Source organism: Vicia villosa, linkage group LG1 (assembly GCF_029867415.1).
Source record: "Vicia villosa cultivar HV-30 ecotype Madison, WI linkage group LG1, Vvil1.0, whole genome shotgun sequence".
In the NCBI taxonomy this organism is placed as follows: Eukaryota; Viridiplantae; Streptophyta; class Magnoliopsida; order Fabales; family Fabaceae; genus Vicia; species Vicia villosa.
Genome location: NC_081180.1, coordinates 43,647,464 through 43,719,552, shown reverse-complemented (window position 1 = coordinate 43,719,552; position 72,089 = coordinate 43,647,464). Strand labels below are relative to the sequence as shown.

Genomic DNA, 72,089 nt, shown 5'->3' with positions numbered 1-72,089 from the left:
TAAATTTATTTGGTCTAAGTTTAATATAAATTTTTATATATTCTGTTTTTTTGTCTAAGTTTAATTTTATATACTTAAGTATTATCTTTTGATCATGTATAAATATATATACGAAAATGTATAAATATATAAATAAAAAACAGAATTATGAAAATTATGAAAATATTTTTAAAACAGAATTATTTTTGCATATATAGAAATTAAATTTTTTATGTTTATAATAAAAAGATAATATATTTATATTATGAATTATGAAAATAAAATATTAAAAAGAGAATATTTTTATACATGTAAGTTATGAATTTTTTATGTTTATATAAAATAAGTTATTTTTTTAAAAATAGAAATATAAACAAACTACAATTAAAAGTATATAGAAAATATTTTTAAAACAGAATTATTTTTGCATATATAGAAATTAAATTTTTTATGTTTATAATAAAAAGATAATATATTTATATTATAAATTATGAAAATAAAATATTAAAAAGAGAATATTTTTATACATATAAGTTATGAATTTTTTATGTTTGTATAAAATAAGTTATTTTTTTGAAAAATAGAAATATAAACAAACTACAATTAAAAGTACATCATTTTTGTATATATTTGATAAAAATAGTTTTATTAAAAAAAATCTAATAGAATATGTTTTATATGTAATATATATTATTGTTTTTTAAAATAGAAATTATTATTAAAAATAATATACATATTAATCTTAATGAATGTAGAAGTTATGTTTGCAAAATATTATTAATATTTAAAAATTAAAAATAAAATATTATAAATTTACATTTTGTATATAAAATTTATTATATATTTAATAAAAAATTATATTTATTATCTTTATGAACTATGGTGTTATATGAGTAGTACTTTTTAATATATAATATTTATTTATCTGGTACATGTTTAATAGTTGAATCAAAAATAATATTTTTAATAATAGTAAATATTTATTAGTAGTATTTTTATTAAATAATATTTTTAATATATGTAGTTAAGAAAATAGTAACTTTATGGTTAACATAGGTTCAATATAACATGTGTAGTCTCCACGTCGCTACATAGTTGCCACTTTGGCTCCTGCGACGTATTGGCCCACGTCGCTACTTTTTTGTTGCCACGTGATATTGCATGTTGCGACGTGGGGACCACGTCGCTGCAGAGCATATTTTTTGTAGTGTGATAAACATATTAAATATTTACGGGAACATGAAGTTACTGATCGAAATATTGAATATTAAAGATAAAATAATTTTTATTGATGAAAATATCCCAAACTTTGCCCCAACATATTAAAAAGAAATTTCTATATTTTACGCATCTGGTTTTATGACATTTAACTTTAGAATAATATATATTGAACAAAATAACACGGCCACAACGGGTACCCGTGCGGACGCACGGGTAGGGGTGGAAATAGGCTAGGCTTTAGAAGGCCTGAGCCTGGCCTACGATAAACTTAGAAGGCCTAAGCCTGGCCTAAGGCCTATTATAGGCTCGGTTTTTTGGCCTGGCCTGGCCTTTTTAAAAGCCTGGCCTGGCCTGAAAGCCTATATAAAAAGCCTGTATCTCATTAAAGTTTTCAATTAATTTATTAATTTATATAATTTAAGAAGTCTTGTAGGTCGACCTATATATACATATATAAGTGGACCTATTTAGCATTTGTTTTATATATATATATATATATATATATATATATATATATATATATATATATATATATATATATATATATATATATATATATATATATATATATATAGGGTAGTCTATTTAGCTTTTTTTTCTTCTAATATATGCATACATGGACCAACTTATTTAACATATCTTTAATATATATGAAAATATAGGCCGGCCTATAAGACTTCATAAGCTTTTTTAGTAGCCTAAGCCTGACCTATTTAATGAAATAGGCTTTTAAAAAAGCCTAAGCCTGACCTATTTATTAAATAGGCCTGGCCTGGCCTAGGCCTATGTAGGCTGGGCCGCAGGCCCCTGTAGGCCGACCTGGCCTATTCTCACCCCTACGCACGGGTATCACGCTAGTTTTATATGACAAGAAAAAGAATCATATAAAACCAAGTAACTTGTATAAACAATAATCTTTTCAACAATGCTTTTTTCGATTTTGAAGATTTATGTTGATCGAGTAAATTATTAGTTTGGAAATGATTATTTATTGAAGATATTCCTGGATTGTAACTTCTACAAATTTTGTAAGGATCCTTTGTCTTATTTAGTTTAAGATACTGTATGGTTTAGAATTTCTTTTTTTCATATGATGTCTCTTGTGTTTTGTACGAGGGAAGAGTACTCTCACATTAGTTAGCTTTAGAAACGCGAGTCTAAACCTTATTCATCATGCTAAAAATTAGGGGTGACAATTGGATCCATTAAGTTGAAATCCATCCTATTCATCCATTAAAAAATTCATCGAATCCATCCACTACATAAAAAGATATGTTAATGGATGGATTAAATTCATCCATTTATATACATTGATGGATCCAATCCATCCAACACACTTTGTTAATTCAATGGATTATTTTTATTTTGTACTTTAAATCTATTAAATTATTTTATTAAAATAATAAAAAAAATTAAAATGGGAAAGCATAAAAAATCGAGTTTCTTCCACAAAAATTAAATATCGAGTTTTTTTTTTTTGAAAAAATAGAGCATTTTTGGAAAAACAAAAAATAGAGTTTTTTCGGAAAACGAAGAATCTAGGTTTTTTGAAAAATCGAGTTTTTTCAGAAAAATAAAAAAATCGAGTGTTCTCTGAAAAAAGAAAATGTCGATTTTTTCGAAAATACGAAAAAGTCGAGTTTTTTTCGAAAAAACCGAAAAGTCGTGTTTTTTTTTAAAAAACGAAAAAAAAATGAGTTTTTTCGGAAAAACGAAAAAATCGTGACGAAAAATCATGTTTTTTTCGGAAAAACGAAGAATCTGGGTTTTTCGAAAAATCAAGTTTTTTCAGTAAAACCAAAAAATCGAGTTTTTTCAGAAAAAAATCGGGTTTTTTTTGGAAAAACGAAAAAAAAATCGAGTTTTTTCAGAAAAATGAAAAAGAGAGGTTTTTCGAAAAAAAACGAGAAAATCAAGTTTTCTCAAAAAAACCAAAAATCAAAATGTTTTTGGAAAAACGAAAAAATCGAATTTTTTTTCGAAAAAACGAAAAAAAATCGAGAGTTTTTTTGGAAAAACGAACAAATAGACTTTTTTTGGAAAAACCAAAAAATTGAGTGTTTTTTGAAAAACAAAAAAAATTCACTTTTTTTTTTCCGGAAAAACAGAAAATTGAGTTTTTTAAAGAAAAACGAATAATCTAGATTTTTTAGAAAAAATAAAATATCGAGTTTTTTACAATATTTAATTTTTTTATGAAATTTAAAAAATACTTTAGAAATTTAATTTTTTTTTTATGAAATTTAAAAAAAATTAAGAATTTTTTAATTATTTTTCGAATATATGGATATCCATCCATTAGAATATGTTAATGGATGGATTTGATTCTTTAATGGATGGATTGGATTGGATTTTTATTAAGAGAGTTTAATGGATTGTTAATGGATTGGTTTGGTCCATCCATTAACCATCAAATCCATATCCATCCAATTCATTCATTTTGCCACCCCTACTAAAAACTACCCTACAGTTTCTGAATAGATTTGAGTTTTCAAATTGCTTTAGCTTTGTCGAGTAGACACATGATGTCAGGAGTAATTACTTCTGTAACCGAAGATGTACTCGCTCATTTTCAAGTACTCGACGCCATTGAAGCTCTGGTTGCTATTTTCAAGGTTTGTTTTATCTTCCATTGTTGTTATGTTAGAATCTCTACTAAATACTATTGAGAGATAAATAAAGATATGGATGATTCATGATTGCTTCATTATTATGTTACTTTATTTCCAGGATCTTATCTCGTTACTGAGCTTATTCGTTGGTTTTTTTCGGTTCTCCTAAATATTTCCGCAATTTGAATATCTATACAATGAACGAAACATTCCTTTTTGTGATTTGTTTAGTAGTAGTATATTGTAACTTTTGTTTTGATGACAGGCACACCATTATTTACTATATATAGTTGCTTAAACATCTCATGAACTCATTCAGATAAGCTACTTAAGTCGATCATGTTTCATTCAGATTATTTCGTTTTTGCTACTTATAATTATTTATTTTGTCAAAGTACTTTATTTGTTTTGTAACCTGTGAAAACTTTTTTGGGAGATAAATACTACAATAGTTAATTTGAAAATATCAATTGATAAATAGGACCGAGTGTTATTGAATATATTGAATTTTGGTTTTGCTTCCTTTTTAATGTTTTTTTTTTGTCTTAATTGTTAAACTATTTTTTAAATGATTATTTCCATCTAATGTTAAAACATTATCTTCTTAAGATCTTCAATGAGTTTCTTCATCCTTGATTATTCTCACGATTGTCGCACGCTCGCGAAAAAATGAACAGAGTCGCCACCAATATATTTATCCCATAAGGGAAAGGAATATCAGGAAACCTAACAAAGGAAGGAACAGGGTCTTGCGACCAGAGAATCTAGGTACGGGAGTCGGTTACGCAAGGGGAAGGTATTAGCACCCCTCACGCCCATCGTACTCGATGGTATCCACCTATGTTTGTTTCTATCTAAAGGGTGTAATCTATGTCTACCTATATGTGAATGCATGCAAAATGTAGGGAAAATAAAGAATTGTACTCGCACGGGCCCTACCCCGCTGCCTACGTATCCTTTTCAGGAATCAGAGTTACCGTAGCTCGGCTCAAGATTTTCTGTTTGTTTTTGTGTTTTTTAGTTGGGCGGAGTTAACGCTCGCGCTCTTGCATAAAGGGACAACCTAGGATGCAATGGAGCGGAGATAACGGTGCCCTTAGGTGCCAAAGAGGCAAAAGGAAAAGAGATTGGTTTGTGTCTTTTAGGGTAGATGAGTGATGAACAGTTCCCAATACCGGGCCACTCACCACTTTCTCTACTTTGTTTTAATTTGAACCATTGTTAGGTGTTTTAAGTGTTTTTGGTTGTGTATTTTTTAAGGGAAATTACTCTGCGATTCGAATCACATAAAATGTATAATGATCGAGAAGCAGATTAGGGAATGAATCTCACTCACTTCCATCCCATTATGTAATGTTTGAGAAACAGATTAGGGAATGGATCCCACTCATTTCTCTCCCATTAATTAATGTTTGAGAAACAGATTAGGGAATGAATCCCACTCATTTCTCTCCCATTAGGTAGTGATCGAGAAACAGATTAGGGAATAAATCCCACTCGTTTCTATGCCACTAAGTGATTGAGAAACAGATTAGGGAATGAATCCCACTCATTTCTCTATCACTTTCTTATTGTGATTCGCATCTTCCTTTTATTAATGTTTTAAAGAGTTGAAAAAGAAAAAGAATGCATTAGGGAACTAGATCTAACATTCTAATCTATGTCATTCTAATCTACAAAGGAGGAAGAGTCTAAGGGAACATGGCAAGCAATAGTAAGGAATAAGCAACATCAAAGCAAGGAATGAGAGGCTAAGCATGGACACGAGAGAAAGAAGCCCCAAGTCAGTAGCAAAACAAGGGATTGAATGTCCCAAATCAAATACAAAAGCATCACGGTGTCATACAAAAATATCCACAAGAAGTTACCAAAGTATCGCATGCATCGTTACTTACCAATTAGCGGACAAACATCAATTAATCAAAACAAAGACAAGTGAACATATGAGCTAGGCTTGAAGTCAGTAGCAAACTCATTCATTTAGTTCCAATATCCTATGTTAATCTATATTAGTCAATTAGCATGAAGCAATACAAAACTCTACCCAAAACTAGACAACACTAGATTAATACTAGCTAAACGGTTTCGAATTGTGAATGAAGTTAGAAACATGCAGTCAAATGGTACAAGTCAGTAGCAAATAGCCTTTACTAGATGCCTAAACAATCACCAAATCATGCCAAGGGGTTTCACACAAAATTACGGGTCATTTGTACAAGTTACGGTGCGATCGTCGATCAAAAACAAGTTATTTACATGTGATAAAGGAAAATCAAGTAAAATAGGAAAACGTGATCTAAAATTTTCAATTCCAGGTTTTAGGACCTCTAGACATCCCTAATTATATGTACAAAAAGAACCAACATTATTTCATGAATGCATTTCAATTTGAGAGCACAAACGTCACAAACATCTATTAAAAACGCATGTTAATCGAGTCAAACAACACTAACCAAATACCAATCAAAACAAAGAATTAGGAATTCATTTTTTATACACATTATCATGGATTAGTCTACTGAAACTATACAAAAAACGGTGGTTAAATTCTGATCCTAAGGTGTTAAACGAAATTACTTTGCAAAACCTAGCAAAACATGAAGGAGGATGAACATATATGAAGAAAAGATTTATTAAAAATAGCCAAGCAAATTCTAAAAATCTACAAAAAATACCAAAAATATATACACACATATATCTATCTAAAACCTATTTTTATTCATTTTTTATTTCATGGAAAAATGATTTATGAAGTAAAAGTTTAGAGAAAAAACAATTTCTAAAAAAACAAAATCTGTCTAGAAAGGGGGTGTGTTAGCAAAAAGGATTTGAACTAGCTTCTGCCTGTTAGCGCGTTTGGGCCCAACGAATGGGGTGCAAAAATGAAGATGCTGAGGCCCAGTTCCATTAAGTCCATTCCTCATTATTCTCATTTTATTGTAATATCATGCAGCATGTTATTCATTTTTTATCATATGGTTTTTCTTATTGAAATAAACGTAACATGCATGCTGCATTTTCCATCAATTGGTCGCAATATAATTAAGTCACATAAGACAAAAATGGATGCCCCAGCCAATCAGAATGCACCAAATCACATGCTAATCATTTGAATAAAAACAAAGATGCAAAAGTATGGGGAAGATGGCCTATCCCGTTCGGCCACCTAAGCAAAACGAAGGGAATACAATCAGGCGCCGGAACCACTGTTCCGGTCGTCTTCCCCGGCGGATATGGCCACCGAACCGCCCAGTAATATACGAAATGGACACCGCTCAACTCGGTTTTTCATATAGATCATGGATCTATCATTAGTTTTGCAAAATGAAGCATCTACCATTAAAACCGAATGCAAGTTACAAGAACAAGACCTACGTAAACCTTCATCAACATTCACACTAGCGGCAACACATAGTCGTAAGAATATAGCAGGCTCAAGAATAAGGATTACACTCATGGAAGCTCAAGCTATCAACAAGAAATCACAACTGAACACAAAAGCCTATCGCTAACATGCTGAGGGATCAAGGCTTACCTGAATGGATCTTGAGCGAAGAGCAAGAAAGCTTTGCGAATCTGGATCTATACTTGGACTCGTGCTACTGTCTTGAAGAATACTCGATCCGTAGCATTTTCTTGAAACTCTCACCGCAACGAAATAGATGATGCTGATGACGCCATGGGAAGGAACTCAATGATGGTGGTGGTTGAGGTTGGATCCGAGAATTGGGAGATGAAGGTTCTTGGTTATGGTGAGTTGTGAGTTGATGAAGATGAAGTTTAAGTTGGTTAGTGGTGGAGTGAGAGAGAGGTTGTTACGTGAGAGAGGGTGATGAGAGGAGCTGGGAGAGAAAGTAAGAGAGAAAAGGGTTGCGGTGGTGAGGGAGTGAAAATGGGGAGAGAATGAAACTGAAAAAATGAGTGTGTGTGGTGGTTTGTGAAGAGTTGGAGGTTTTTATAGAGTGGTGTATGGTGAGCTTATGGTATACATGGTTGAAGTGGGACCTCTGTTTGCAACACTTAGTGCACAAGTTTGTATCTATTTGGTAGTGCTCCTTAGGCCTTTTGTGTGCAAGACCGTGTATGGCTTAAAGGAGTATTGTGATAATGATGTGTGCATGGATATAGCAGCAAGCAAACTGTCACTTTGCCAATGATACACTAGCCATGGTGCCATCTTCACGGGCCAATAACTCACACTACATTTCACCATTCGTTCTGATCTTATGCTCAAATGGAAGAAGGGGTGGAGCTGAGGAAGATTGGTGTTGGAGGATGTCTGAAATAGTGGCCGGAGGGACGACAAAAAGATCATGAACGTGTTGTGTTGCTCTTGCAAACAGCCCACGCGCATGCCTTAAGTTTTGGCTTGGGACTTTGGCCAAAATGTGACTTGGCCATAACATAAGTTTAGGTCACTTTATCTTGAGCATTATATGTCCAATTACTACATTATGTAGCTCATTGGAAAGAAGACATGGCAAGGAAGAATTACATACCACATATGGATCAAGTGGCTGCTTCTAATTCCTTAAAATTGGATGTGAAAATAGCCCACCAAGTGTTTGTGAATATGTTGCGCGCGTGTCTTGTTTCCTGGCCTGGCCGGACGCATGACATGGGCTTTGCGAGGGCCTGACTTCGAAGACTCATAATTGATTCAATATTCACTCAATTGATTCAATTCTCGTTTCAATGGATAGAGGGGATGGCAAAGAAGAGAATGATACCAAGTTTGCATTCATGGCACTTCTGTAGAGCTCTAAAAATAGTTGGAGATCTGGCATGCCATGTGTTTGTTAAAATGCCAGGTCATGACCTGACTTGTGACCTGGATTATGACTTGGTTTAAATGAATTTTTAGAAACTTCACTCCACTTTAACTCTTTATACAAGCTTCAAATGAAAAAGTGTCCAACTACAAAGTTGTTCTCCTCCATGAGAGGAACAACTTTGATGTTGGAATTTTCTTCAAAAAATGCCATTTGCCACGTGTAATCCAGTGCTGAAGTGGACTGCTCAACAAGATTTAAAGCATCAAAATTTTTCTAAGTGTTGGAAACTTGTTTCTTGCTATTTTGGCAACTTTTGTAGAACTCCCGATTTTATCCATTCTTCGACTTTTCTTGATTAACTTTCAACCAAAAGTCAATATTTGAATAATTCTTCTGATTTTGACCCAAAAGTCAACTGTTCTGATTTTTCCGACTATCGATGAAATTCCCGATTAAATCTCCTCCAGTCAAATCCTGTCAAATAAACCCATCCACATAGTCCATATGAAAGCTCCTCACTCATTCCTGATTAAATGTTGACCGAAAAGTCAACTGGTTAACTTTGGTCAAGGAAGCCCTCAGATCCTCACATTTGGTAGGAATTTCCTTGCCATAGAGCTCTTTCTTCCTAGTTTTTGATTGATACCAATGATATGCATGCATGGGTATGAATTATGACCTAAGTGATGTATGTACATGAATGCAAAACCTAAGCCAATTAGAAGTAAAGGGGTAGGACAAATTTGGGGTATGACAGCTGCCCCTATTTAATCGTCTTAAACCTGAAGGTGAGATTGGCGCTAGCCTTTCGAGCATTCAAGGTAGGAGAAGATTAAATATCAAAGTACCAGAAATTTGTCCAAAGAGAAGATGGTGTAAATGTTATCCTTATTTTTGGTTTTTGTTTTGATATCTGCTGGGGAAAGAGAAATTTATTTATTTTTCCTGGTGGAAGAATTTTTTTTACAATGAGTAATGAATTTGAATGGTGGTAGCTTGTAATGTAGCCTGAGGTGCCAATACAAGGTTCTCAAAAGATGTGCTATATGAAACAATGACTGGAGGGGAATAGACCTCGTGCGATCTACGACTCAACATCGACTCGACATCAGGAGAGGCAAGGAAAAGATCTCGTGCGATCTATGACTCAACATCGACTCGACAATAGGTAATTAGGCCCAATCAATTGGCCCGATTTATCCTTAGAAGGTTTGATTTCTTTTACAACAATTAATCAATATTCATTTTATTGTTATAATTTTACTAAAACCATTATTATTTACTAATATTTGGATTTAGTATTATTATTAAACATTTGATTATTATTATTTGGAGTAAGGCTATTATTATTATTAGGAATAAGTTTGTTAGTAGTTATTATTATGATTAGATTTCTGTATTTTAGTTTTAGGAAATTAGTTTATATTAATTATAATTTACAGTTTATTAGAATTGTATGTAATAATGGAATTTTATTTGTTACCGTAAAATAAAATTAAAACACTTTTTTTTAGAAACATCCAAAAAAAAAATCAAATCTTCAAGTTTTCCAATTTCATCTCAATCTTCATCAAATCTCAGCTAGGAATTAAATCAGTAAATCAGTCTGAAAACATTCTCACACAGAATTGGATCAAATCTTCCCGAAATTAAATCATACAGAAACAGCAAGAATTAAATTCGGAAACCTAAAAAATTTTCGGTATAAAAACTCCTGTGAAGCTTCACTGAAGGGGGGATTGGCCGAAAAAAAGAAAACCCAGAACGGAGGCATAAAAAAAGACATGAAAAGGGTGGAGGTGGGGGGCCAGAATCCGATGTAGCCAATATAAATAATCTCCACCGATTCCTTGGTGTTCACTGTGCATAATGCAGTCCTCGCCTTCGCCCAAAAAAATGGACAAACTCGGACTCCCATGGCCATGGTTCTCTTCAAATTTTCATGATGTCGGCTACGGTCCTCCATGCGTTGTGAACGAATTTTGTTCTTATATCTGCGTTCATATTGATATTTATAATCTTTCTGCAAATTTAATTTGATTCATGTGGCTATTTGAAGGATCCACCATTGTTAGGGCCACAAGCTCTAAATTTGGGTTCTCTAAATTAAATGGAATTGGACCAAACTAGAGATGCTATCATGTTCAGAACCGGATTTTAAGTTGATCTATGCAATTTTATTTTGTTTATCCATCGTATTTCGTGAGGTCAATTTCTGCAGGGAGGAGAAAATAGCGAACGTACGTGATGAAGAAGAAGGACTGATGCTGGGTGCGTTTTTTGTTTCAGAATTTTTTGGCGCTTGTTTCATATATTATCATTGCAGATCAATTTACTAACAGCCAGCGCAACATGGTCTGGTGGAAAGCGCAGCTGTGCGTGACATATAGGGAGAGGGTTCGATTCTTGGGATGGTAAGAATCCCTTTATTTTTAATAACATGCTGCTATGCTCACACCATGGATCAGGTGCTTTTCCTCGCGCGTACGCCCGTGGTGTACCTTCAATTATCATCAACAGATCAAGCCAACACAAGATCCAACGCCCAGGAACTGATGGCACACTATGGACACTCCAAAGATCAACAGCAGGGGATCACAGCCGGGTTTCTTCTATTTCTTTCACTTATTTTTTGTTTTTATTATTTAAATGATTAGGTTAAATATTAGTTAATTAGGAAATTTGATTAATTTATTCAATTAGGAGTAGAATAAATTAGGATTAGGTCAGTATTTAGGATTATCCCGATTATTTTTCCGGTTATTTCCTCGGTTAATTAATTTTAATCAACTGTAATTATATCACAATAAAAACCCTATTAAAATTACCAACGTACTAGGGTTTGCCCAATCCCATTTGGCAAAAAAACATTAACCGTCGATTAATTCTCTCCTCGACCCGACTAAACCTATTAGTCGCATTAGACGAGAGATGAAAATAATAAAGACAATCAATTCTAACTTCCCCTTTAACAGATAAATGGCGGATGAATGTCTATTTCATCCCGCCTTCGAATTAGTCGACTCTCTATGTCGTACTGATCAAACATCTGAATAAAGCGATAAAATAATTTAATTAATCCTTTATTTAAATTCTCTCCTCGACCCGACTAAATCTATTAGTCGCTGTAGACGAGAGATAAAAAATACATAAATTCAAAATACATTTTAATTTGCTGCCCGCGACGATCAATCTATTGATCCGAGCAATCAGCAATGCCCTTAACCCGTTAGCTATACTGACCAAACCTATTGGTCACTGCATCTAACGGTGCCATATCAAATCAGGGTTGTACGCCCAAAACTTAAAACATTCAAAACATTTCAAATCAAACTACGGATTTTCATCCTAATTCCAAAACTACGACAGGCCATTCAAAAAGCCTTTAAACACTCATATCAATCCTAAGGGCGTACAACCCTGTGCCCCGAACTACGTTGACTCTGATTCTCCATAAGGAGATACGTAGGCACTTGGATAACCAAGGCGAGTCCCCCTCCCTAAAATCTCAATTTTTCCCCTATTCACTTCCTTAGCTATTAAACCTAACATTTTAGCCATAAAACTTGACCCGTAGATTCAAAGCCAATAGGAAAGGGTTGAGGGTGCCTAACACCTTCCCTCGACCTGATTATAATAACTTACCCTGAATCTCATAACTGCGTAGGGTTTCCTATTCGCCCTTCAGAATAGGTGGCGACTCTAAAAGTCTAATTTTTAGGGCAGGTTGCTACAGAAGTTCCTCATCACAAAAACCCAAACAGTTACCAGCAGCAATGTTGGTCACAACCCCTTCAAACTGAGGCACGGTAATGTCTTGAGTCACATGAGCGGAAGCCAGAACTTTCATTAGAGCATCACGGTGAGCTTCCGAGTGCACCAAAAGGGACAAGATAGAAATCTTAGCTTGAGTCTGATCAAGTTGATCAATCACTTTGTAATCACTTTTCTTAATGATCCTCAAGAGTTGCTCGGCATCTTGTGCATTACGTGTTACAGGAGGGTCAACAACAACTTGCTTTCCCTTTGCTTGTGCATTAACGTCCTTATTGGTCTCTTTAGGAAGCGGAGGAGGGGCAGCAAAAATCCGACCACTACGGGTAATGCCACCAGTGCCAGCAATATTTGTGATGCTCGAATTACCCACTGGAGGACACTCATACTTCTTCCCTCGAATATACACAGCATTATAACTCCAAGGAACAGCCTTAGAATCATTCACAGGAGAGGGAACGAGAGATGAGGTTGAAGGAGTTGAAGGAGCATTTGGAACCTGAATAACCATCGGAGTTCTCGGAGCTTGAATGGTCAATGGAGCACTCGGTGCATGAATAACCAGCGGGGTCTTTGGTGCTTGAATGGCCAAAGGCGTGCTCTGAGTTTTTGACGCCTCAGCAGGATGGTAAGGGATTTCTAGGATGGCCACATCTTCAATAGGAACGACCCTTTCCACTCTAAGAACACCTTCGTCCATTAGTTTCTGAATTTCTTCTTTCAACCTAGCGCACTCCTGAGGATTAGAAGAACATTGCAAACAGTAGTCATGTAGCTCACACAAAACCTTTTGTTGCAAAAGATGTTCTCTGATAGTTGCTAGCGGCATCTTAACCTCACTAACATCATTCACCAGGATCTGATCATCACATAACTCAATAGCATTGGTCGCACCAGCATGAGGAGGCATAGGGTTATTCTGCACGTTGGGACCAGTAGGAGTGAATGAGATGAGCTTGTCATCAAGAAGATCCTGAACCTTTAACTTGAATGCTCTACACTTTTCAATAGTATGGCCCGGGGCCCCTGAATGAAATTCACAACGAGCATTAACATCATAACCAGGAGGGAGAGGGCTAGTTGGAGGTCCAAGTTCACGGAGTTGTACCAATTGACCAGCAAGCAACTGAGGGAGAAGTTGGGCATATGACATCGGAACTGGATCAATACGCCTATCTTGGAATCTTGTTCTTTGTGGGCCTGTTAGCTGAAGATTTCGTTTTATAAATTGGTTCTTCGAAGAAGTAAACATTCGAAGGAAAGATGGTTACTGATGACCATCCCTTAAAAATAAAAGAATGGCTCCTGATGGCCATGCTTCGAGAATGAAGACTTCTAAGTTCGTTATGAAGATAATGAATACTGAAGCTAGTAAAAGTGTATGTCTTCGAGGACTTAGACAAAATTTATGAAATATGTTCAAGTATTACTACTTAGCGTGTTTTCGTAGTGTTTTTAAATACACTGCCACGCGTCGAAGAAGGATTCAGGCGGGAAGATTTGAAATTCGAAGACGGTTTCGTAACTGTCTAAATAACAGATGGCGTCCCTGGAGTTCTTATGAGAAACGTGGCATTAGATTAGCGTAGGGCCGTTAAGGTCGAAATTAGTATAAATAGGAGTCTTAATGTTAGGATTCTGTGTGTTCATTTTGTACAAATCACTCACATATTACTCAAGTATCAAGTGTTAAGAGAAAGAGTTCGCTGAGAAAATGTACGTATGACACCACCATTTTAATACATGTGTATTCTCTTTCGTTTTCAAATATCTTTCAGTATTATTGCATTTCATTTACTTCTTGCCATTTACATTTCTATATTTTTACTTTCATGTCATTTACTTTTGAAGTATTTAACATTCCTGCATTTTAAGATTCTTTACGCTTTGACAATACTTTCGTTTCATATGTTATTTTACTTATCCTTTCACTGAAATTATACTTACGTATAACCAAGTGATTGTCAAGATTACTCGTTTTATTCGAAACAATTCTTATTAACGAAGACGAATCATGACTATGGTTCGAATGACCATTGATAACAATCTTTTTGACTATGTGTCCTAGGATCAATCTAGTCGATCCTGCGAGTAACCAAATCATATTTATTATAGTTTGGAAGACTAGCGGTTGTTTACCGGAAATCACCGTAAACAAATTGGCACGCCCAGTGGGACGGTGTCAAGCAGATTGTTTTAATCAATTGTTTTATTTTTGTCTAGACAATATCAAGACCTTGTATGAACCTTAGGAACGGTAAGTTAACGAACAGTGCATAACCGATTCCCAAACGAAGGTACAACAAGAAAATGGTCGTTACGGCCAGTGCAGGGGGTGACCAAGGTCCCCCACAAGGTTCAGGATCAGGAGCGGCAAATTCGACTTCTAGTCAGGGAACACGGGATACACTGGGTCCAATTGGATCGAGACCTGCAGATAACTCCCAGGCTATGCCTGAAAATAATACAGGACCTTCAGGGACTATTCCAGTTTCAGTATCGACAACCGCACCTTCATCCACAAGCGCAGAGGAAATACTGTTTTCCTCGACAAATGCTGCGAATAACTTGTTTGGTCAAGGCACGAATTCTACTTTTGAGTGGAGGCCAAATAATCCATACGGAATGCCATATCCATTAGGGACAGGCGTACGAGGGGCAGGGCCCACATATGCCACAACTAACAATGCGACGTTTTCACCAAATGTTGGTTCAGTGGGTCGAAGTGCACACAACACTAGTTTTTCTACCCAGATGCCCCATTTTACCAAAAATACCAAGCAACATTTAGGCAAGAAATGGATGCAAGCAACCATGATATATTAGGGGTCTTGGCCAAAGAATTGGCTTCAATTTTGAACCCACTAGCGACAAATATTGCTAATACAAATCGGGATAATGTGGAAACTTTCCAAAAGATATCATCCCAAATGAATCGAATGGCAGATTTCATGGGAGTGCCACAACCAAGAAGGAAAGACAAACAGCCTTCGAATCAAGAAGAGAGGCCCATTTTGGAACGTATACAAGATGTGGTTCCACCATCTAGGACAGCCACTAGAGATGTAGGCCCCTCACGAAGAACAGAGATGACCGAAGGAATTCCAGTAATTAACTTAGAGGCTTCAAATCAAAGAACCATTCCCGTTCGACAGGAAACGCAAGAAGAGAGACCCAGATTAAGGATCGTGGGTAGGGACGAGCATCCAGATGAGATTGTCCAAAGAGTCAGAAGAGAAAATCTGGCTACAGAAAATAACTTAACTGCCATGATAGAAAGGGTTATGGCCAATAATGGCCTTAGTACTGGACTTCGACGTCTAAATTATACATCCCCCATATCAGATTATATCATGCAGACAGAGTTGTCTAGGGGCACTAAGGTACCCAAATTTACAAAGTTTTCAGGCGAAACTAACGAGTCAACAGTGGAACATATTGAAGGATAGAAAAACACTTAGAAAGGGGGGGGGGGTTTGAATAAGTGTAGCTTTAAAAACTTGACCGATAAAAATAAATTGCACAGTTATTTTTATCCTGGTTCGTTGTTAACTAAACTACTCCAGTCCACCCCCGCAGAGATGATTTACCTCAACTGAGGATTTAATCCACTAATCGCACGGATTACAATGGTTCTCCACTTAGTCAGCAACTAAGTCTTCCAGAGTCTTCTGATCACACACTGATCACTCCAGGAACAACTGCTTAGATACCCTCTAAGACTTTCTAGAGTATTCTGATCCACACGATCACTCTAGTTACAACCTGCTTAGATAACCTCTAAGACTTCCTAGAGTATTCTGATCCACACGATCACTCTAGTTACTTACAACTTAATGTAATCAATTCTAAGAGTATTACAATTGCTTCTTAAAAGCTATAATCACAAACTGTGATATTTCTCTTAACGTTTAAGCTTAATCTCACTAATATATTACAACAGCAATGTAGTGAGCTTTGATGAAGATGAAGATTCTGAGCTTTGAATAGAACAGAGTTTCAGCAAGTTAATATGAGTTGTTTTGTTCAGAATCGTTAACCTTGCTTCTCATCAGAACTTCATATTTATAGGCGTTGGAGAAGATGACCGTTGAGTGCATTTAATGCTTTGCGTGTTCCGTACAGCATCGCATTTAATGTTATACGCTTTTGTCAACTACCTCGAGCCTTGTTCACGCTGTGTCTACTGACGTTGCCTTTAATAGCTTCTAACGTTCCTTTTGTCAGTCAGCGTAGCCTGACACATGTACTTCCTTCTGATCTGATGTTTGTGAATACAACGTTTAAATATCATCAGAGTCAAACAGCTTGGTGCAAAGCATCTTCTGATCTTCTGACCTTGAAGTGCTTCTGAGCGTGATACCATCAGAACTTCAGTGCTTCTGATCTCATGTTCTTCTGATGCTTCCATAGACCCATGTTCTGATTCTGCTTCGACCATCTTCTGATGTCTTGCCAGACCATGTTCTGATGTTGCATGTTGAACCCTTTGAGACAAAGCTTCTGAGCGCTGAATTATGCATACTCTTTATATATTTCCTGAAAAGGAAATTGCATTGGATTAGAGTACCATATTATCTTAAGCAAAATTCATATTATTGTTATCATCAAAACTAAGATAATTGATCAGAACAAATCTTGTTCTAACAATCTCCCCCTTTTTGATGATGACAAAAACATATATAAATGATATGAATTTGCGATCAGAAAGAGCAGTCGGCAAAAGACAAATTACACAGCTATAGCATAAGCATGTGAATATGTCTCCCCCTGAGATTAACAATCTCCCCCTGAGATAAATAATCTCCCCCTGAAATAAATACTCGAAGAACTTTAATAAAAAATTTCCCTGATTATTTCGGTAGAGACGATCACATAAGCTTCTGTCTTCAGAGAATTCATAGCTTCTGACTTCTGCTTCCATTGGACAGCTTCAGAACTAGAATTTCTTTAGATCCCTAGAACACTCATAGCTTCTGATTCCTGCTTCCGTTTAGGACAGCTTCAGAACTTGAATTTCTTTGATCATCAGAACATTCACAACTTCTGATTCCTGCTTCCATCTAGGACAGCTTCAGAACTTGAATTTCTTTGATCTTCAGAACATTCACAGCTTCTGATTTCTGCTTCCCTCTAGGATAGCTTCAGAGCTTTGAATTTCTACCAACATCACTTCATGCTAGATTTGTATCAGAACATTGTTGAATGTACCAGAGCATCATCAGAGCATCTCTACATCCTGAAATGTTACAGAACAAAAACTAAACGACAAAAGTCAGCATGAACGAGTCAGAACATAAAATGTATATTAGCACACATGATATGTATCAGAGCCATATAGGCTAAAATAATGTATCAGAGCAAATAGAATTTTGTCAGAGCAAATAGACAAATATGGATCAAATTCTATTATCAGTGCTTCTGATTCTGAAGCTTGACAGCACTCAGCTTGCTTCAGTTTCCATAAGCTTATTCTTTTTACAGAATAACGCTTCTTATGGTTTTGCTTCTTGTGTGCTTTGAAGATTCTCTTCACTTCTTTATACCTGCAAAACACTTAAACCATATAGAACTTGCAGTTCTTGTTAGTGAAAGCAACTGATTAAATCAAATCATTTATCACATGTTTCTCCCCCTTTTTGTCATAACATCAAAAAGAATATTTCAAAAGATTCAGATGTATAAAACGACAAATAAAATCACTGGAATGTAAAAACAAAGAAACTTTTCATTGATAATCAAAAGATATTACAAAAGGTTCTTATGTTTAACAAGATGAGAAACATTCCTAGCAAATACATAAAAAGTCATCCCAAGAGGAAATGACTACAAAAATTAAAAACAAAACCCTAGCAAGACACATTCTGTGTCAACCCATCAAGAATCCCTGTGGTCTTCTTGTCTTTCCAGACTAGAACCTCCACTGTAGGAGAGATCCAAGAGACCAAAGAGGAAGAGAGGGACAGTTCACAGACAGAGAACTGCTGTTGCAAACGGGGCTTAGGAGAGCCATCCCGAGATATGCATAGATCTGCCGCCTTTGAGTCATAGATCTTCAACAGGCTTAGAGCATGATTAAGAGATCCAGACAAAGGATTCAAGATGAACGCTAGGTTTGAACTAGGATTTTTTTAAAGAAAGAAAAACTTTGTTTGAGCAAGAGAAAAAACAGGAGAGAGAGAGAAAACTTGATGAGGAATGCAAAGGAACGGAGGATTTAAATAGACAAAAAAATGAAAACGTACAATAAAGAAAATGGTGAAAAACAATTAATGTTACATGACAAGACGGGAGAGAGACTTTGACAAAAAATAAGATACGCACAGTTACCTATGGTCGGCGTCCCTTCAACTGCACGCGCGCTTATCCATGAACAGTAAAGATAGGTTTACCATCCGAGATAAAACGTTACAGCTGTTTTGCTTTAAAAGGGGTTCTGAATCAACTTAGACAATGAAACGTTAGTAATAACCGAATCATAATTTCTAAAAGATTTCAATCAGAACTTCTGATTAAAAAATAATCCACTTTCATTTCAGAAGATACTCATACATAAGAACTTCTCATCTTCTCATTCTGGGCATAAATCCATACTGATGTTCTTCAGAATGAACTTAAACCTATCTTCAGCCAGGGGTTTTGTAAAGATATCAGCCCATTGATGGTCTGTATCCACAAAGTTTAAAGATAGAACACCCTTCTGAACATAGTCCCTTATGAAATGATGTTTAATCTTAATATGTTTAGCTTTTGAATGAAGAATAGGATTCTTAGATAAACATATAGCAGAAGTATTATCACAGAATATAGGAATGTTACTCTCATATATCTGATAATCTTCTAGCTGACTCTTCATCCAGAGCATCTGTGTACTGCAACCAGCAGCAGCGACATATTCTGCTTCTGTTGTTGATAGAGCAATAGTTGCTTGCTTCTTGCTATACCAGGAGATCAAATGACTTCCAAGAAATTGGCAACTTCCTGAAGTACTCTTTCTTTCAATTCTGTCTCCAGCATAGTCAGCATCGCAGAATCCTACTAAGTTGTATTCTTTAGATTTTCTGTAAACTAAGCCAACATTAGTAGTACCTTTCAGATACCTTAGAATTCTCTTAACAGCAGTTAAATGAGATTCTCTAGGATCTGATTGGAATCTAGCACACAAACAAACACTGAACAGAATGTCAGGTCTAGAAGCAGTCAAATATAGAAGAGATCCAATCATACCTCTGTATAACTTCTGATCTACCTTCTTACTTACCTCATCCTTACCTAGGATGCATGTTGGATGCATAGGAGTTTTGGCTTCTTTGCAATCTAGAAGATTAAACTTCTTCAGAAGTTCCTTCACATACTTGGTTTGGTGAACATACGTTCCTTCTGATGTTTGATTTATTTGTATTCCAAGGAAATACTTGAGTTCCCCCATCATGCTCATTTCAAACTCAGCCTGCATAGACTCAGCAAACTCCTTTCCAAGTGTAGCATTAGATGTTCCAAAAATAATATCATCTACATATATTTGACAAATTAAAATATCCCTTTTAAAGGTTTTACAAAAGAGAGTAGTGTCCACTTTTCCTCTAGTGAAACCATTATCCAGAAGGAAAGAACTTAAGCGTTCATACCAAGCTCTGGGAGCTTGTTTCAATCCATACAACGATTTCTTTAGTTTAAAAACATGATTAGGAGACATGGAGTCTTCAAAACCAGGAGGTTGATGGACATAAACTTCTTCATCTATATAACCATTTAAGAAGGCACTCTTAACATCCATCTGATAGAGAGTGATGTTATGTTGAGTGGCAAATGAAATTAATAGACGAATAGATTCTAACTTGGCCACTGGTGCAAAGGTTTCTGTATAGTCAATCCCTTCTTGCTGACTATAACCCTGAGCCACCAGTCTGGCTTTGTTCCTTACCACTTCACCTTTCTCACTGAGCTTGTTTCTGAAGACCCATTTTGTACCGATTATATTGAATCCATCTGGTCTAGGGACAAGATCCCAAACACCATTCCTTGTAAACTAATTCAGTTCTTCTTGCATAGCAATTATCCAGTCTGGATCTTCTAGAGCATGATCAACAGAAGTTGGCTCGATCAAAGATACAAGACCTAATTGACAGACTGCATTGTTCTTAAGGAATGCTCTTGTTCTGATTGGATCATCCTTCTTTCCAAGAATGACATCTTCTGAATGACCAGAGATGAGTCTGGATGATCTTCTGACAGATGGTTCTTCAAAAATGCTTAGATTCTCCAGAGAAGCTGATACTTGATCTTCAGATTCTTTGCTTCTGAGAAGCTCTGCTTCTGATGCGTTGCTTCTTGGCTCAACAACTTCTGATACATCAATATCACAATCTGCAAAATTATCAAACTGCTTTGGTTTTTCAGAACCAAGCTTATCATCAAACCTGATATTGATTGATTCTTCTACAATCAATGTTTCAGTATTGTATACTCTGTAGCCTTTTGAGCGTTCAGAATATCCAAGAAGGAAACATTTTTGTGCTTTGGAATCAAACTTACCAAGATGATCTTTAGTGTTCAGAATAAAGCATACACATCCAAAAGGATGGAAATATGAAATGTTGGGCTTTATATTCTTCCACAATTCATAAGGAGTCTTATTTAGAATAGGTCTGATAGAGATTCTATTCTGAATATAGCATGCAGTGTTTATTGCTTCTGCCCAGAAATGCTTAGCCATATTGGTTTCATTGATCATGGTTCTGGCCATTTCTTGCAGAGTCCTATTCTTTCGTTCTACAACTCCATTTTGCTGTGGAGTTCTAGGACAAGAGAAATCATGGGCAATACCATTTTCTTTGAAGAACTCTTCAAAGAATCTGTTCTCAAATTCACCACCATGATCACTTCTAACCTTTATGATTTTACACTCTTTTTCAGATTGAATCTGAATTCAGAAATCAAAGAACACTGAATGAGACTCATCCTTGTGTTTCAAGAATTTTACCCATGTCCAGCGGCTATAATCATCTACGATGACTAATCCATATTTCTTCCCTCTGACAGATGCTGTTTTGACTGGGCCAAACAGATCAATGTGCAAGAGTTCTAATGGCCTTGAGGTAGAAACAACATTCTTGGACCTGAATGCAGGTTTGGAGAACTTGCCCTTCTGACATGCTTCACAAAGAGCATCTGATTTGAATTTCAGATTAGGGAGTCCTCTGACAAGATCCAGTTTGTTAATCTGAGAAATCTTTCTCAAACTAGCATGACCTAATCTTCTGTGCCAGACCCACTGCTCTTCAGAAACAGACATAAGACAAGTCACCTTCTGACTCATAAGATCTTGTAGATCTGTCTTATAAATGTTGTTCTTCCTCTTGCCGGTAAATAGGATTGAGCCATCCTTCTGATTTACAGCCTTGCAAGACTTTTGATTAAAGATTATATCATAACCATTGTCACTCAATTGACTGATAGATAAGAGGTTATGTGTTAATCCTTCTACAAGAAGTACATTTGAAATGGAAGGAGAGTTACCAGACTTTATAGTTCCAGAGCCAATTATCTTGCCCTTCTGATCTCCTCCAAACTTGACTTCTCCTCCAGACTTAAGCACCAGGTCTTGGAACATAGACCTTCTTCCTGTCATGTGTCGTGAGCATCCAGAGTCCAGGTACCACGACATGTTGTGCTTTGTCCTTTTTGCAGCCAAGGATATCTGCAATAGGAATAATCTTATCCTTAGGTACCCACATTTTCTTGGGTCCTTTCTTGTTAGATTTTCTCAAGTTCTGATTGAACTTGGGTTTAACATTGTAAGCAATAGGAGGAACAGCATGATAATTCTTAATGTGAGTTTCATGATATTTCCTAGGTTGTGTCACATGCTTCTTAGTGTGTGTAATGTGAAAACTTTGAGCATGTGAAGTGTGCCTAATATCATGTGAGTGGCCATACTTGAACTGATCATACAATGGCTTGTATGTGATTTTCATCTTATCAACAGGTTCAAGTTTGTATGGGGTTTTACCCTCAAAACCAATGCCAACTCTACTGTTTCCAGACACAGCATATATCATAGAAGCTAGCTGACTTCTGCCAATACTTCTAGATAAGAACTTCCTGAAACTTAAATCATATTCTTTCAGAATATGGTTTAGACTAGGAGTGGATTTTTCTGAATTGGAAGGAGATCCAACATTATTGGATAATTTTAAAACTTTTTCTTTTAATTCAGAATTTTCCAACTCAAGCTTCTTCGTTTCACATTCAAATAGCTTTTTCAGCTTTTTGTATTTGAGACTAATCTGAGACTTGAATTCCAGAAGTTCTGTTAGACCGGAAACTAACTCATCTCTAGTAAGTTCAGAAAATACCTCTTCAGAATCTGATTCTGATGTAGATTCTGATCCGTCATCTTCTGTCGCCATCAGCGCACAGTTAGCCTGCTCATCTTCAGAGTCTGAATCATCTTCTGACTCATCCCAGGTTGCCATAAGACCTTTCTTCTTATGAAACTTCTTCTTGGGATTTTCCTTCTCAAGTTTTGGACATTCATTCTTGAAGTGTCCAGGCTCATTGCATTCATAGCACATGACCTTCTTCTTGTCAAATCTTCTGTCATCAGAAGATTCTCCACGTTCAAATTTCTTTGAACTTCTGACGCCTCTGAACTTCCTTTGCTTGTTCTTCCAGAGTTGATTTAGCCTTCTGGAGATCAAGGACAGTTCATCTTCTTCTTCAGATTCTGATTCTTCAGGATCTTCTTCTCTAGCCTGAAAAGCGTTAGTGCATTTCTTGATATTGGATTTTAATGCAATAGACTTACCTTTCTTTTGAGGCTCGTTTGCATCCAGTTCAATTTCATGACTCCTCGGGGCACTGATCAGCTCTTCCAAAGAGACTTCATTTAGATTCTTCGCAATCTTAAATGCAGTCACCATAGGACCCCATCTTCTGGGTAAGCTTCTGATGATCTTCTTTACGTGATCAGCCTTGGTGTATCCCTTGTCAAGAACTCTCAATCCAGCAGTAAGAGTTTGAAATCTTGAAAACATCTTTTCAATGTCTTCATCATCCTCCATCTTGAAGGCTTCATACTTCTGGATTAAAGCGAGAGCTTTAGTCTCCTTGACTTGAGCATTTCCTTCATGAGTCATTTTCAAGGACTCATATATGTCATAGGCCGTTTCCCTGTTAGATATCTTCTCATACTCAGCATGAGAGATAGCATTCAGCAAAACAGTTCTGCATTTATGATGATTCCTGAAAAGCTTCTTCTGATCATCGCTCATTTCTTGCCTTGTCAGCTTTACGCCACTGGCATTTACCGGATGTTTGTAACCATCCATCAGAAGATCCCATAGATCACCATCTAGACCAAGAAAGTAACTTTCCAGTTTATCTTTCCAGTATTCAAAGTTTTCACCATCAAATACCGGCGGTCTAGTATAACCATTGTTACCGTTGTGTTGCTCAGCAGAGCCAGATGTAGATGTAGACTTTACAGTTTCATCAGCCATCTTTTACTGAAGCGTTTTTCTCTTCCTGAATCTTTTCTAAACACGGTTAAGTGCTTGCACCTTAGAACCGGCGCTCTGATGCCAATTGAAGGATAGAAAAACACTTAGAAAGGGGGGGTTTGAATAAGTGTAGCTTTAAAAACTTGACCGATAAAAATAAATTGCACAGTTATTTTTATCCTGGTTCGTTGTTAACTAAACTACTCCAGTCCACCCCCGCAGAGATGATTTACCTCAACTGAGGATTTAATCCACTAATCGCACGGATTACAATGGTTCTCCACTTAGTCAGCAACTAAGTCTTCCAGAGTCTTCTGATCACACACTGATCACTCCAGGAACAACTACTTAGATACCCTCTAAGACTTTCTAGAGTATTCTGATCCACACGATCACTCTAGTTACAACCTGCTTAGATAACCTCTAAGACTTCCTAGAGTATTCTGATCCACACGATCACTCTAGTTACTTACAACTTAATGTAATCAATTCTAAGAGTATTACAATTGCTTCTTAAAAGCTATAATCACAAACTGTGATATTTCTCTTAACGTTTAAGCTTAATCTCACTAATATATTACAACAGCAATGTAGTGAGCTTTGATGAAGATGAAGATTCTGAGCTTTGAATAGAACAGAGTTTCAGCAAGTTAATATGAGTTGTTTTGTTCAGAATCGTTAACCTTGCTTCTCATCAGAACTTCATATTTATAGGCGTTGGAGAAGATGACCGTTGAGTGCATTTAATGCTTTGCGTGTTCCGTACAGCATCGCATTTAATGTTATACGCTTTTGTCAACTACCTCGAGCCTTGTTCACGCTGTGTCTACTGACGTTGCCTTTAATAGCTTCTAACGTTCCTTTTGTCAGTCAGCGTAGCCTGCCACATGTACTTCCTTCTGATCTGATGTTTGTGAATACAACGTTTAAATATCATCAGAGTCAAACAGCTTGGTGCAAAGCATCTTCTGATCTTCTGACCTTGAAGTGCTTCTGAGCGTGATACCATCAGAACTTCAGTGCTTCTGATCTCATGTTCTTCTGAGGCTTCCATAGACCCATGTTCTGATTCTGCTTCGACCATCTTCTGATGTCTTGCCAGACCATGTTCTGATGTTGCATGCTGAACCCTTTGAGACAAAGCTTCTGAGCGCTGAATTATGCATACTCTTTATATATTTCCTGAAAAGGAAATTGCATTGGATTAGAGTACCATATTATCTTAAGCAAAATTCATATTATTGTTATCATCAAAACTAAGATAATTGATCAGAACAAATCTTGTTCTAACACATATTGCTAGATATTTGACAGAAGCAGGGGACTTAGCAGGAAACGAAGATCTAAGGATCAAATATTTCCCTAGTTCGCTAACAAAGAATGCTTTCATTTGGTTCACTACCCTGCCACCAAATTCAATAGATGCATGGGCACACTTAGAAAGGCTGTTCCATGAACAATTCTACATAGGCCAAACTAAGATAAGTCTGAAAGAATTGGCCAGTATTAAAAGAAAGTTCACAGAACCAATTGATGACTACTTGAATAGGTTCCGTCTGTTGAAATCAAGGTGTTTTACAACAGTCCCAGAGCATGAACTAGTCGAAATGGCTGCGGGTGGTCTAGATTACTCAATTAGAAAGAAACTAGATACCCAATACCTTAGGGATATGGCCCAGTTGGCAGATAGGGTTCGACAGGTCGAACGCTTGAAGGCAGAAAAGGTTAGAGCAAATAAAAGTTATAAAAAGGAAAGGGTAGCGTACGTCGAAGCCGAAGACGCTGATGATGAGTCTTTCAATGACTCGTATAACCCTGAAGAAGTCGAAATAGACTTAGCTGAGTTGAAAGAAGCGCCACCTTATGCCTGCAAATTATTAAACCCTGCAAATGGAAAAAATCCAGTAGAAAACGATAAGAATGATAGGTTCCCTAAGAAAACTTATACATTCGACGTTACCAAGTGTGATGAAATATTTGATTTACTGGTAAAAGATGGCCAAATGATACTGCCTCCAAATTCCAAAATTCCTCCGTTGGAACAATGTTTTCTTTTCAGGGATCTAATTCAAAATGCTATCAAAGATGGAAGGTTGAAGTTTGCTGACAAGGCCAAGAGTCACATGAAAGTCGATACCAATCCCCTGAACATTGCTGACGCTAGCCTCTGTGAGCTAGAAGATATCAACATGGTGGAGGCATCTGAAGTCGAAGTTGCGGAAACCAAAACAATGTTCAATGGAAAGCAGGCTACTGAGAGCCTAAATAATGATATAGTCTTCAATACTGGTGTTGAAGAGTCTTCCAAGACAGAGATACCTGAAGAGTTGAAGGGAGACAACAGTGAGGCCACTGAAGACCTCAGAATGAAACTCCAGAAGATCCAAATCTCTGAAGTTCCTCCAGCAGTTGTTAACATGGTCAGCGCCAGACGTCCAGTGTCTGAATTTGGCGAATTAGAGACATGGCTGACGAGGCAAAATGGGGGCATCGAAGTTCCTCCAAAAGGTGAAAGCCTCAAAGACTACCTTTGGAATTGCCATGAGAGGAATGGTGGAAAACAATGGATGTGTCCAAGGTGTTCGATCATGCTGAATCGGAGGGTCGAAGCTAACTTCGAAAGGGCTCGACGCGAAAGATGGGAACACCCAGGGAGAGAACCAAATCCCCTACTACAAGTGTACCCAAGGATGGAAGAAAGCTTGGTAGGATTTTTGGTCAGGTGCCACAAAGGGAACACTGAAGTTGCACTATGCCCCAGATGTGGGGCAGTCTATGATGAAATGCTGGAAAGATCATTCGAACGTGTGTACTTCTACATGGGTCGAGAAACTCAGGGGTTGCGTCCTAACCTATACGGTTTCGACACATGGACTCCAACGAAGAGGCCTGATAACCCACACCCCAGAGCTCGAAGGGTAACATTCAAAGTCCCTGCAGATGCACCCAGGGATAGATGGGTGCAAGCTGTAACACCCCTCTAATAACCCGCGGCAAATAACAGTATATTAAATCAGAGTAACATGTAGAGAGGCATCACAATTATATAAATGATAAAACACGCGTCGGTACATATCACGCTTTCACTGAAACAACTGAAATTATAACTCATTAAATTAAATCATGTTTTACACAGCGGAACCAAAACATAGAGTCAACATTCATCATCAATGTATCCGACTCAACCAACAAAACCAATTAGAGTTATAATCAACTCAAAACAAACGTGTTCCCAGTGTTACATCTACCAGAGCATGACACCGACATTATAACTAAAAACCGACTTATGAGCTAATCCTCACCAAGTCGCGCCGCTATCCTCAATCTGAAAATGACAACAAGTAAGGGTGAGTCTCATCACAGTTAACCAATGTTATTGCATCATAAATAATAACATATCATAGTTATATCATTCACCCAATTGTTTCATATTCAGACAAGTCATCATTTACACATCCACAGATAAACAGACAGTCAACATGTAACACATATCATTATGTTATAAACAAATCATGCACATGTATGAAACTGACACTATGCATGTGGTACCAATCATCACCAGTGGAAATTATCCACCGACCGATCTATCATCATCCAGATACGGCCTTGCCAGCACAAATTCCACACAATGGGAATTCTGCCCCTCGCTGAATCCTCTCATCATATAGGATTCAGCCCATGTTTATGAATGCATGCAACATATATATAACATACTTTCATCATTACCATTCTATGAGTAGCATCATCTATACTCATTTCATCATCATCATCATCATCAACAATACTAAGCATGTTCATATATACATTACATCATTCAATACAATCAATCATCAGTAAACCACAGAATCCCATCACAAGGTTTACACAGTCTAAACAGCATACAAACAGGCCTACAAATCGAAAGTTACACATCATCGAACTTTCCAGAAAAATCACAAAACAGAAATTTCACATGCAGGAAACCATACGTGTATCATAGGGTCCATACGCGTCCATACGCGTATCCCCTTGCCTCATACGCGTATCATACGCATTTCAACAGACCGGGTTTTGCCCAAAAGCAACCTCATACGCGTATCAGTCTTGTCATACGCGTATCACCAGAATAATTTTCCTCTTTCAAAATTTCCATACGCGTATGAGCATCCTCATACGCTCCTCATACGTAAATCACCAGCACAGGGTGTTTGGGACAGGGCAACTGCGTATCATACGCGTATAGCCCATTGGGAGTGTCCCCCATACGCGTATTGACCTCATCCCATACACGTATGGCACTGTTTCATACGCGAAACACCAGAAAATGCCCAGAACCTGCAGAATTCGTAACAGTCCAGAACCCATTCGTTTTTACTCATACCAGTCCACGATTTTGAGTCCAAAAACCAGAGAAAAGCACATCTAAACAGCATACGAATTCATCCATAACCATAGTATATGATCCCATAATCAATTTCATTCATCATACCCTAAATCTATCAGTTATTAGGGGTTAACAGTCCAAATTCAATGATGAACACAGATAAAATTCAGAATATAGAATCAATGGATCCAATCATACTCCTAATCCATACTATCACCCATAATACGATAAAAGAGATTAAACGGAGATAATCCCCTTACCTCAGATAAAAGTCTTGGTTCTTGGTCTCTCCCTCTACAGTTCTCCTTCACGTTCCTTGTTCCCAATTCTGTTCTTTCACGTTCTTTCTTTGTTTCCCAATTTCCAATTATTTTATGAAAAATAATAATATTGAGATTAGTGAAAGCTTTACTAAACTACACCCCCATCTTTACTATTTCCTCCTATGGCCCAATTGCCTTAAACCATTATTTATTCATTATTTCCTCAAAATCCTTAATAATTCTAATTATTAATTAAATATTCCAATTTAAATTAATAATAAAATTATACGGGTGTTACAACTCTCCCCCACTAAAAGAGTTTTCGTCCTCGAAAACATACCTCAGGTAAAAAGTTCTGGATAAGAGTCTTTCATCTGACTCTCTAGCTCCCAAGTAACATTTCCCTCAGCAGGTCCTCCCCAAGCTACTCTGACCAAAGCTATTTCCTTGCCACGCAATTGCTTCAGCCTTCGATCCTCAATCCTCACAGGTAAAGTCTCAACCGTCAAGTTATCTTTCACCTGTATATCATCTACTTGGATCACATGGGACGGATCTGAAATGTATTTCCTCAACTGAGACACATGAAATACATCATGCAAATTTGCAAGCATCGGCGGTAAAGCGATACGATAAGCCACTTCTCCCACTCTTTCAGAAATTTGGAATGGTCCGATAAAACGCGGAGTCAACTTCTTGGACTTCAACGCCCGACCAATCCCTGTCATAGGAGTAACTCTCATAAACACATGATCTCCCTCTTGAAACTCAAGTGTTTTCCTCCTCTTGTCATGATAACTCTTCTGACGACTCTGAGAAGCCTTCATCTTCTCCTGAATCATCTTAATCTTTTCCGTAGTCTGTTGTACAATTTCTGGACCAATCACAACACTCTCACCAGATTCGTACCAACACAACGGCGTCCTACACCTCCTACCATACAAAGCCTCAAACGGAGCCATACCGATACTCGAATGATAACTGTTGTTGTAGGTAAACTCAATCAAAGGTAGATAACTATCCCAAGTACCTCCTTTTTCCAACACACAAGCCCGCAACAAATCCTCTAATGACTGAATCGTCCTCTCAGTCTGTCCATCAGTCTGCGGATGATAAGCAGAACTCAATCTTAGCTTAGTACCTAAAGCTTTCTGCAAACCTTCCCAGAACTTAGACGTAAACCTCGGATCTCTGTCAGACACGATACTTGAAGGAATACCATGCAGACTCACTATCTTCTAAATATACAATTGAGCCAGCTTCTCCATCGGATAATCCATTCTCACCGGTATAAAATGAGCAGACTTCGTCAACCTGTCTACCACGACCCAGATAGCTTCACAATTTCTGACAGTTCTCGGCAAGCCCGACACAAAATCCATTGAGATGCTGTCCCACTTCCACTCAGGAATAAACATCGGTTGCATCAACCCAGACGGTTTCTGATGCTCGATCTTTGACTTCTGGCAAGTCAAACAAGAATACACAAACTCAGCAATTTCCCTCTTCATTCCCGGCCACCAAAACAACTTTTTCAAATCATGATACATCTTAGTAGCACCAGGATGAATACTCAATCCACTACGGTGTCCTTCTTCCAAAATACGTTTTCGGAGTTCATCAACATCAGGAATACAAACTCTGTCACCCAACTTCAGTATACCATTCTCATCCACTCTGAATTCACCACTCTTGCCTTGATTAACCAAAGTCATCTTGTCGACCAATTCGACATCAGCCTTCTGACCCTCTCTGATTTCTCCAAGAATACCACTAGTCAGTTTCAGCATACCCAATTTGACACTAGTAGGAGTACTTTCACACACTAAACTCAAGTCTCTGTATTGTTCAATCAAATCCAATTCCTTCACCATTAGCATAGACATATGCAAGGTCTTCCTACTCAAAGCGTCAGCAACCACGTTTGCCTTACCCGGATGGTAATTCAAACCAAAATCATAATCTTTCAGAAATTCTAACCACCTTCTCTGCCTCATATTCAACTCTTTCTGATCAAAGAGATACTTCAGACTCTTATGATCACTGAATACCTCAAATCTCGAACCATACAAATAGTGTCGCCACATCTTCAAAACAAACACCACAGCTGCCAACTCCAAATCATGAGTCGGATAATTCCTTTCATGCACTTTAAATTGTCTCGACGCATAAGCGACCACTTGTTGATTCTGCATCAATACACCACCTAAACCCATTAGTGATGCGTCACAATAAACCACAAATGATTCTGTCGGATTCGGCAAAATCAAAATAGGAGCACTAGTCAATCTTCTCTTCAGCTCTTGGAATCCTTCTTCACACTTTGCATCCCAAATAAAGGTTTGTCCCTTCCTGGTTAGTTTAGTCAACGGCAATGCTAACTTTGAAAATCCCTCAATGAACTTTCTGTAGTAACCTGCAAGGCCAAGAAAACTACGAATCTCGGATACTGACTTCGGAGCTTCCCACTGAGACACAGCTTCTATCTTTGTAGGATCAACAGCAATACCATTCTTAGAAATCACATGTCCAAGAAAACTGACTTCCTCTAACCAGAATTCACACTTCGACAGTTTGGCAAAAAGTTGCTTCTCTTTCAACAATTCTAACACAGTTCTGAGATGCTCTGCATGTTCCTCCTCATTCTTAGAATATATCAGGATATCATCTATAAACACCACCACGAACTTATCGAGATAAGGATGAAAGATCCTGTTCATATATTCTATAAAAACACCAGGTGCATTAGTAACTCCAAACGGCATCACAGAATACTCATAATGTCCATACCTCGTTCTAAAAGCAGTCTTCTGAATATCGTCATCTTTCACATGTATCTGATGATACCCATACCTCAGATCAATTTTACTAAACACACGTGCTCCAACCAACTGGTCCATCAAATCATCAATCCTCGGCAATGGATACCGATTCTTGATAGTGACCTTGTTCAATTGTCTGTAATCTACACACAGCCTCATTGAACCTTCTTTCTTCTTTACCAGCAACACAGGCGCACCCCACGGCGAAACACTAGGACGAATAAATTTCTTCTCAAGCAATTCCTCTAACTGCTTCTTCAATTCAGCCAATTCAGACGGCGACATACGATACGGCGCCATTGACACTGGACTAGTTCCTGGAACCAAATCAATAGAAAACTCCACTTCTCTTTCCGGTGGCAATTCATTCACATCTTCTGGAAAAACTTCTGGAAATTCACACACCACAGGCAATTCGCCACTCGCCACTTTCTCTTTTATGTTCATCAATGCGAACAACATAAACACTGTTGCACCATCTCCAATAGCTTCATTCACCTGTCTAGCTGTCATTTCCAGACTATCAGAACTAACCTCTTCAGGAAAAATCACCGTCTTCGCAAAACAGTTGATATGGACACGGTTGAATTCCAACCAGTTCATTCCCAGGATTACATCAAGTTGTTTCAACGGAAGGCACACTAAGTCCATCCCGAATTCTCTGCCAAAAATGTCAACCGGACAATTCAAGCATGCAGACGAAGTAGTTACTGAACCCGACACAGGAGTGTCAATAACCATACTTCCATTTATATCAGATATCTCAAGATTTAACCTCATAGCACAATCCAAAGAAATAAAAGAATGAGTTGCTCCAGTATCAATAATTGCAACTAAAGGTGTGCCATGAATGAAACACGTACCTTTAATCAACCTGTCCTCTGGAGTAGTCTCTGACCCGGTCAAAGCAAAAACCTTTCCTCCTGATTGGTTCTTCTTTGGCTTAGGACAATTAGGACTGATGTGACCTTCTTCTCCACAGTGGTAACAAGTCACAACCCTCTTCTTGCAGTCAGCAGCAATATGACCCACTTGGTCACACTTGTAACACTTCTTCTGATCAACCTTGCATTCATTCCTACGATGTCGCATCACACCACAATTGTAACACCTGATACAAGCACTGGAATCTCCCCCACTGGGTTTCTTCCAATCAACAGGTTTACCTCTACCATATGGCTTACCTCGATCCATATGTTTCTTTCCTTTTCTGTCAACCAACTCGCGAGAGTGAGATGACCTCAGCTTGATGTTATCTTCCTCAAAAATCCTGCTACAATCTACCAGATCAACAAACCTCCGGATTCTCTGGTACCTGATACCCTGCTTGATCTCATCATGAAGACCATTCTCAAATTTGACACATTTTGAGAACTCACTGGCTTCATCATCATTGTAATGCACATAGTACCTTGCCAGTTCCACAAACTTAGCAGCATACTCCGGTACTGACATATTACCTTGAACCAGCGCCAGAAATTCAACTTCCTTTATTCCCCTGACATCTTCAGGAAAATACCTCCTCAGAAATTCCCTCCCGAATACAGTCCAGGTAATTGTTGTACCACTAGCATCCAGCTCAGTTCTGGTTGACATCCACCAATCATCAGCTTCCTCTAATAACATGTGAGTGCCATATCTCACTTTGAGATCCTCAGCATAGTCAATGACTCCGAAAATCCTCTCGATCTCCTTAAGCCATTTCTGAGCACCTTCAGGATTATGCGTGCCCTTGAACAATGGAGGATTGTTCCTCTGGAAACTGTTCAGTTGTCTGTCAGCACCAATAGCGGCCCCATTGGCATTCCCTCCCAGCACACCAGCAATCATGCCCAGAGCCTCAGCGATCGCATCATCGTTTCTTCCTCCTCTTCCAGCCATTATTCTGCTTAACACAAACAATCCAGTCAGAACAAAAGTATCGACAAATAACTTGTATTAGTCGCATACACAGAAGACTGACACTAAGACTCCTGTCATAACGACCGACTATGCTCTGATACCACTATTGTAACACCCCTCTAATAACCCGCGGCAAATAACAGTATATTAAATCAGAGTAACATGTAGAGAGGCATCACCATTATATAAATGATAAAACACGCGTCGGTACATATCACGCATTCACTGAAACAACTGAAATTATAACTCATTAAATTAAATCATGTTTTACACAGCGGAACCAAAACATAGAGTCAACATTCATCATCAATGTATCCGACTCAACCAACAAAACCAATTAGAGTTATAATCAACTCAAAACAAACGTGTTCCCAGTGTTACATCTACCAGAGCATGACACCGACATTATAACTAAAAATCGACTTATGAGCTAATCCTCACCAAGTCGCGCCGCTATCCTCAATCTGAAAATGACAACAAGTAAGGGTGAGTCTCATCACAGTTAACCAATGTTATTGCATCATAAATAATAACATATCATAGTTATATCATTCACCCAATTGTTTCATATTCAGACAAATCATCATTTACACATCCACAGATAAACAGACAGTCAACATGTAACACATATCATTATGTTATAAACAAATCATGCACATGTATGAAACTGACACTATGCATGTGGTACCAATCATCACCAGTGGAAATTATCCACCGACCGATCTATCATCATCCAGATACGGCCCTGCCAGCATAAATTCCACACAATGGGAATTCTGCCCCTCGCTGAATCCTCTCATCATATAGGATTCAGCCCATGTTTATGAATGCATGCAACATATATATAACATACTTTCATCATTACCATTCTATGAGTAGCATCATCTATACTCATTTCATCATCATCATCATCAACAATACTAAGCATGTTCATATATACATTACATCATTCAATACAATCAATCATCAGTAAACCACAGAATCCTATCACAAGGTTTACACAGTCTAAACAGCATACAAACAGGCCTACAAATCGAAAGTTACACATCATCGAACTTTCCAGAAAAATCACAAAACAGAAATTTCACATGCAGGAAACCATACGCGTATCATAGGGTCCATACGCGTCCATACGCGTATCCCCTTGCCTCATACGCGTATCGTACGCATTTCAACAGACCAGGTTTTGCCCAAAAGCAACCTCATACGCGTATCAGTCTTGTCATACGCGTATCACCAGAATAATTTTCCTCTTTCAAAATTTCCATACGCGTATGAGCATCCTCATACGCTCCTCATACGTAAATCACCAGCACAGGGTGTTTGGGATAGGGCAACTGCGTATCATACACGTATAGCCCATTGGGAGTGTCCCCCATACGCGTATTGACCTCATCCCATACGCGTATGGCACTGTTTCATACGCGAAACACCAGAAAATGCCCAGAACCTGCAGAATTCGTAACAGTCCATAACCCATTCGTTTTTACTCATACCAGTCCACGATTTTGAGTCCAAAAACCAGAGAAAAGCACATCTAAACAGCATCCGAATTCATCCATAACCATAGTATATGATCCCATAATCAATTTCATTCATCATACCCTAAATCTATCAGTTATTAGGGGTTAACAGTCCAAATTCAATGATGAACACAGATAAAATTCAGAATATAGAATCAATGGATCCAATCATACTCCTAATCCATACTATCACACATAATACGATAAAAGAGATTAAACGGAGAGTCTCCCCTTACCTCAGATAAAAGTCTTGGTTCTTGGTCTCTCCCTCTACAGTTCTCCTTCACGTTCCTTGTTCCCAATTCTGTTCTTTCACGTTCTTTCTTTGTTTCCCAATTTCCAATTATTTTATGAAAAATAATAATATTGAGATTAGTGAAAGCTTTACTAAATTACACCCCCATCTTTACTATTTCCTCCTATGGCCCAATTGCCTTAAACCATTATTTATTCATTATTTCTCAAAATCCTTAATAATTCTAAATATTAATTAAATATTCCAATTTAAATTAATAATAAAATTATACGGGTGTTACACAAGCTAATGCAAGAAACAATAAATGGCGAAGTTGGGACCAAGGAGGAAGAACTGCAATGGCATATAGGAGGCAATTTCAAAAACCAAATCGAGAGGCGTATCGACTGGAGAATTACAAAGGAAAAAATCCTATGTCCCGATCCCAGCGGAGAAGGCATAAGAGAATAAAAAAGGCTCAAAAGGAATACAGACCAAGAGAAGTTGGAGATTCTAGTAGCAACCAAGTCCCACACCAGGGGGCAAAGTCAAACAAACCTCCGGTGGAACGCAGGCTCTTCGAAGCTGAAAACATTTTAGAAGAAGAAGAAAAGATGCTCTCCAATTCCTGGAAAGAAGAGGATAGAATGACAAATGATTTCGATTTTGATGGAGTGTCGTCTATAAACCTCAATTGCAACATTGTATCCGTACTCCCTCACGAGTTTAATCAGGAGACTGAAGTTGAAGACTGCGAAGAGGCTGATATCGAGGAAATGGCGAAGCACAGGCCTGTGTGTTATTATGTGCTGAATAATGGTGCAGTTGAAGAACAGAACGCTTTCTTCGAAAGGCCTGATGAGGGTATGCGAAATCATTTGAAGCCACTCTATATCAGGGCTAAAATTGAGAATGTTGGCATTAATAAAGTCTTAGTCGATGGGGGAGCAGCGGTGAACCTAATGCCTCAATACATGCTAAAGAGAATTGGTATGTTCGATACTGATATAAGGCCACATAACATGGTCTTATCTAACTACGAAGGCAAGATAGGACAAACATTGGGAGTCGTTCAGGTCAATTTGACAGTGGGCTCAGTCACAAGGCCAACTATGTTCATGGTTATACCAGCAAAAGCAAATTACAACCTTTTGCTTGGTAGGGAATGGATTCATGGGGTGGCAGCTGTGCCCTCGACAATGCATCAAAGGGTGACAATTTGGAGGGAAGATGGTATAGTGGAGAATATCGAAGGAGATCAGAGTTACTATATGGCTGAAGTTAACCAGGTGAATAAAACCAACTTCGATAGGAACCTGGCAAACATAAGTCCTTGTCATGCTGCAGAAGAGATGTATGCCCCAAATAAGAATGCATTGTACTATTTAACTTTACACTCAAATGGATTCCAGTGGGATAGAGAGATCATGGATGGTCCAGCAGATACAGCACCATTGGAGAATTATCTAGCAGTACGGCCAACAGGCTGGGACGATGACATTAATAATGTCTGAGTCTTCGTTCTTCGAAAAGATTTCGGCTTACGTGGCCGAGAACAAAAGAAAGGCGGCTCTCGAAGCCGAACTATCAAATGCAAATATGGACGCAGTTCTAACCAAAAATGGAGTAACAGAGTTAGAGATACATACGAGTTTCGAATTCTCTGAAGACCCGGTTCAATTCGAAAAGATCGTGAGAGAAGAATCGAGTCAAAGGTTAGACGCAATTTACGACGAAGAACCTTTGGGATTTGAAAAAGACCCAATGGGGTCGAACATAAAGATGTTGGCTCAGGATCCACTTGAAGAAGTAAATCTTGGAGACAAGGATCAAAAAAGAATAACATACATTAGCGCGAAACTAGAACCAGAACTAAAAGCAACGGTCATCAAAATGTTGAAAGAAAACAGAGATTGTTTTGCTTGGGATTATGATGAGATGCCTGGTCTGGGAAGAGACTTGGTCAAATTGAAACTACCAATAAAAGAAGGGAAGAAGCCTGTAAAGCAAACTCCCAGGAGATTCGCGCCAGAGATTCATTCAAAGATTAAAGCAGAGGTCGAAAGGCTTCTACGTTGCAAGTTTATCCGAACTACAAGTTATGTTGAATGGATTGCTAATATAGTACCTGTAATTAAAAAGAATGGTTCATTAAGAGTATGCATAGACTTTCGTGATCTTAATGCAGCCACTCCTAAAGACGAATATCCCATGCCTGTAGCAGAAATGCTAGTAGACTCAGCCGCAGGCTTCGAGTACTTGAGCATGTTGGATGGATATTCTGGATACAATCAGATCTTTATTGCAGAGGATGATGTATCCAAAACAGCATTTCGTTGCCCAGGGGCAATAGGCACTTACGAATGGGTTGTAATGCCTTTTGGTTTAAAAAATGTTGGGGCAACTTATCAAAGAGAAATGAATTCTATATTCCATGACTTTATAGAAACATTCATGCAAGTATATATAGATGACATTGTGGTAAAATCTACCTCGGGTATGAGTCATCTCGATCATTTGAGCCAATCATTCGAAAGAATGAGGAAACATGGCTTGAAGATGAACCCCCTCAAATGTGCTTTCTTTGTGCAGGCAGGTGATTTCTTGGGTTTCGTAGTCCACAAAAAAGGAATAGAAATTAACCAGAACAAGACGAAAGCCATAATGGAAACCAAGTCTCCGTCCACAAAGAAAGAACTACAATCATTATTGGGAAAGATAAATTTCTTAAGGAGATTTATCTCTAATTTGAGTGGACGCACGCAAGCTTTCTCACCTCTACTACGGCTTAAGCAAGGAAAATTTGAGTGGCGTGCTGAACATCAAGAAGCTTTCGATCAGATCAAGCAATACTTGACTTGTCCACCAATCTTATCTCCCCCAAACGGGAAGAAGCACATGCGCCTATACATTTCAGCGTCGGATAAAACAATAGGCAGCATGCTGGCGCAAGAAGATGAGAATGGCATCGAAAGAGCCATTTATTACTTAAGTAGAGTACTCAATGATGCAGAGACTAGATATACTGCTATAGAAAAGCTCTTCCTTTGCTTGTATTTCTCTTGTATCAAACTTAAGTATTATATAAAGCCAGTTGATGTTTATGTTTCATCTCATTGTGATGTTATTAAACATATGTTATCCAAGCCAATACTACATAGTCGAATTGGTAAGTGGGCTTTAGCCCTTACTGAATATTCATTAATATTTCAGCCTCTCAAGGCAATGAAAGGTCAAATTGTGTCAGACTTCATTGTCGACCATGCAGTAGTTGAGAGTCATCAACAGTATGTGGGTTTAAAACCCTGGAAGTTATACTTCGATGGTTCAACGCATAGAGAAGGAACGGGAGTTGGAATGTTGATAATTTCTCCTGATGGAATTCCAACAAAGCTCAAGTATAAAATCGAAGGTCCATTATGCTCCAACAACGAAGCTGAATACGAAGCATTAATTGCCGGACTTGAAGCTTTGTTAGAATTGGGGGCAACCAGAGTCGAAATTAAAGGAGACTCCGAATTGGTCATTAAACAATTGACAAAGGAATACAAGTGCAGCAAAGAAAATTTGATCATGTATTTTGTCATAGCAAATAGGCTACTCAAGAAATTCGAATATGTGGAATTAAAACACATATCAAGGATAAATAACCAAGAAGCAAACGACTTGGCACAATTAGCGTCAGGATACAAAGTATCAAAAGAGAAGTTAGAGGAATTGATTGAAGTAAGAGGGAGAGCAATGTCTACTAAACTTTCCCCAAGTGACCTAGAGAATTCACAATTGGGTTATGCCAACAAAGAAGAATTTGAAGTATTAAACATAGACTCATTGGCAGATACAGATTGGAGGAGTCCAATAATAAACTATCTAAAAAATCCTTCGACGGATACAGACAGGAAAATCAAGTATAGAGCCCTGTCATATTTCCTGATGGGAAATGAATTGTTCAAGAAAACTCCTGAAGGGGTATTATTGAAATGCTTGGGTGAAGCAGAAGCATATCTGGCCCTGTCGAACGTACACAGTGGAGCATGTGGTGCACATCAAGCAGGGCACAAAATGAAATGGCTTTTGTTTCGTTATGGGATGTACTGGCCTTCGATGTTAAAAGATTGCATAGAGTTTGCGAAAGGGTGTCAAGAATGCCAAGAACATGCAGGCATCCAACACGCTCCAGCAAACGAATTAAGTACAATAGTGAAACCTTGTCCTTTTAGGGGATGGGCATTAGATTTGATTGGAGAAATTCACCCCAAGTCGTCTAAAGGTCAAAGGTACATATTAGTAGGAATAGACTATTTCACGAAATGGGTCGAAGCAATACCACTGGCGAATGTGGATCAAGAGGCCGTGATTGAGTTTATTCAGAAACATATTATATATAGGTTTGGAATCCCAGAAAGTATAACAACTGATCAAGGATCAGTCTTTACTGGACGAAAAATGCAAGACTTTGCCAAAGAAATAGGTTTCAAGTTATTTACTTCTACACCTTACTATGCTCAAGCAAATGGACAAGTTGAAGCAGCAAACAAAATAATAATTGGCCTTATTAAAAAACATGTGGGAAAGAAACCCAAGAATTGGCATAAGACTTTGGACCAAGCACTTTGGGCTTGTCGAACATCTCCAAAAGAAGCTACAAACACAACTCCTTTCCAGTTGACGTTTGGACATGATGCAGTACTTCCAATCGAGATATATTTGCAATCAGTAAGGATACAAAGACAAGCAGATATTCCTCCCAACGTATACTGGGAGTTAATGATGAATGAGTTGGTAGATTTGGATGAAGACAGACTTCGAGCGCTGGAAATGATAAAAAGACAAAAGGAAAGAGTGTCCAGAGCATACAACAAAAAGGTGAAAGGTAAAACATTTTTTAATAATGACCTAGTTTGGAAAGTTATTTTACCTATAGATCGAAAGAATCAGGCACTTGGTAAATGGTCCCCACACTGGGAAGGACCCTTTCGAATCTTAAAGGTATTTTCGAACAATGCTTACGAAATTGAAGAGTTGGCAGAAGATCGTAGGATCTTGAGAGTAAACGGGAAATATTTGAAGAGATATAAACCAAGCATGTACGAAGTAAAGATTGCAAAAACGTAGACATTCAGGGTACTACGAAAGCCAAAATGGTCAGACATGTATCAAAACATATACGTTGCATTGATCAAAATGGCTTTATAATAAGAATGGGTTGATAAGTTAAAAGAAAAGAGTCAAAGAAAACACCAAAATATTTGTTTACGAACACAGAATTACATGCATTACAAAAAAAAGGATCCAAAGAACATGATCTAGAAATTTCTGAGATTACAAAAGAAATCATAAAAGCCTAGGGCAAACACTTGCTAATTAATCATTTGGTCTAAACCCTCCAAGGACAGCACAGGCAAGCTTTCGGCTTCGAACATATCTATGGATTCGGAATTGCGCATCCTCCTCACTACACCTTTCTTAAGGAAAATGTAAGAGAGGAGTCTCCCATAGGGAAGACAGGTCACAGTCCCTTGACGTGTGACACCTATGGAAACAGCCTTAACAAGTCCTTTGAAAATCATCAAAGGAAAGTTAATCTTCTTCCCTCGAAGACCACAGAGAATAAACTCCAAATCTTCAACCATGATGCTGTTTTCATCAAGCCTCCGAGGATGGAAGTTACCCACAAGCAGTTGATGCCAGATCCTGATAACCTTGGCACTGAAGGGGTCGTTGTCCATGAGAGTCCTCAACATGAGATGAGTAGTCATGTTGAAGCTGTTATCATCAAAAGTTTCCCCAGAATTATTGCATCTCATTAGGTTGGCAATGGTGGTGGGAGTGATGCTGATATGAGCATGTCGAACCTCAGAAACAATGGTGGTCCTACCTTCAGGATCTATGCGTAGAGACGCAAACATCCAGAAATCTGCCAACATGTTGGGTTAGACAGGACCCTCCAGGATGTCTCCAAAGTAGAAGTCCAGTTCCTGGTTGACAAAGAGGTTTTCGAGGCTAATGAAGTGGTTATCAAGTTCATCTTCAGAAAGTTTGAATTCTTTCTTGATAAGAGCTTTTATGTTGTTGAAAGAAAGAGGTGCAGCCATTTCAGAAAAAGGGTTTAGAGAAAGAAGTTGGTTTTTTCTTTTCTGTTGTTAGTATGTGAGAAAGCACTGGAATGAAGAAATGAAAGTAATATTAGACCCTTTATATAGACACGGGATACTGAAGGTCGGTTTAAATGTTGATGATTGATTAGACTGCATTTGGTTTTCCAAAAAGGGAGTTAAGGCTTCCGCCGTTTCCCGCCCTTGGAAGTTGAGAAGTAATCATGAAACTGATGCACGCACGTCTCAAATAGACGTTTTGAAGAGAGTGACGTCACTGTTTAATAATGATTATGGCTAGAGAAGTGGAAACGTCAAGTCTAAAGGAAAGGATGCTGCGAAGGATAGTCAGGGTCTACATGTTGCATTAAATAAAATCACTATGGAAAATCTGAAGATATATTCTGGCAGAACTTGAAAGATTTGCTAAAAGATAGTGCTTGCGAATATTAGAAACATAGACGGAATGAGAACAGAAGTCAAGCATACAGATAGATGTTTCTACAAAAGGTTCGATTACAAAACGAAAATGCAACAAAATACAGGATTGGAAACAGCTAGTTAAAACCCTCAGGGAGGCTATTTTTGATCTTCAAATATTGATTCTCCCACGAAGACATACGAAGCTCAAGTAACGCCCGATGTTTCTTCAATCTTTCAATCTCTGGCACTAATTTCTGCGCAGTTTCGAAATGTTTAATCCCCGATTGCACCACTTCGAGCAAATCCTGTTGGTTGGCTTTTTGTATGGCTGCCTGACAATGTTCAGCTTCCTTTATCTTTTCTTCGAGGGCCTTTATCTCCTGCTTCCAGGAGTTGATGTTCTTCTCGTAATCATCAAAAGCCTTCTGATTTTCTGAATGTTTAAGCTTGAGGGCCTCACCTTGTTTCGTTGCATCCACAGCAGAATTCCATGAAGAGTCGTGAGAGGCCATTTTCTCAGATAGTTCCTTTTCGACATTTTGCTTTCGAAGAATGTTGGCCTCAAGCTGTTCAACTAGAGAACCTAGCAAAACAATTATCTCTGAAACTTCTGTTGAGACTTGAAACAAATCCACTTTCTTTAAGAGTTGATTTAAGTTGTGACTCTTGATAGGTTCCCGGCTAAGAACATCCACGAGATTGACCCCAAAGAACTTTTCTTTTATCTGTCGAAGGAGGTTGGGAATATCTTCCTTGTCACCAGATTCTATAACGACAGCTGGAGAGACATCAAGTTCTGAAGGCGAAGAAGTATTCACATTCATAATAGCCTTTAGAAAACTAAGAGGATCAGTTTGTTTAAGCTGTTCCAGTTCCAAAGGAGTGGTTTTTGTGTCTAGGGCTGAAGTTTCTTGAGGATTGTGTTTTTCTGGTTTAGAAGTTTCCTCCATAGCATCTTGTTCCGATGCAGTGTCTTCGTTGTCATGTGGTTGTGGATTCACATTGTCGCTGCCTGAGAATGGATGATCTTCTTCCAAATTTTTGTTTTGATGAGTAGGTGGGGATTCGTCAGTAGATTGGCTTTCTTCGACTGGTTCATTAGGCAATATGGTGGTGAGTGGCCTAGCATCTTCGAAGACTGGTGAGAGAATATGAGTTTTGTTTTGAGAGATATCTGTGTTAAACAAACCAGAATTAGTCGTAAGGATAAGGCTTTGAGGAGTTTATCGACGGAAGTGAAAGAGTTACGATTACCGTGAAGTTTATCAACATTAATAGTGAGGTCATAAGCTTTAAGACCTGAAGTGGCAGTGCCAGCATCATCCTGCAATAACAAGGTAAGATGTCGGTTTTATCAGTTAGTTAAAATTACAAGATAGTATGTGGGTTGAAACCCAAATACCTTGGTTAGGATATTGTCTGGACTTGAATTATGACTTTCGACAACGAAAGCATTACTAGCGGTTTTCAGAGGAGATTCTTCAGAAGATGCCTTGTCGCTAGGAGAAGCAACTTTGGAGGAACTTACCCCTTTCTCTTTTCCTGAGGGGGTAACAGCTTTTTGTCTCTTTCTATGTCCTTGTCTGGTACGAGGAGGAGATTTATCGTCATCATCTGAGACAACTGTTGAAGAGACTTTCCGTTTCGAACCTGTTGGGGGTTTCGAGCTCTGGAAAAGATATATATTAAGCAAAATGAGTACTGCTCGCAGGTTATACAAGATTAAGAATATAAAGTGAGTATGTACCGTGGGCTTCTTGTCAGTAACAATGGAGTCACTCTCACTTGGTTTGTTGCTTTTAGATGCCCCAGAATCCTTTTGGGTAGGAGCTTCTTTAATCTTCCTCCTTCGAGCAACAACTGTAGTTGAAACTGAAATCAGTATATCAGCAAAGAAAAGAAAAGTCAGTCGAAAAATTGTCTGAATCCAAACCTTCAGGTATTGGAGTCAAGACACGAACATGTTCAAGATCTATATGAAGATGTCCTTTGAAAGTATCCAAGGTATGCTTAGTCGGAACCACTCGTTCAGCATGTTTTTTACTACTCTCTTGAAGATCTCTTAAAACGTTGCCACACACAAACCAATTTGGAAAAGGGGGGCTCAGGGCCACACCAAAATCCGCACTTGGCAGTGGAGGGAATTTTGGAGGATTAAGTTTGAAAGCCACTTCATAACGTAGTTCTGGTCGAACATACGAGGGCAATTTCAACTTATCCAGTTTGGCGGAAAACTTTTCGCGCAAAATGACTGCAGCCTCACGAACAGTCCGACTAAGATCATCAGGCCTGTAGATAGTTTCAAAGAATTTTTGAAAAGCTTGGATTTCTTTAATGTGAGTCGAGGTACCTTTTTGAAAATTCTCCTGCACATCAGCAAAAGCTGCAGTTAGTTCTTGAGTAAGACTATCGGCATCAAAGATTTGAGAAGTATAGTAATCCGTCCACCACTGGTGAAAGTCTGGTGTAGTATAAAAAGCAGGTTCAAAAGGAATAGGAGAAAGATTGGCGACGCCAACGTATTTGTTGATTTTGGATTCACATTCTTCTTCAGTCAGGTACAAGGTATGGAAACACATATGGTTCCTTTTCTCATATAAACACTTGGGTTTTACTTGAACCAACCCAAACTGTCTCGAAACCAGATTTGGTTGGTAGCATACAAGGACACATTGACCTTTTGATGGTCGAAGGCGATGAGAAAACAACCTTGGGGTCAGAAATGCCTCCCAAATTTCCATAGACTCAGTTTGTTGATCCTGAGATGTTGATGGGAACCTGCGAGTAAACCATTCAGGACCAATTGTTTTGTGTACGAACGGAGCCATAGAAGGATCGAACTGATTGCGCTGGGCGAACATCATTGTATATGCTAGAAAATGTTCACGAAGCTTCCCAGTTTATTCTTTTGGAGTTAGGTAAGCCAACCTGGTTCCTTCTATAGTTCGATTCTTAATTTTGTTATCTTCTTCGTTGACATTGCCTCGAAAAGGAAGATGAGTTTCGAATGTAGCATTAAGCCACAGTTGCAGTAGCCAGAAAGGACCAGCAAAAAGCAGAGTGCCAGTTTTGTAGTTTTTGGTAAGGTTCGAGGCCTCGCTAAGATTTTCATAAAGAGATCCTAAAAGTAACTGGCTTAGGTTGAGCTTTTTTCCAGCATGTAGCTGATTAGCCATGCAAAGGTATCTCTTTGCGACCTGTATGGATCTTGAGCAGAAGGCACATCGTGAGAGCCATAATGCCAAGAAAGCAATATGCTCTTCATCAGAAACTTCTTCTTGCGTTTTGTCATGGTGCTTCTGAATGAATGCAGTGTAAGTAACTGTTGATTCATTAAAACCAATAGTATCAATATCCATCTCATTGGGATCGAAGGTCTCCCCGGTTGGTCGAAGTCCCGTAATAGCAGCTATATCAAAGAGAGTGGGGGTAACCATCCCACATGGGAGATGGAAAGTGTTGTGAGAAGCATCCCAAAAGTGAACCGCTGCTACTAACATGGGTTGGTTATATTCTAAGCCTGTTTTTGACAGTTGAATTAAATCATATATGCCTAACGATTTCCAGAAAGATCCTTTCGTTCTCTCTACTTTTTCTAACCAGGCATAGTACAAATCAGGATCTTTGGCTAAAGGGATTGACCTAAACACTTTTACAAAGTTGGTCATATAGTTTAACCTAATTTTCGCCAAAGCCAAAGGGGTCACAGTTGAAGTTTCTTCAGTATTAGCAGATTCTCCTAAGGGGGAACGACCATCTTCATCTATCTTAATCTTACTAACTAAGGGTCTAGTTTTGTAATAAGCGGGGAAGAATCTGTTCATAGATGAATTGTTTTCGCCTGGTAACGGACCCATAAAAGCAAGAGGTTTTCCAGAAAGTTCAAAGGGAATGATTACCTGGGAAGCGTAAATAGCGCACACTTCTGCGGTATTAGGGTTTGGAATGTGTTCTTGTTCCCCAGACCACATTGTTGTTTGGAGCTTCAGAACAGGTTGAAGAACATTTGAAGATGAAGCCATGGAGAGATTTTGATTGGAAAAGTAAGCTTTTTGAATGGGTTGAGAGTGTTTTTTCCTTTTGAAGAGGATGAAGAAGTAGGAATGAAAAGTTATATAAAAGTGCAAAACCAAGTATTTAAAGGTTTAACGGAAACCCTTTTTAAATCTTTTTGGGTAAAAACCAAGGGGCACGTGGCGGCTAGTGATTTAATCCAACGGCGGTCGAATAAATTAGCTTTACTCCTAGTATGTAGGAGTAATGATCAAGAAGTAAGGTCAAAAACGTGGGAATGTAAGTTATGCGAAGACATCTTTGAAAATGACAAGACGTTTTGGAAACAGGGTCAGCAATGATTATGACGTTAGTCAGCAATCTTGGAACTTTCAAAGATCAACAAGAGACGAAATCTTATGATGGCAAGAAACGCCTATTTCTCTTGATTTTCGAAACAGGCATTTATTGGGGGCAATTTGTTAGCTGAAGATTTCGTTTTATAAATTGGTTCTTCGAAGAAGTAAACATTCGAAGGAAAGATGGTTACTGATGACCATCCCTTAAAAATAAAAGAATGGCTCCTGATGGCCATGCTTCGAGAATGAAGACTTCTAAGTTCATTATGAAGATAATGAATACTGAAGCTAGTAGAAGTGTATGTCTTCGAGGACTTAGAAAAAATTTATGAAATATGTTCAAGTATTACTACTTAGCGTGTTTTCGTAGTGTTTTTAAATACATTGCCACGCGTCGAAGAAGGATTCAGGAGGGAAGATTTGAAATTCGAAGACGGTTTCGTAACTGTCTAAATAACAGATGGCGTCCCTGGAGTTCTTATGAGAAACGTGGCATTAGATTAGCGTAGGGCCGTTAAGGTCGAAATTAGTATAAATAGAAGTCTTAATGTTAGGATTCTGTGTGTTCATTTTGTACAAATCACTCACATATTACTCAAGTATCAAGTGTTAAGAGAAAGAGTTCGCTGAGAAAATGTACGTATGACACCACCATTTTAATACATGTGTATTCTCTTTCATTTTCAAATATCTTTCAGTATTATTGCATTTCATTTACTTCTTGCCATTTACATTTCTGTATTTTTACTTTCATGTCATTTACTTTTGAAGTATTTAACATTCCTGCATTTTAAGATTCTTTACGCTTTGACAATACTTTCGTTTCATATGTTATTTTACTTATCCTTTCACTGAAATCATACTTACGTATAACCAAGTGATTGTCAAGATTACTCGTTTTATTCGAAACAATTCTTATTAACGAAGACGAATCATGACTATGGTTCGAATGACCATTGATAACAATCTTTTTGACTATGTGTCCTAGGATTAATCTAGTCGATCCTGCGAGTAACCAAATCATATTTATTATAGTTTGGAAGACTAGCGGTTGTTTACCGGAAATCACCGTAAACAGGGCCCCTTTGACCTTGAGGCCTAGGGTTCTGTTGACGATTCTGAGGAGCAGCAGCTTGTTGTTGTGGTACGAAAGGCTGTTGGGGTGCCATCCATGGTTGTGGAAGAGCAGCAGCATATGCTTGAGGGACATATGGACCAGGAACAGCATAAGGCATCGGATAATAAGGAGGTGGAACAGCAGAATATGCAGGAGCTCGGCCTTGGTCAACAGAAGCGGTGCTAGTCTCACCTTCCTTCTTCTTCACAAACCTAGAATGCGGCTTCTTACCATTACCACTTGAGGTGCTAGGATTAGTAACACCTTGAATGGTACCGGCTTTGACACAGTTCTCAACCCTCTCACCAATGATGACCACATCCGAAAAGGAAGGAGAAGTATTACTAACCATGTGCTGAAGATACGGCCCTTTCAGAGTTCACATAAACAGATCAATCAATTCTCGGTCCAATAAGGGAGGTTGAACTCGAGCAGCAAGTTCACGCCATCTCTGGGCGTATTCCTTAAAGGACTCTTCAGATTTCTGTGACATATTCTGCAGCTGGGCACGGCTAGGAGCCATAGCAGTATTGTAGTGGTATTGTTTCAAGAAGGCATCAACAAGTTCTCCCCGAGTACTGACATTAGACCTCTCGAGTTTCATATACCACTCTAACGGGGCTCCAGTGAGACTATCCTGGAAGAAATGCATAAGTAGAGGTTCGTTCTCAGCGTGAGCGGCCATCTTACGGCAGTAGGAACGAATGTGAGTCTCTGGGCAGGTAACTCCCTTGTACTTATCAAAATCTGGCACCTTGAACTTCGGGGGAATAACAATCCCAGGTACCAAGCACATAGCAGCGGTGTCGAAACTTGAAGTTTTAGCAACCTCAACAGCCTTAAGACGTTCTTCAAGAGCTTGGTACATCTTAGCAGTCTCGGTCAACTCAGCAGTAAGATCATGTTCAAGATCAATAACCTCATGGTGGTCATCCACTACTTTAAGTGTCTCATTAATAGGAGTCTCCTTGGTTTTCACCCCTCCATCAACAGAATTGGTAGGAGTATCTTTGATCAATCCAGCAACGCTCTTTCTGAGCTCTTCTTGTCCCTGGACAACAACATGGAGGGTCTCCATAAGTTGGGTCATCCTTTCCCCCATAACATCCATATCCCTACGAAGGGCGGCTTGATTCTGTTCAAATTGGTCCATGATTCTCTTCTTGTTGTTCCTGGTGCGGTAAGGATGAAAGGAAGTCAGCTTTGTCGTTGAAGCAGAAATCTGGTGCTGAAAGGGACCCCAATTAGTTTCTTGTATAATAACCTGAAAATGCAATGTGATAATGTGAATGCATGAGTGCATATGTGCGTATGACGTGATGTGCCATTTTCAGAGTATCCAAGATTTAATATTGATCCAGAATAGCTAACAATGTGACAAAAGATAAGTATCAAGAGAAACTAGTTCTTTTTCATTCATAACAGAAATTTAAACTTGGGCAAGCCATACATCAACAAGATAGTTCAACAAGGGAAATAAAAGACCCCATCCAACAAGTCTGGTGGTGGTCGAGACATACAGACTCAAACATCAATCCATCTGAATATAAAACAGAGGTCCTCCTTGTCTGAGGTGCTCGTCGCTCCACTTCTTAGTTTCATCAAACAGTTTCTTGGTTGCTTCTCGATCTCTTCCTTTAAGAAGGCTTTGAATCACCTCGTCTTTGCGAAACAAATGCCCATCCAACTTCTTGCAGCACTCCCTAAGTTCGTCACATCCTTTACATTCTGGGAGATAATCCTTCTCAGGTGCATTCTCCATACTTGCCATTTGATCTCTGAGTTTGACATTCTCTTCTGTTAGTCAAGCGGAGCGGAGGTGACTTCCTTTCAGCTGTGTCTCAACTGCTATTCTCTGAGTAGTCTCATCTTCCAGTTTCTTTTTCATAGTCCTCAGCTGATATTTAGTCTCTTTTTCTAACTGGAGCTTGTTGGCTTTCAAGTCTTCTCTGTACTCTTGCTTGAGCTTCTCTTCTGCCTCTTTTATAGCCCTTTTTATGATCTTCTCGTTATCCTCGACAACAATAGTGGTAGCTTTTTCACCCCTTTCAGTTCTAGTCCTCTTTTGAACTGAAGCTCGAGTCATATTCTTTCAGAATATGATGGAGACTTGGAATGGATTTTTCTGTTTCAGAAGGAGATCCATTATCTTTGGATAATTTTAAAACTTTTTTCTTTAGTTCAGAATTTTCCACATCCAGCTTCTTAGTTTCAAATTCAAATTGCTTCTTCAGCTTTTTGTATTTGATACTAAGATGAGCCTTGAGTTCCAGAAGTTCAGTCAAACTGGAAACTAACTCATCTCTAGATAGTTCAGCAAATACCTCTTCAGAATTTGATTCTGATGTAGATTCTGATCCATCATCTTCTGTAGCCATCAGCGCGAAGTTGGCTTGCTCTCCTTCAGAGTCTGATTCTGATTCTGATTCAGAATCATCCCATGTTGCCATAAGACCTTTCTTCTTATGAAACTTCTTCTTGGGATTCTCCTTCTGAAGTTTTGGACATTCATTCTTGAAGTGTCCAGGCTCATTGCACTCATAGCAGACAGCCTTCTTCTTGTCAGATCTTCTGTCACCAGAAGATTCTCCTCGTTCAAATCTCTTTGAACTTGTGAAGCCTCTGAACTTCCTTTGCTTGCTCTTCCAGAGTTGGTTTACCCTTCTGGAGATCATGGACAGTTCATCTTCTTCTTCAGATTCTGATTCTTCAAAATCTTCTTCTTTGGCCTGAAAAGCGTTAGTGCATTTTTTAAAATTAGATTTTAATGCAATAGACTTACCTTTCTTTTGAGGCTCGTTTGCGTCCAGCTCTATTTCATGGCTTCTCAAGGCACTTATCAGTTTTTCCAAAGAGACCTCATTCAAATTCTTTGCAATCTTGAATGCAGTCACCATTGGACCCCATCTTCTGGGTAAACTTTTGATGATCTTCTTTACATGATCAGCCTTGGTGTAGCCTTTATCCAGAACTCTTAATCCAGCAGTTAGAGTTTGAAATCTTGAGAACATATTCTCAATATCTTCATCATCCTCCATCTTGAAGGCTTCATATTTCTGGATTAGAGCAAGAGCTTTAGTCTCCTTGACTTGGGCATTTCCCTCATGGGTCATTTTCAATGACTCATATATATCGTGGGCAGTTTCCCTGTTAGATATCTTCTCATACTCAGCATGAGAGATAGCATTCAGCAAAACAGTCCTACATTTATGATGATTTCTGAAAAGCTTCTTTTGATCATCATTCATTTCTTTCCTTGTAAGCCTTACGCCTGAGGCTTTTACTGGATGTTTGTAACCATCCATCAGAAGATCCCAAAGATCACCATCTAGACCAAGAAAGTAACTTTCCAGTATTCAAAGTTTTCACCATCAAATATTGGTGGTCTAGTGTAACCATTGTTATCATTTCCGTTGTATTGCTCAGAAGAGCCAGATGTAGATGTAGGGTTTGAATCTTCACCAGCCATCTTATACTAAAGCGTTTTTCTCTTCCTGAATCTTTTCTAAACACGGTTAAGTGCTTGCACCTTAGAACCGGCGCTCTGATACCAATTGAAGGATAGAAAAACACTTAGAAAGGGGGGGGGGGTTGAATAAGTGTAGTCTAAAAACTTGAACGATAAAAACAATTTGCACAGTTATTTTTATCCTGGTTCGTTGTTAACTAAACTACTCCAGTCCACCCCCTCGGAGTGATTTACCTCACCCGAGGATTTAATCCACTAATCTCAACAGATTACAATGGTTTTCCACTTAGCCCGCGACTAAGTCTTCTAGAGTATCCTGATCACAACTTGATCACTCTAGGAACAAATGCTTAGACACAAGCTAAGACTTTCTAGAGTATCCTGACCACCACGTGATCACTCTAGTTACAACTGCTTAGACACAAGCTAAGACTTCCTAGAGTATCCTGATCACACTTGATCACTCTAGTTACTTACAAATTAATGTAATCAATTCTAAGAGTATTACAATTTCTTCTGAAAAGCTATAATCACAACAGTCATATTTCTCTTAAAGTTTAAGCTTAATCTCACTAATATATTACAACAGCAATGTAGTGAGCTTTGATGAAGTTTGAGAGTTTGAGAGCTTTTGATTTGAACAGCGTTTCTGTATATTTGATTCAGAGTTCGTAACGTTGCTTCTCATCAGAACTTCATATATATAGGCACTTTGAGAAGATGACCGTTGGGAGCATTTAATGCGTTGCATATTCCGTACAGCATTACATTTAATGTTTCATTCTTTTGTCAACTACCTCGAGCCTTGTTTCCGCTGTATCTACTGACTTTGCCTTTAATAGCTTCTAACGTTCCTTTTGTCAGTCAGCGTAGCCTGCCATCTTGTACTTGCTTCTAATCTGATGTTTGTGTATACAACGTTTGAATATCATCAGAGTCAAACAGCTTGGTGCAGAGCATCTTCTTGTCTTCTGACCTTGAAGTGCTTCTGAGCGTGATACCATGAGAACTTCAGTGCTTCTACTTCTGAACTCAAGTTCTTCTGATGGTTCCATAGACCCATGTTCTGATTCTGCTTTGACCATCTTCTGATGTCTTTCCAGACCATGTTCTGATGTTGCATGCTGAACCTTCTGAGTCAGTGCTTCTTGCGCTGAATTTGTGCATACTCTTTGTAGAATTCCTGAAACGGAAATTGCATAGTATTAGAGTTCCACATTATCTCATACAAAATTCATATCCTTGTTATCATCAAAACTAAGAATATTGATCAGAACAAATCTTGTTCTAACACTTTCTCGGTAAATTAAAACCACACAACACAAAACCACACAACTTTCGTTTAATGTTTCAATTTTCATTTACAGTGACAACAACAACACATGAAAATTAATTGGGTTGGGCGAACGGCAAAATAAAATAAGAGAAAGTTAAGAGGAGATATCATTCACCTCACGGTCACGGCAGAGAGGATAGGACGAACGACGGAGCAGAGTTTTAATTTTTAAAAAACTTTTACCTGTAGTTTTGAAAGAAGGTCAAGGGTTTTGTTTTAAAGATTTTATTTAATTTTAGTTTTGATTCATAAATAATTAATTGGGTTGGGCCTGGACCATTGGTTATTTATTTGTTTTAATTTTTACATCCTGTTTTGACTAATTTTGCCCCTGATTTTGTCTAACACTCGAATATTAAATTAGGAGGAATACAAAGAAAATAAGGGTTGAGTCCGGGCGGGTGCCCGGGCTAGGTGGGCACTAGAACCGCCACTGATTAAGGTGAGGTTTGTAAGTTCTCCTTAAGTTCTTTTTTAGTTAAATTTATCAGGTTTGTAAGTTCTCCTTAAGTTCTTTTTTAGTTAAGTTTATCAGCTTAAGACAATTAAATTCATTCATAAATTAAATAATTCAGAATCTTTTGAAAGTTCAGGTTCACATGCATTCCAACTGCATTAATCTCTCCTTAAGTACTCTATTGGTCTACAAATTTATTGAGTTAACTTTTATATTGTCGGCGTCGACATCATCCGTTGAAAGAACTTTTTTAGCAATGAAGATTATCAAGTCTAATTTGCACAACAAGATCAACAATGTGTGGTTCAATGACTTGATGATATGTTACATCGTGTGAGAGATATTCAAGTCAATTAAATATGTTGATATTATTCGAACATTCACCGCAAAGAGGTCTTGGAGATGACATTTACCTCCTAATTTTATTTAGCACAATATTCACATGTTAGGTTTCATCTCTCTTATGTAGCACATTTTATGACTATTTATATATTATGTCACATGTAATTTGCGGTTAAATTTTTTGTCCAGACTGTCTAAAATTTATAGCTCCGCCACTGACATGACATGTCATGTGCCGCGTGCTCATTGGAGCTTGATTCTAATTTTTTTTACAAGATTAAAACCTTAACCAACATGAGGGGTGCAATTACCGTACATAGATTATTATGGACCATTGGATCATTGGATCAAATTCTAGACATCAATTGTTATTACTCAATACCCAATACTCACCACTCAATACTTAATACTCAATACTAGATTAAAAATATGATCCAATAACTTATGTAAGTTTATGCACAGTGCATAAAAAAAATCCTTATGCATATTAGCCAAAGCCCAACATGAGCTTATTCTAATTTGAAGAATTAAAAAAAATGATGTATATGCTGCTCCATTCACTAGAGAAATATGGCGCCCCTATGACCTTTGCTTCTTTTTTTCTTCTTCTTTTTTCTTTCTTTCTAATTTAACTATTTTATTATTATTATTATTTATTCTATTTTTTAATAAAATTTTATGTTTAAATTAGGATAGATTTTCCTCCTCTTAACATTACGCTTATTTTTTTTTAGAAACCTCTAACCCCACTTCATCTTTTGCACCCCATAGTCTATTTTATTTAGTTTACTTATTTATTTAATCTATTTTTTAAATTTATTTTAGTTAAATTATTTAGTTTTTTAGTTAATTCAATTTTGTTCATCTAATTAGCAAAATACAAAAATAAAAAATATATTTAATTAATATAAAACATAAAAATACATCTCTATTTTATTTAATTAAAAAGAATAACAAAAACAAACTTGTAATACTCTAAAGTATTTTTTTTTCCAATTAAAACATTTGCTCCGTTGGTATATAAATTTCAACACTTTTAGGTCAATACTCGTTTCATCACAAACTTGTATATAATTTACAATATCTTGTACATACCTCATGATTAATTTTATAAATAAGCAGACATAGTTTTTTTTTTTTTTTTTTATAAATAGTCAAACACAACTAAATCATTAACATAATATTAATAATCGAATTTGGTCAATTAAAGATGGACAGAGGTCTCTTGAACGTATGACTCGGTAGATTCTCAAGTACTTGGATACTAGCCGTATAACTAGCTTTTCAAGTACTTGTTATTTTTGAAAGATCTTGACTCGATCCGCAAACCTCTTTTCATAAAAAAAGATTAAAAGGGGCCTCTTGTACGTATGTATCTGTAGATTCCCGAGTATTTGAATACAAGCAGTATTTATTGTCAATCCGATATTCATCTTTTGCTTAAAAAACACTCAACTCATCAAACTACCTTTTTGCCCCCCCCCCCCCCCCCCCCCCCCCCGCGTAACCAAAATAACTTTTTCATAAAAGAATAGTCTGATTCATTTAACGTGAATATAAATAATGCCTAAGACTTCATCGTACGAGCATACATGCAGACATTTAACCACTAAAATGCAATCTAACACTATTCTCTAAAATCGACCAAGACACAAATATTTTTTATCGAACTACGTAGGTCTGAATTTTTCATTGCACTTGGGAATGCGTAAAGCACAATGTTTTGAAACCCTAGCGAACATACTAACAAAAACTATTTTTCGGTCGTTTAATCCTTCCCCTGTAAATAAAATCGATCTAAGAAAGAAACAAATGTTTAAGCACACATTCAACCCTAGCTAACTAAACGTTTTCCATTAAGTACAACAGTTGCGTGGGGTGCCTAATACCTCCCCCCCCCCCCCCGCACAACCAACTCATGAACCCGTATTTGGTTGCGATGATTATCATATCCTCATTCCTTAGGGTTTTATAGTTATTTTCCCCTTTCTTAGAAATAGATAAAATTCGGTGGCGACTCTGTGTCTATTTCGAGCGTTTAGACGCTTGAATATTTCGCGTAGCGACACCTCTCTTTCATACTCAGAAGCTTCAAGTCCTTTTATCAAATGTACCAATCAAAATAAGCACTTCCCTTGAATCTTCTTGTGGATAAGACTTGAGATATCTTCAAGTCAATTACCATCATCAAATAGTTGTAAAGGTATCACTAGTGAACATATACCATAATTCTTTAGCTTGTTTTGGAAGAGTAGCTTGATCAACCATTTTGCGCATCTTTGACTGCTTAAACTAGTCTTGGTAGTTACCTATCTTCATGTTTTGTTGACATCAAAATTACTTAAAGAGTTGTTGCAACTTCAGGTGTTGTCATCATCAAAACCATGACATTATTAGAGCTAAACATATCTTGCTTAACTATGAGCTTTGATCACTTATTGATTATACTTACAAGCACATAATTCCATAACATTCTCACCTTAAAATACCTCTCACTATCTAAGCCAAACCAAAACTTGAAAGATTCAGCCAAAATTGACCTTCAAATTTCATTCACTCATTACCCACATTAGCAACTTCCGTCTTAACAAATCACTGTGCCTAATTGACTTTTCTACATGAATTAATCAATAAACAATACTAATTTGTGTTCTAAAGGTCTTAGAAGAGTTTACAACATTGTATAGAAAAGAAAAAGAAAATTATCCAAACATTACAAAAACGCATCACCATGAATGACTAATGATAAAAACAATTGAATATCTTTATTCAATTTTTCAAAAAATAAAATAAATATTATTTTAATTTTAAATTTCTATTTCAAAAATGTTTATGACGTGTTCATGAAATACAATTCAACATAAACCAAATACTAATAAACTATTGATCTAGCCAAACAAAACCAGAAGATAAAAAAAATCTACAACATTTATGAGAGCACTCCACGGAGAACATGACCAAAAACGCAGACGCCGTCGCACTTCTTTCTCCCGCTCGAACCTCATTTGAAAATCCGTTAACCCGGTGAACTAAACCCGGTTCAAAACCCGTCAACGCGTAGCCCATTTATTCAAACCGCGAAAACTCACACGGGCTTTATCGGGTTAAACAACCCGGTTCCTTTTTTCTTCCCATCTTTTTTACTATATATATATACCCCCAACCGTTATCCACAAAAGAAACACCACGTGGCGTTTTCTCAAGTCACCTTCAGTCTTCTCCTCCATCTTCTTCTTCCTCCACCTCCTCACTGAAACCAAAACAACAAACATCAATTCTCTAACAACTAACATGTTACCGCGTAACCGTTTTCCAAATCACTGAAAACCGTTTCTAACAAAATGACCCATTCACTTTCTCACTCTCTCCACCTACCAAACCCCTCCCCTTTCATCCCCACACTCCTCGACCCAAACACCACCTTCCGCCACCTCTCCTTTCCATCCACCGTAACCAAAACCCAACGGAAACTCAAATTCAAAGCCCACGCAAAGCACAAAGGACTCATCCTCGGAAAGCCATCGGTAACCGTAGAAAGCGGAAAATACACCTACGACATCGAAACCCTAATCAACCGATTCAGCAGCTTAGCTCCACGTGGCAGCATCGCTCGTATCCTCGACTCATTCAAGAACAAGCTTTCCCTCAATGATTTCGCTGTTGTGTTCAAGGAATTCGCCCAGCGCGGAGACTGGCAGCGTTCGCTTCGGTTGTTTAAATACATGCAGAGACAGATTTGGTGTAAACCGAATGAGCATATTTATACAATTATTATTACTCTTTTGGGTAGGGAGGGTTTGTTAGATAAGTGTCGCGAGGTGTTCGATGAAATGCCTAGCCAAGGTGTTCCGAGAAGTGTGTTTGCTTATACTGCTGTTATTAATGCTTATGGTCGTAACGGTCAGTTTCAGGATTCGCTTGAGTTGCTTGATAGAATGAAGCAAGAAAGGGTTTCTGCTAGTGTGTTGACTTATAATACTGTTATTAATGCTTGTGCTAGGGGTGGGTTGGATTGGGAGGGTTTGTTAGGGTTGTTTGCTGAAATGAGACATGAAGGGATACAGCCTGATTTAGTAACTTATAATACATTGCTCGGTGCTTGTGCTCATAGGGGGTTGGGGGATGAAGCTGAAATGGTGTTTAGGACTATGAATGACGGTGGGGTTGTTCCGGATATTAATACTTATAGTTATCTTGTTCATACGTTTGGTAAGCTGGATAAACTTGAGAAGGTTTCGGAGCTTCTTAGGGAAATGGAGTCTGGTGGTAGTTTGCCGGATGTTAGCTCTTATAATGTTTTGTTGGAGGCTTATGCAGAGCCGGGGTCCATCAAAGAATCGATTGGGGTGTTTAGGCAGATGCAGGAGGCGGGGTGTGTGCCGAATGCGGCCACTTATAGTATTTTGTTGAGTTTGTATGGGAAGCATGGGAGGTATGATGATGTTCGTGATCTTTTTCTTGAAATGAAAGTGAGCAACACGGACCCTGATGCTGGTACTTATAATATCCTCATACAGGTCTTTGGGGAGGGTGGGTGCTTTAAGGAAGTTGTCACTTTGTTTCATGACATGGTGGATGAAAATATTGAGCCGAACATGGAGACTTACGAAGGTTTGATATTCGCTTGTGGTAAAGGAGGGCTTTATGAAGATGCTAAGAAAATTTTACTTCATATGAATGAAAAGGGAATAGTTCCGAGTTCCAAGGCTTATACTGGGGTGATTGAAGCATACGGGCAGGCAGCTTTGTATGAAGAAGCGCTGGTTGCATTTAACACAATGAATGAAGTTGGAAGCAACCCAACTATTGAGACCTACAATTCACTTGTTCGTTCATTTGCAAGGGGAGGACTGTACAAAGAGGTAGAAGCAATTTTATTCAGGATGAGGGAGTCTGGTTTACAGCCAGATGTGCATTCGTTCAATGGTGTGATAGAAGCTTTAAGGCAAGCAGGTAAATATGAAGAAGCTGTAAGAGCTCACGGTAAGATGAAAAACTGTGATCCTAATGAGTTGACACTTGAAGCAGTGTTATGGATATACTGCTCTGCTGGTCTTGTTGATGAGAGTCAGGAGCAGTTTCAAGAAATTAAAGCTTCAGGAATACTTCCCAGTGTTATGTGCTACTGCATGATGCTAGCTCTTTACGCAAAGAATGATAGGTAAACATTCTTTCATTTACAGTGCAGTGTTTTTTCTGTTTTATTTAACTTGTTGCAATGCTTCTAACAGTAATTGGGTGCTTATGGTCAATATGGATTATTCGGGTGCTTATGATCAATTTAGATTATTCGTAATAAGATTCTCTTTTGTGGCAGAATTTTTTATTTGATCGGTATTTTTGGTCTCACTAAATTTCAATCTTGGTCTTAGTTTAAGGCAAGGGTGGGAAGTGTTGGGTGCCTTGTTTTCCAGACTTGTTTACTTGAACGATTGAATGTTTGAAGTAATGTTGCTAATCTGGTCAATCTTTGATATTTTGTATATGGAGCAAAGTATCCCTTGCACTCTTTATATTACATCTCTTGCTTATAAATAGGGGTGGAAATAGGTTGGGCCGAGCTAGGCTTTGCCAAGCCTAAGCCTGGCCTGTCAAAAAAACAGAAGCCTAAGCTTGGCCTGTAGCCTGTCGTAGGCTTATTTTTTAGGCCTGAGTCTGGCCTTTTCGAAGGCCTGGTTAGCCTGTTAGCCTACATAAAAGCCTATTTGTTTTAGACATATGTAAATAAGCAATTAAAATAATACTTAAATAGACTAACTAACTAAAAGAACTTATGAGAACAATGTTCATAATGTGTTTTCATCTTATTTTCACAACTTCCTCAACATAACCAAGTTTTATTTAATGTATTTTAATTCAAAGTACAAAACATAATATAATAATAATAAAAAAGTATTAATATTTATTTAAATAGGCCGGCCTGATAGGTTTAAAAGGCTTTTTTTAGGGCCTGAGGCCTAGCCTTTTTAACTAAATAGGCTTATAAAAAAGCCTAGGCTTTTACTATTTAAAAATAATGTATGGCCTGGCCTGAGCCTATATAGGCTAGCCTGTAGGCCCCTGTTATCGGCCTGGCCTACTTCCACCCCTACTTATAAAAAAGCGGATCTAAAGCATGTTCGACCAATAAGATTGTGAAATATTTAGATCAAATATCTGATGAAATAACACTTGAGTAATGGTGACATCTAAGGGCTTACTTGGTTTGTGAAAACATTTTGTTTTTATTTTCCATTTTCACTAACAATTGCAAAAGTGATTCTTGTTTTTAAAGATTTGTATAAGAAATAATGAAAGCAATTTTAATTGTTTCTTATACAAATTTTAGAAATCATGAAACAAAGTGAAAACAAAATGTCATGTTTGCAATTAATAGCAAACTATAGAAAATTCTTGTGGCAAATGGTCTCAAGAAGTGATAAAGAAGAACTTCATGTAACAGTATGATTTGTAATTATGCTCACCCGCCTATACTCGTTGCAAAACAAAACTATATTCTAGTGTACTTGTATTCATTGAACTTAACTTGTGAGTATCACTCACAACTACCCAATTTGTATGGTCTGTCAATCCTTGTGCATTTCAGTTTGCTTTGCATATTTTATAAACAAAAATGATAAAATGACCTGTATTCATTGAACTTAACTTGTGAGTATCTGTCACGACTACCCAATTTGTATGGTCTGTCAATCCTTGTGCATTTCAGTTTGCTTTGCACATTCTATAAACAAAAATGATAAAATGACGGGAATGAAATTATTGAACTATAAAGAACAAGAAAAAAGAAATTGTAACAAAGAAGTTGAAAAATACAGAGATGAAAGAAATGGGGGTGGTGTCAGACCCTTGATTTTATGGAGAAAGAAGTGATAATAAGCTTTGGGGAATGATCACCACAGGAAAACTTGGTTTCTAGGTAAAATTAAAGGGCTGGTTGAATGAAGAATACAAAGAGAGAGACACTCTTAGCAAGGAATTACTCCAAGTTTTTCAACACTCCAAGCTTACTTTTATTGAGTGAGTTGCTTGATTCTTTTTGTCAAGCACATACATCTTAGGATCACATCAATTACTGTTCCAGTAGCGTGAGTCTGTGAGACTTTTGACAATTTTATATAATATATAGAATTTCCTTAGAGCCTTAGCGCAACAGGCACCAAGTGAGAGGTATTTGGGGTTAGAATAATGTGTTCTTTAAGAGGCGATGATGTTAAACTTATATAGCTTTGAAGATGTGGTATTGGGCTTGGTTCAGCCAAAAGCCCAGTTCGGAATAATGTCCATCATAATTCTAGGTCTAACAACAAAAGTTATCTATGATGGAACTTTTAATGACTTTTGGCACATTTGAGCGCTGATTAGATCATTTGTAGAGCCTTTTCCATTTAATAGTTAATGGGGAACCATCCGTTTTCTTACTTCTCTTTGGAATTTTATATCTGATTCTTGTGTAAGGTAAAGACCAAATTAATTTTGGGTCTTTGATTTAACTTTGATCACCTGTTAACTGCATTTTACAGTTTTACTTCTAACACACTGTTTATATTTTATACTCAAACTTGCCTTCAATTTTTTTGATTTCAGGTCAAATGATGCCGATAATCTAATCAATGAGATGATCGCAACAGGAGTGTCGGATATTCATCAAGTGATTGGACAAATGATCAAGGGAGATTTTGATGACGAGTCTAATTGGCCGATTGTGGAGTACATCTTTGATAAACTCAATTCTAAAGGATCTGGAATTGGAATGATGTTCTACAATGCACTATTAGAAGCTCTTTGGTGGATGTGCCAAAGAGAAAGGGCTGCCAGAGTGCTCAATGAAGCATCAAAGCGAGGGCTTTTCCCTGAACTTTTTCGTAAAAATAAACTGGTGTGGTCTGTGGATGTACACAGGTATAATGAAAATGAATTCTTGTTAAACTCATACTGCTCTTTAATTAAGGAAAACAAACACTGCCTCTACAATGTTAGGGTTTACTGTTTAGAGTCTATAACTTTCAGTTCAGGCAATTAACCTCTTCCATTTTGTGTATTCTCCAGAAGCATGAGTTGATTTTGAGTGGTTAATTTTAGTTTCTAAATTCCTATTTATCAATCCCTATATTTAAGAAATCAATCGATAAATTGGTAGTAGAAGAAGTTTAAGTTCAAGAATAGTAATGCACATGAAATGACTAGCAAGATTGATAAATATAACTATCAAAGCCTTTTTCAATTTCAAGGGGGCTTAACTGTTGAAATTGAAAGTTGAGAAGTCTAATTTCTTAGCCTCCAAAATTGAATGGTTTTATGCATTTTCATTTTTAATGAATTATGTGAAACTAAAGCTTGATTCTCATGTAGGATGTCTGAAGGTGGTGCATTAACAGCATTGTCAATATGGTTGAACGATATGCAGGAGATGTTCATGACTGGCAAGGATCTTCCTGAACTTGCAGCCGTTGTTGTGGCGTAAGTTTCTTTAATATCTAAAACCTATTGATTTAATCTTTTATGTTTTCTTTACGACACACCATTGATGTCATAGAAATGGTGTAAGACCGGTCTGCGGGTACACCCGTGTCTGATCCACCTAGGTTTATAATAGGCGGACAAGGACAATGCATTGGTCTATTACTTTTTCTTTACAAGTAAAACAGTTGTCTAGCACCTGATTTTGATCACCAGATAGAGATTTCTAACAAAAATATATTTTCCCATTTAATCAGTCGGGGTATAATGGAGGAAAGCGCAGATGCCCAAGATTTTCCCATCGCAAAGGCTGCATTTTCGTTCCTGCAGGATACTGTCTCATCCTCTTTTACTTACCCCGCATGGAACAAAGGTCGCATTGTTTGTCAGCAGTCACAACTGAGGCAAATTCTATCGGGCACCGGATCATCTTCAAGTATAGAAGAAGTGGATAAATTAGTATCTTTAAGTAATAGCTCATTGACTACTGCAGGAGCTATAACATCCAAATCTGATGTTCAAAGTGGTAGAGCTAATGGTGTTGATTCCAGAACCAATAGAACTAGAACAGAGCTTCTAATTAGTGCAGTTTAGATTAGAGCAATATAGAAATTATATTCACCACTTTTCCACGCCCTGTTTGGGTTCATTTGAAATTAGGATTGGGGCTGGTTTTCTAGTCTACAAAGTTTTGGTAAATAGATTCTCAAGGTAGTATTTATTTATTTATTGTTCTGCACTGTAGACACCATAAATAAATACAAGTTTCTAGATGAGTTCAATCATGTTACCTTTAAACCTCTGGAATTTTTTTCTCTTGACACCCTGTTGTTTTAACTCGGAAATTATTCTATCTAGTAAAACCATTTTTTCATCAGTGATATTCTAATGTTTTTATTTCCCACACCACTTAAAATGAGATTCTACCACAATTTCTGATATCGGAGTTATTCAGTTTTTTTCTAGTGACTATACTAATAATGTTATTTATGTTTTGTGTCTGTTCATCCATTTTAAAAGGCAATTTATCTTGCTAACACATTTCTATTCCAACTTGATTATGATAGACAAAAAAGCAAACTCATCTCGCTAACACAATTCCATTCCAACAACTCTTCACACAAAGTTCTTAACTTTTATGGTTACCTTCAAATTTCGTTACCGTTACTCTCGCTGCTCTAAAGTATACAACATTGTTTTCATGCATAATTGGTGTTGGCTGGGATGCCACACTATTTTATCCCATCAACATTTAGGCTCTTTGCGATGCGGTTTGGTTCAAGGGTGAAAATAAAATCCATTTAGAGATTATCCATCTAATTCATACACAATAATACAAGGAATTTCTTTATAGACACATATGTCTTTGTAGGGACCTCTAACGATTTTTTTTTCCTCTAAAATTCAGAGATGTATCTCTCAGACGAAATTCTTTTTTTCCTCGAGCGTTCGGAGATGTATCTCTGAACGCACAAAATTCATATTTTTTGATATTTTCAAAGATGAATTTCCGAAATAACCTAATATTTATTAAAAAATTAAAATCAAGGTGAAATTTGGGATATTGGTTAATTCAGATATGCATATCCGAATTAACCAATATCTCAAATTTACTTTGGGTGAGTTCGTGTGTGTGTGTGTATATATATATATATATTAACCAATATTTCAAATTTCTTTGGAATGCGTTCGAATATGCATATTTAAAGGATATTTGGAGTTTTTAGAAGTGTTTTTCACCATATATGAGTGTACAAAGAAATTTTCATTAATCCATCCAATCCATCCATCAAAATCCATACACAAATTAATCCATCCAATCAAATTCATTCATCAAATAAAAAATTAGTTAATGAATTGGATATAATCCTTCTACTTTACTATATGGATGGATCCAATCCATCCATCTCATTTTATAAATTCAATAAATTTATATATATATATATATATATATATATATATATATATATATATATATATATATATATATATATATATATATATATATATATATATATATATATATATATATATATAGGGGACGACTCAAGTGAGAACACTTGTTTATTATGAGAAATGAGAACAATGAATCACGACCATTAAATTTTGATTTTGTTGATTTTAATGGACTGGATTGGTTTCTCTTTCTATGATTCTTAGTATTTATTTTAAATCAACATAGAAAGAGAAACCAATCCAGTCCATTAAAATCAACAAAATCAAAATTTAATGGTCGTGATTCATTGTTCTCATTTCTCATAATAACCAAGTGTTCTCACTTGAGTCGTCCCCTATATATATATATATATATATATATATATATATATATATAAATAATATTTTGAGTGAAATTAAAAAATTTCATAAAATTGTTTTATCTTTTTAATAAATACTTTTATTTTAAAATCTCTCTCTCTCTCTCTCTCATACGCACACACACAAAGGGCGATAAGGACCCCTCATAGGGATCTAGAAGTTTTGCTCGTTTCAAAGGAAGGAAAGGATTCATCGTTTTTTATCGTCTCAAAGGAGCAAGGGAAAAGAGTGCTTCCCCATGAAAGATGACTTGTCATTTATAAATGACAGAGATATAAATAATACTCGCCTAAATCAAAGTAGTAACAACAAAACAAATAAACAACGATAAAAGTGAGAGTGTTCCTAGGGCCTTCCCATAGAGTCTTCAGTCTCCTATCTTCTTGCTTTTCCAAGGAAGAGCCTTTCCACCTTTAGGGGACATTTATAGTGGCTTAACTCTCTAACCCATGAATTTGGTGTTCATGCCTAGAGTTCATACTCTTTCAGCTGTAAACTTTCCACATAGCACTTTCTAGCGACTTCTTGGTCTCTTTGGATAACTCCAAACCGTCCGTTAGAGGCAAGTATTTCATACAAAAATAAAGAATATATAAGGAAATGACCAACTGATTAAAATTTGGCCTATGTATGATCATATATGGTCTTCAACATTATGTAGTCTTTCACTTGTACTTTCATCCCAAAAAACTCAACTAGTGACCCCTTGATAGCTTTTAGGTCATCTGGGTTGAGGCGAAGTTTCTCAAATGCATACTAATAGAGCTAGGGTATCTGTAGAGCTTCCTTGATCTAAGAAGACTCTTCTAATTTCCTTGTCGTCGCACTTGACAATGATGACCATGGAGTTGTGATTGTGGAGATGGACATCTGCTACATCTTTCTCTGAAAAGAGATTTAGACTTCCAATGTCTTGGTCTCATCTTCCTTCATATCTATGGGAAGATCCTCTATATTTAATATCTGGCAGGCATATATTCTTCAGGAGGAATCGATATCTCCGCCCCCAACAAATTCTCTTGCAATAGTATTGACCACATGGCTTACAACCTTGTCACCTCCTTATTTAGATGGCCTTTTTGCCTTTTTGGGTCCAGGACTTCCAGTATTGTCACTCCCACGAGAGTTGTCCATGCCTGATCCTTGAGAGGAGTCGTCTTTAATATATTTCTTAAGGTGGCACTCATGGATCAGATGCTCAATCTCTTTCTTCAACTAGTATCAATCTTCAGTGAGGTGTTATTTAACCTTGTGAAACTTAAACCATCTTCCTGGCTTAGGTTCCATAACATCAACATTTAGAGCTAGAGGCGTCAGGATATCATGCAAGTGAAGAACCACCTGCCATATTTGCTCGCAGAGAGTGTTCGTGGGCGGGAAGCTCTCGACAGACTTTCCACCTACTTAAATATCATTTTGTCCCTGATGGGCGAGGTATAATTGTTATTTAATGAATGTCGTGAGCCTTCAATGATAGGAACATGCTTTTTCACGTCACTTGCTTTCTTTTTAGCGTTACTTTCCCCGCCCTTTATATATCCATTCGCCCTTGTGACCACCTCTACTAACAAAGATGCTGACCTTTAGGTGAGAAACTCGTTGAAATTCCTTGCCTTGAGACGATTATGAAAATCTCCTACGAACATTTCTTGGTTCAGGTGGACGAATTTAGCGGTGGCTTTGTTGAAACGGGCGAGGTATTCTCTCGGTGACTTTGAGGGGCCTTGCCGGATGTTAAACAGGCTGGTGGTGGACAACTTTCTATTTTGACTGGCTATGAACTAGTGCACAAGTTTCTTCACTAACTCTTGGTAGTTGGAAATAGAAGCTCAGGGTAGGCCCATGTACCATCATAAGTCTACATCCCTGAAAGTTCCAAACAAAAGCTTGCATTTCAGAGAGTCGAACGCTCTGATGATGGTCACTTGCGTGTTGATGGAGGCGACATGCTCGTAAAGATCGCTACGCTGATCAAACTTTTCCAAAGAGTGAGGCTTGAAACCTTCGGGGACATGTGCTTCCCATACCTCGTTTGAGAGGGACTATGGATCCAACACCTTAGTCTCTTTTATGGGGGTAGCCTCATATTGGCGTTGTTGTATGTTGAGGACGCTGTCCTTGCGAGTTTGATTTTGGCACCACAATGGTGGCATACATCTCTACTATGGCGTTGGGATCGCTGCTACCTCTGGTATCCTCCTTTGTAGGGGATTGTGCTCTCCTAGCTACCATGGTTGAGGATGGTTGGGGCTCGGGGAAGATGTTTTGGTGAGTTTCAAAATGGTGGTGATAATGAAAGGTGTGGCTCAGATTAGTTTTACCGGGCCCCACTCTACTTGCTAAAAAAGTACATGTGTAGTACCCCTACACTCGTAGGGGTGGCAAGAGGCTTTATAATTTGTGGTGGTTTAGGGAAAGATCAGAGTGGTGAGAGGCCAATTTTTGAGGTGTTTTTTGTGAAGTGAGAGCAAGATCACGAGGGTATGAAGCTTTGTATTTCAGGGGTGTTTGGTGGTGAATTCAAAATGTCCGTCTCAACCCTAAGGTCAAGATATTTATTGAGCCCAATGTGTTTGGATTTGGGGACTCCTGAGAAGTAGTAATTGTTCCACGTTAACTAAGGAAGTTGTTGACTGCCTACTTCTTAGGGAATCGTAACCAAGATATCTTGCACATGCAGTTATTGACTATGTACACATCACCCTCCACGTTTCTCATCAGAGCGATCCACCTATTAAGTGCGGGTTACGGCTGGGCATTATATTCTGGGGCGATCGCCTAATGAAGCTTGGCCCTGTATTGCCCTATTGTGGGTCTTTACAAATATATGACTATAATCTTCTTCATGACCCATTAGTGGTATCAAAGTCAATGGCCTAGATAAGGAATCAAATCCTTGTATCAAAAGTCTTCCCGACAAAGTGGTAGTCAGTCGACATGTCCCGTCAAAGCGCATGTGACATGATAAGGGTGTCAACAAAGATACACGCGTATATGAATGAATGAGCTTCCGCTTAAGGGATAATATTTAAGTTTGAGTTAGACATCTCACAATGCTTGTAAAAATGAAGGTTGAACATTTTATAAGTAAGAAGATCCATATATTCAACCTCTTCAAAATAGTTTTCATTTTTTTTTTTATCTTTCTTGACATTGTTGTAAAATAAAATGTTCTTAAGCCGCCCTCGAAAATAAAATAGGCAAATAAAATTATATCATATTTCAACAAATAATTAAATAAAATCAACTTAAAAAATAATAATTCAACTAAAGTTAGAGGATCTTATAGTATGCGTGAGAATGAAGGGAGATGAAAACCAATTTAAATTCATATTTCTAAAATTTTAGGCGTGAGGAAAAGGAAAAAGAGAGGTATATTTGATGTTGATAACTCCACTATATCCACAACCAAGCAGTTGTTCATTAGTCCATCAAGTCAATTTTATTAATTGCACCCTGTGCATAAATATATATATATTACTAGTTTATTAGTATTTTTTAATCTTATCAAGTAGAGTAATTTAATTCATATTAATCACATCGAATAAATAAATTAAACCTATGTTAAAATGATTTAATAAAATATAGGTTCCACGATACTACACACAATTGAAAAGTTATCATTAAATAAAAAAGTATTCAATTTACTATTACATTAGTATAATAATAAGCATAAAAATAAATCATTAGTTATTAAAATATAATTTCAATTAGTCAATACAAGAATAACTCATAAAATAATCAATTATGCAAAGAATAATTATTTAACCACATTGATGGAAGTAAAAGAAATTCATGATTATTTTGCACAGTTGATTTGATAAATTTGGTCATTTTTCAATAACTTTTCAAGAATGTCCTACTCGATTGAGGCCGTATGATACTTGGATAATTCAGGAACAACTAATTCTAACCATAAGTGCATACTTATCGTAGCTATCAAGAGCACGATCTGCTCGACCGACTCTGATATCAAAATGTAACACTATAAAATAAGTATTGAGAAAAAGTATTATATAATGTTAAATATTACAGTAATAAGTGACGGTCCTTTGGAATTTAGTTGTAAGGTCGACTTAAAGGAAAAAAAAATAAAAATAACAAAAGAATTAAAATACACAAGTGGAATTACTTGATTAAGAATCCCACTTCAAAACCTAATATATAAATTCTAGTAATTTTTCTTGATGATCATTTGATGATCATGTAATCACGTTCTTGAATAAAAATACATAAAACACAGGAGGAAAACTAATCCCATAGAGGATTTTATTCAAAGAATCTCAAACTCTACTCACACCATCTAATTGATGCATTTAATCACTACTTATTGAATTTTTAAAGGTAAAATGTCTAAATCTCTAATCTTTCATTAAGAACTCAAAATAACTTAACTCGTGTCCAAGTGTAACTTACTGAGGACTTGGGAATAATAAAGTTTTATTCTAATGCGTGTTTGGTCTTAGCTTATCTGGAATATAAATGTTTAGATTCTGGAACGTGATAATAATCCGAAGATTTAAACCTACCTGACACATGAACAATAGTGAGTCTAGTAATCAAAGACACCCTTACAAATCAGTTCTGGATTTGTGACATTGTTGTTACAATCATGAATTGGTTACATGTTCTATTTTGGTAAGATTGGAGATATATTAGCTCTGTAAGTGGTGCCCCACTTACCATGACTTACATGTTCCGTCGTATATACGGAGAACCCATTTAGCCACGGTAGATCCTTTATTCTCACTTAACCCTAAAATCATATTTTATATATATATATATATATATATATATATATATATATATATATATATATATATATATATATATATATATATATATATATATATATATATATATATATATATTTGCGCGTATAAGTAGATAATTGAATACATAGTCTAAATGCATGCACACTTCTTACCCAAGTAACATGCTTAACATCAATATGCATTCATCGCAATACATCATCGAAGTCATGATGTTCATCACCATTTAATGTTTCTATTAAAACTTATGCATTCCCCTTACTTGGTATAAATAGACTCATGTCTAACAAATTCCTCTTGATTCTTGGCCATGCATTACTTTCTTATAATCACATATTTAAGAGTGTTTTTATAGTTAGGATCATGGTAATTACTTAATGAGTGGTTAAACCTACTCAAATTGGGGTTTTGAACATGTGAATTAGGGTTTTTGGTGAATTTAATTGATGGTCATGAATTGAATCATAAACCTTCTTGAATCGACTCCAGCAAGTAGATCAAATTGAAAACTACCAGCTTTGAATCAATTCCAATGGTCTATGGTCTTATTCAAACGTGCCAAAACCCTTCTTGAATCCATTTAAACCTTCTTAAATCAATTCCAACACTTCCTAAATCGATTCCAACTGGCTGAAACCCAGAAAAACATCATTTTCACATTAGAACCCCGTCCTATATCCTACTTTAACACCTCCTAACACCCTTTTATCAATTCTATAGGTTCATGGATAACTATAGCATAAATAGCACAGCCAATCCTCGACATATCAACAAGTTATTAATCTAATTTCATCGTGCATCATTCATCATTCTACACATAAACTTCAAACTATTAAGTGACTAGAATTCATAATCTAATCTCATGCATGTCATTCATTTATATTTACTCGTAACTAGGATCAATACATAATAAAACCTACCTCTATTTCCAAAAATTGAAGATGATGGTGGTGATGATTCCTTTAATTGTATGCAAGCCCGATAAAGTGCAAAATGTTGTCCTCATCTTGCTTTTTACACCTTTAACACCAAGTTTCTTCCCTTATGTTTAAATCTTCTGCAACTTGAGTCTTCTAATTCATTTGAAGGTTTGATGGTCATATCCCCTTGTTCATGATTTCATCCTCCTTACCAATTATTTCCTTGCATGCTAGATAATCCTTAAGCATGATAGATTTCAAAGTCAAGATGATCAACATTGGGAAATGAGGATGAATGCAAGGATGAAGATGCAAACACCACATTCACACCATTTTTCTCTTGTTTCTCATGTGAAAAAGGTTGAGGAGGAGAGAGATTCCTGACTTCCAACTCCAAGCTCCCATTATTTGTAAAGCCTTGCCTAAATGATCATTTTGCCCTTTACTAATAAATGTGAAATTCCCACATTACCCTCATTCTTAAACTAAATTTCCAATTGATCTTTTTCTATTAATAATGGTTTAAGTAATTAATTAAATTCCTTAAGCTCTACATAAATCTTGATCTACCTTTAAATACAACTAGCCCTTGTTGGAATGACTAAAACGCTCCTCTTAAATAGTGTGAATTTATGAAAATTGCCCTAACTCCTTTGTTTAACCCCTAAAGGTTCATTGGTTACTAATTACTGTTTAAGGGAATAACTATCATTTCTTAAACCTTAACTAGAATTACCTTGACTTAAACTTTCATAAAAAATTTATGTGAAGACCATAATACCCTTTAGGATAAAATGTCTATTTTACCCTTCAACCTTTAATTTCATGGTCTGTAATACCTCATCGTTTCTCAACATCCTTAATTTATCACTTTCGATGTATCACAATAAGTCCCCAATTAGTATCGTAACACCTAATGATTAGAATAGGAGAATTTGGGATGTTACATGAACCCTATAGTGATAGAATCCATGAATTGATAATCATGGTTTTATGTGTTGTGCAAGAAACATTCTGGTTTTTATAATGAAAAATATGATAATTGTCAAGTTTGTTGATGACATTTGTCAAATATGTTTTGACCATGATGAATCTTTCCAATCGTTCCTGATTATTGCATCCAATCAAAGAAGAAATATTTCAAGCATTACTAGTCAAACATGTCAAGCTAAATGCTACAAATTGGTGAATTAAGCAAGAGAACTTGAAGACTTGAAGTTATGATCTTGAAGCCTCAAGGCTTGAAGGTGTGAAATTGTGAAAGCTTGCCTAGTCTTGCGCTTAGGGTTTTTCCTATGCTTGGCCAGTTTAGTATAAAAGGAAAAAAAGTCTTGAGATACTATGACAATTACACACAAACACATAAAATGTTTTAAAACCTCATCTCTTTTGATAAATCATTTGAAAACCAATTTGGGTGAATGCTTAATTGATTGGAAGATTGTTTGAATAATTAAGAAGGTAAAATATATTATCTAATTGATTAAGAGGTCTTTTAATTGATTAATCTAAGTATAACGATTCTTAATTGATTAAGGGGGGGGGGGGGGGGGGGGTTTAATAATCAATTAAGTGAGATAAAATTTCAAAATTTCTTATTTTAGGTTAGTTAATTTATTAATACATGGATTTATTCATTTAACTTATTAAAATGGCTGGTTGCTTTCTTTTTGAGCCAAATTTTTTCTATATAAAGGAGACTTCTCCTTATTTGAAAACACACAAGTTTTCTAAATAGAATTATTTTTCTATTATTATTTCTCCCTTTCTATTATAAATTTAATTTCCACTAAAGGAGACTTAGTGCCTAGAGAATGAAAAGTTCTTTTTGAGAGTTGTTGAACTAGTGTTGTATGGAAAGTTTTATTGAAGAGAATATTCTCTTACGATTTATTTGTAATAATGTTTTAAGGTTGCAAGCTTAACCTGTTAAAATCTTGGGTTTAGGTTTTGATTTGAACTTATGAAAAATAGTGGTTTAAGTGTTGAGTAAATCCCGTGTAAAAGATTTATCTGTTTTTGGAAGGTTTTTGGGTTGATCCTGTGCAAAATATCAAGTTGTTGTGAAAGTGTTTTGTTTGATCTTGTGAAAAGCTCAAGGTTGATTTTAGTAGATATCTCAAGAAGAAGCTCTTAGTGTTTGAAGTAGACTAAGTGGTTTATATACAAAACCTCACTGTTTGATAGTGAAATGTTTACCGTATGGAAATCAAGAATAGAAATGTTTTTAGATTCTACTTATTTTGATTTATGGAATTACGTTTGAAATGGTCCTTTTTTTCTTACACATTCAATTAATAACGAAGTAGTAAACAAACCAAAAATCAGTGGACCGTAGAAGAAAATAAAAATGTGCAACAAGGGTTTAAAACTAATATTTGATGATAAGTGTGTTAAGAACTATAGAATACAATTATGTTTTTAACCATGACACTGCTAAAGAAGTGCAAGACACCGTTGAGGAAATATATGAAATTTCAACTGAGATGAAAAGGGAAATGATGAACACACCTAGCCTAGAAGTTGAGACGCCAAGTGAAACTAAAGATATTCTTCAAAGATGATTCTATGGTATTAAAAATTTTGATGTTGATTTCAAAAATTGCATGTCTAATGAGTTTCTAAGATTCAAGAACTAGCATTGGACACCTGATTCATCACTAGAATCTAGAGAAACAAATATTGTTGATAATTTAGGATGAAAGTTAAATAAACCAGAAATCATAAGAATAATTTGATTATGCATCTGAATAATCCTTTGAAGTTTAGATGAGGAATCCTACGAGGACTCTTTTGAATAATTCTTTGAAGCATCAGATGGATTTTTTTAAAAGTGTCATATGAATAGTAAACAAAAGAATTTGTTAAGGAATCCTATGAATCATTTGAAACATCATCAATAGCATAATACGGAGAAGCATATTCTATGGAATCATATGAAACAACATTAACAACATCATCCAAAGAATCAAATGAAGCATCATTCATTAGATTAAATTAAACATCATCAGAAGCATCATCTAGGAAGTTAGACGAATAGGTAAACATTTTTTTAAAACT

General features: G+C 37.0%; 1 protein-coding gene across 1 annotated transcript; it reads left to right on the top strand.

The window, feature by feature from the left end:
- The first annotated feature begins 55,526 nt into the window (after nucleotides 1-55,526).
- Nucleotides 55,527-61,806, top strand: LOC131635802 (pentatricopeptide repeat-containing protein At1g74850, chloroplastic). Its single transcript, XM_058906449.1, has 4 exons — nucleotides 55,527-57,725; nucleotides 60,149-60,463; nucleotides 60,914-61,021; nucleotides 61,279-61,806. Exons 1-4 carry the CDS (start codon nucleotides 55,906-55,908, stop codon nucleotides 61,613-61,615), a joined length of 2,580 nt encoding a protein of 859 aa, XP_058762432.1. The 5' UTR covers nucleotides 55,527-55,905; the 3' UTR covers nucleotides 61,616-61,806.
- Nucleotides 61,807-72,089: the final 10,283 nt, after the last annotated feature.

Bases quoted from the DNA above. Each gene is read 5' to 3' on its own strand.
- LOC131635802 (XM_058906449.1), top strand. From the start codon at position 55,906: ATGACCCATTCACTTTCTCACTCTCTCCACCTACCAAACCCCTCCCCT. The intron at 60,464-60,913 runs GTATAATGAAAA...ATTCTCATGTAG, and splicing joins TGGTCTGTGGATGTACACAG to GATGTCTGAAGGTGGTGCAT. The intron at 61,022-61,278 runs GTAAGTTTCTTT...CCATTTAATCAG, and splicing joins CTTGCAGCCGTTGTTGTGGC to TCGGGGTATAATGGAGGAAA.